This window comes from Cyclospora cayetanensis, unplaced genomic scaffold (assembly GCF_002999335.1).
Source record: "Cyclospora cayetanensis isolate NF1_C8 unplaced genomic scaffold, CcayRef3 CcayRef3_contig_81, whole genome shotgun sequence".
NCBI classification, from domain to species: domain Eukaryota; phylum Apicomplexa; class Conoidasida; order Eucoccidiorida; family Eimeriidae; genus Cyclospora; species Cyclospora cayetanensis.
This window is the reverse complement of record NW_020312754.1, coordinates 61,695-129,069: the sequence shown is the minus strand read 5'-3', so window position 1 is coordinate 129,069 and position 67,375 is coordinate 61,695. Positions and strand designations below refer to the sequence as shown.

General features: G+C 50.1%; 9 protein-coding genes across 9 annotated transcripts in view; 4 read left to right on the top strand and 5 right to left on the bottom strand.

Moving 5' to 3' along the window:
- Positions 1–1,315, bottom strand: part of LOC34618047 (diacylglycerol kinase 7) — a 4,499-nt gene extending 3,184 nt beyond the window's left edge. The window contains exons 1-3 of the mRNA XM_026335825.1: positions 812–1,315; positions 277–565; positions 81–153 (exon numbers count right to left, since the gene is read on the bottom strand). Of these exons, the coding sequence (XP_026191610.1) occupies positions 81–153; positions 277–565; positions 812–1,315 (866 nt within the window). The remainder of the gene's footprint in view (positions 1–80; positions 154–276; positions 566–811) is intronic.
- A 6,362-nt stretch (positions 1,316–7,677) lies between these two features.
- Positions 7,678–12,566, top strand: LOC34618046 (probable serine/threonine-protein kinase DDB_G0267514). Its single transcript, XM_026335824.1, has 6 exons — positions 7,678–8,106; positions 8,639–8,668; positions 10,353–10,366; positions 11,013–11,560; positions 11,961–12,053; positions 12,337–12,566. Exons 1-6 carry the CDS (start codon positions 7,678–7,680, stop codon positions 12,564–12,566), a joined length of 1,344 nt encoding a protein of 447 aa, XP_026191609.1.
- Positions 12,567–14,946: 2,380 nt separating this feature from the next.
- On the top strand, positions 14,947–15,832 carry LOC34618045. The gene is made up of 3 exons (XM_022731389.2): positions 14,947–15,033; positions 15,143–15,318; positions 15,697–15,832. The coding sequence occupies exons 1-3, from the start codon at positions 14,947–14,949 to the stop codon at positions 15,830–15,832; spliced, it is 399 nt and encodes a 132-aa protein (XP_022592770.2).
- Positions 15,833–16,364: 532 nt separating this feature from the next.
- Positions 16,365–17,306, top strand: LOC113146946. The gene is made up of 4 exons (XM_026335823.1): positions 16,365–16,436; positions 16,500–16,538; positions 16,682–16,758; positions 17,147–17,306. Exons 1-4 carry the CDS (start codon positions 16,365–16,367, stop codon positions 17,304–17,306), a joined length of 348 nt encoding a protein of 115 aa, XP_026191608.1.
- A 1,245-nt stretch (positions 17,307–18,551) lies between these two features.
- LOC34618044 lies at positions 18,552–22,160 on the bottom strand. The gene is given in 8 exon segments (XM_026335822.1): positions 18,552–18,807; positions 18,970–19,103; positions 19,260–19,594; positions 19,744–19,899; positions 20,149–20,287; positions 20,491–20,803; positions 21,776–21,849; positions 22,080–22,160. Coding segments are annotated over 8 exon segments (1,488 nt in total).
- A 3,652-nt stretch (positions 22,161–25,812) lies between these two features.
- Positions 25,813–30,157, bottom strand: LOC34618042. Its single transcript, XM_026335821.1, has 9 exons — positions 30,034–30,157; positions 29,543–29,769; positions 28,916–29,031; positions 28,453–28,499; positions 28,236–28,317; positions 27,603–27,711; positions 26,871–26,982; positions 26,494–26,651; positions 25,813–26,031 (listed from the first exon to the last, which is right to left on the bottom strand). Exons 1-9 carry the CDS (start codon positions 30,155–30,157, stop codon positions 25,813–25,815), a joined length of 1,194 nt encoding a protein of 397 aa, XP_026191606.1.
- A 2,189-nt stretch (positions 30,158–32,346) lies between these two features.
- LOC34618041 lies at positions 32,347–35,554 on the bottom strand. The gene is made up of 6 exons (XM_026335820.1): positions 34,984–35,554; positions 34,119–34,727; positions 33,739–33,967; positions 33,391–33,476; positions 33,043–33,177; positions 32,347–32,819 (listed from the first exon to the last, which is right to left on the bottom strand). The coding sequence occupies exons 1-6, from the start codon at positions 35,552–35,554 to the stop codon at positions 32,347–32,349; spliced, it is 2,103 nt and encodes a 700-aa protein (XP_026191605.1).
- Positions 35,555–38,585: 3,031 nt separating this feature from the next.
- LOC34618040 (60S ribosomal protein L6) lies at positions 38,586–39,194 on the bottom strand. Its single transcript, XM_022731384.2, has one exon. The coding sequence runs from the start codon at positions 39,192–39,194 to the stop codon at positions 38,586–38,588; it is 609 nt and encodes a 202-aa protein (XP_022592765.1).
- A 19,556-nt stretch (positions 39,195–58,750) lies between these two features.
- Positions 58,751–67,375, top strand: part of LOC34618038 (chromatin modification-related protein eaf-1) — a gene marked incomplete at its 5' end in the record, with an annotated part of 9,752 nt that continues 1,127 nt past the window's right edge. The window contains 5 exons of the mRNA XM_026335818.1: positions 58,751–59,706; positions 60,082–60,214; positions 60,715–60,809; positions 61,226–62,080; positions 67,194–67,201. Coding sequence (XP_026191603.1) covers positions 58,751–59,706; positions 60,082–60,214; positions 60,715–60,809; positions 61,226–62,080; positions 67,194–67,201 — 2,047 coding nt within the window. The remainder of the gene's footprint in view (positions 59,707–60,081; positions 60,215–60,714; positions 60,810–61,225; positions 62,081–67,193; positions 67,202–67,375) is intronic.

Sequence of the window (67,375 nt, the reverse complement as noted above, 5' to 3'; positions counted from 1 at the left end):
GCTGTGCCCCTTAGGAAATACCAGTTGCATAAAACGCGCTCAAGGGTTACAGAGGACCCGGTAGGGCAGGGCATGCTCACGTGTTGAGGGAAGCATCGAAGGGGTTAGCCGCGTTGAAAGGACGCCAGCCAAACACGTTCGCGAAGTCGTTGCCTGCACAAAGCCTAAACCCTATGTTTTCTTCATGCCGGTACACTCGAGAGCAAGCTGAACGAGACGGCCATGAGCCCTAAACTCGAAGCCTGAGCCGTGAACCACTGGTCTGGCCGGTCTTACCAGTGCCGTAGGGCACTACGCCAACTGCGCAGACTTCAGAGTCGACGCCAGTGATTTTCATTTCGTCTAGACACCACATGACGGTGCCGTCTCCCCCCGCCACCAGAATGCGAATGGTGTCTTTCTCCGCAGCCGAAGAGGGTCGAAGATCCCCGTGAACTCCCTTGCGGGCAGATATGGCCTTGAGCAACAAAAATCCAGGCTTGCCGCCACTGGGACCCTCTCTTATGTCGTAGATGAAGATCTTCGCGCTATAGGGTTCCGTGAGAGTCAGGCGGGACACACCAGTCTGACACGCAGAGGAAAAAAGATGATTCCCCGTGCTCTTAACACCGTGCGTGCGCAAGCTACTCCTACTACTGCACGGGCTGAGACTCCTTGTGCAGGATCGCAGCAGCATGCACCGCTCCCACCACCCCCAGCACAGCTAAACCCCAGAAGACGGGATTACAGAGGCCCGTGCAATCCCACCGGCCGCTAGGGCTCCCCAGAGCTCACACGACGTCCAAAGAAGCAAACAGCATGAAGCGCTCACTCTGGTAAAGGCAGAAGCTTTGTTGCCCCCGCTCGAGGGGTTCGTGAAGATAAAAACATAGTGAAAATCGGAGTCTTCGTCGAAATCTTCAAGAGCAGCCGTAGGTCCCAGCTGCACTGCAGACGCTGGTGATGTTGGGGCCTCACGTGCAGCCGCTACCGTTTCCGGCGCTGTCGCTTCCACCCCTGCTTCTGCTTCTGAGTGCTTCGCTGCTACCGAGGATGTAAAGCGCACCTGTGGGGGCTTCAGTGTGCCAGAGGGCTGTTGAGTCCAGGCCTCGTCGGGGGAGGCCCACACCTCCTGCAGAGGGGCGTCTTTCGAATTGGGACCGCCGGAATGCGTCATCTCAGAAGCCGCTGAGGGTCCAGAGCCGATCTCTGCGGCCACATTGCCACCACTACCCTCGATGTGAGGGGCTTGCTTCGCGGGATTCGCATTTGACTGCGTCGCCGAGAATTCTCGAGAGACCTGAGGGCCCTCTGGGCCCTGTGTGGCGAGCAGCATGGATCTACAGGCGGGAACTGATTATTTCTACGCGGCTCTGGCACCCACAACGGTCACAGAGATGCTATCCGCCAAAGCCGTTTCCGCGGATCAGGACCGAGAGTTAGGGGAGTCCCAGTGAACCACGCAGTCCTTGGGGAGAGGGCCCCCATACCCACGTAGCCCTTGAAATTCGGCAGCTCTTTGCCGTGTATCAGACCTGAAGAAATCCTAGCGAAACAACTGCGTGATTGACGCAAATACTGCGTTGCAAATGCGCATACCACTCGCCAAGAAGGGTCCTTCGCACGCCGGCGGGTGGGAGAGAAGGAGCAAGCCAGAGATTGCACCCCCACTCTGCTACGCTGTTCTTAGGAGTGTTCGATATGGGTCTCGAAAGAGTAGAAAGCACTGCAGACCATGCATACGCTCAATTGAGCATATTTGTCGCAGTTCAGGGGCCGGCAGGGACCATACTGCTGAGAAGGATAAAATTATTGCGAAACAGAATACAGAAATTATTGAGTGAGAAAGGTTTCGCAATAGGTCAGGCAACAAGACACAGAAGACCACTTGAAGCTTTCTCTACGGGGGCCCCTATCCACGAGCGGAATGGCTTATAGAAGGCGCGTGAACTGCTAATGGTGAGTGGCTGATGTTGCCAGCTAGGGAAGAATAAGAAAGATCCGAATTTGGAAAGCCAAACTGTGGCAAACTCCGAATCTTGATCATGACGGGGACGTCGGAATCCCCGGACCAAAGTGCTCAGAGGGCATGAAGGAATTTTGCATGCGGTGCACCTCAGTGCCTTCTGCTCTCGAGGGCTTCGAAAAGTGAGCTGAATTTTGAAGGTACTATCAGGCGACCCTTTTCTCAATGCGAGATATGTATAACATAACGAAATATGAACGCAGAGGGTTTGTACACGCTGCGGGGATAGAGAAAACCACGCACACCAAAACAGATCCTATTATCGTACACACGCAAGCGGATATTACTACTGCTGAGGAATTGACGCGAACATACCTCGTGAGAGTTTCGTTTTCAATAAAGTGGGAATGGCTTACCACAGCAAGACAGTGACATAGCAAATGCCGAAGAGGGCCAGTTAGGGCACCCCCTGAACGCGTGGCCCAATATTCTCTTTATGGGCCTTTGTTGTAAGCAAATTTGTCTCTTTAAGTTTGCTGCCAAACAATAAGCAGCCTGAAGAAATCATTCCTCAGGCGGAACGAACACGTATTTAATTGGTTTTCATAGATATTCCGGCGAGAGCGGGCGCGCAGGAGGTATTCAGCCTTGCACAGCACGTTCGCTTCGCGAGTAAGAATCGGCTGGCTTCCTTGTGATACCTCATTCATTTTTGAATTTATGAGTAGAGGCGGGGAAGGTAACTATACGCTGAGAATCGGAAGGGATTAGAATTCAAGAGAACTGTCACACTGGATCAGTGCCTTTCGTATTTCCCTCTGTGGCGCCTTCTTCCGAACATGTTAATTCAATGAATGATCATGGTTAAGCTTGATATGATACCACAGAGGAGTAAGAAAAAGGATGATTCGATTATCAGAGTACCCCTCACCACAATAGACGTTTTCATTTTCCGCAGCTTGTGATTTCCCAGGTACTATTTCTGTCAGTTAGAAGCATTGCTAGGAATAATTATGGCACTTTCAGTACCATGGTTATGCCGAGTTGGAAAGGATTTGGTGCTGCGCAACTCAGCCAAATGCAAACGAAAGTTGAGGGTACGATACTAAATACTATTCCGAATCTTGCATCAAAAACTGTAGGTTCCCATGCAAAACTGCTCACACATCGGCCATCAGATAGAAGCACCATTCTTATACACGTTCTACGCGTACGCGTCATGTCAATAGAGGCATTGTCTCCGAGCGATGATGACGCGAGACAAGTGTGCCACACACGTAACCTGGAGCGCAGCCGGCTTGCGACACTTGAAGCAACTTCCACTCCTCTACTACTGGAACCTTGTGAGGTAATGGAACTCTCTGTGCAGTTTTATATTTTGTTTAAAGCAACGTTTTTCCTTATGAGGACATAAAGTGAAGCGTTTCGCTCAGCAGTGAGGCCTAAAAGCAATCAAGGCTACAGCACTGCCAGGCTTACTATCCGGCGTCACCAATGTCCCATTCTCGTTTGTGTCTCTTCGAATTTTGCCCTCACAGTGATTATTGGGCATGGCACTTTCATATAAAAGACCCAGAAAGTGTTGCGTGTGAGTGACTACTCCAAATGGTGAATTCTTCCCAGCCATTGCCACGGCAACATTACGACTTTATACAGCGTGGACAGGGCTGGGGTGCTACAGAAACCAAGCAAAACATTAGGGTGACACTAAGATCAGCATAAGGTGCAGCAACAACTCGCACATTGCATGTCTACGTGCTGCGAGGCAGCTACATGGTCTGCAACTATCAATGGATCCACGACTATGTCATTCATAAAACGGAAAAGCAGCAAACCAATACAAGTTATTGGGGAACCGTCTATTTCACGTCCAGCAGCTTCGATCTTTGCCGACCACAAATGTAGGCTTTGGGAGTAAATTGGCGATCGATAGACACAGATTTGACAGCTTGGCCATCTGCGAATGGGGTTTGTGAGTAACTGTGCACTTACTGATTTGCTATTTCCATTTGAATGTATGTGCGTATCATTTGTGTCAAGGTGCATGCCTGCAAAATATGAGTAAATAATATCGAATTCAAGCAGTATATCTGTAACTTCGTGCCAATTTCAATGAGCTCGATTTGCGCGCTCCCTTTATTCAATTTTAAGCCACCGAGAGCAGAATAAAGGTTTCCTTTTTTCAGAAGTTACCAAGGGCCTACGGCGGTGGAGTGCTGTGCAAAAATATATCTCTCACTTTGATAGAGGCCACAGTTTCGCTGTTTTTTTAAAAGCTCACGACATTCATTACATGCGACAAAGCTAGATTTTCCACTTCAATTTATAAGTGGAAAGCGGGGAACAACAAAGGGAAAGGCAACGGGCAAGTGACATAGTGAATTTGGGATTTTGGTTCAGCGAGCCTGTCAAATGCTATGATAATTCTAAATATCTATCAATGCAAATGAACTAGCCTGTAGGAGGTGTGAGGCAACTTTACCACCCAGGGCCTTGTGGGTTGTAATTTTTGCACATTTCCTGTCTTGGCCTCTATACTTGCTGGCACCCTCGTTTTAAGACGTACTGTTGTTTAGGCCTCCGATAAAAACAGGAGGAAACGAGACAAAAGGAGCGGGTCCTGGGATGTGTGTCGCCTTGTGTAATGTGAGGACAATTGAGACAAGAGTGACGACTCTACGGATACTGCAAGTTCCGCATAGTGCAGTTCGGAAAATGGAAAGCACGCTCGCTCTGGGGCTTCCAGAACTTTAAGCAGGGTACAAAGACGCGCGGCCAGTTCAGCTGCACAGAGCGTAGCAAAATGAACTGCTGGATAGGTGCAAAACGGATGAGCTTAACCCGCAAGCACACAAACAGACTGAAAGAAGTTGAAGTGCGTGTGCTGATAGAGCAAAAACACGAAGGAAGCCCAGAAGGTAATGGAGGAACCAATCACTAAAACGTGCATTGCTGTATCCGAAGATTAGAAACAGCAATTGCAGCCTCCTTCATCACCACAGATGTGTTGAAACTGGACTAGTGGACGATATTCTAGGAGAGTCGCGGAGGTCTGCACCCCACGAAAATTTTGGAAACAATGTACAAACTGCGCCATAGTTTTTGACCATAGAAGAAAGGAGCTTTTGTGAAGGCCCTCCGATTCCGCTCCTTCAGTGCGGGGCCTCTCCTCGAAGGACTTGCACTTCCCAACCCCCTGAAGGCAAGGTGATTAAATGACCCAGCATTAGAATTCTGTGCTCCTTCCAAAACGAGAAAAGGCGTAAGCCAGCGAAGGGAAGAAAAGAAAAATGTAGGATTAGCATGCGTGACAGGATGCCAACGTCAAATATTCTGTTAGAAACAACTCCCTGCCCTCTAGTGCACGGAGAGTGGCAAAGCTGTTTCCTTTAGGAGGAGTTCGTCAATACGAATAAAGTCCTCTACCCTGGAGCCTATGAACCCAAAAGGCCAAATTCCTTGGGTATTCATATATCCCAGAGGTATTAACTATCCTCTTTTGCCTTTACGGTGTTTTCGAAAGTCAGAGGAATAATAAACAATTGATCTCTTGAAATATTATGTTATATTTGCCCCTCACACAACTTCTGTTAAATATGTGCGCTTCGATCATTTGGTTTTATTCTGCGTATGGATATCTATCTGGAGAGTTTAGCTTCATCTTCGAAGTGCCATGGAATACGAAGCCGCGCACCGAAGGAAAAGAGCACTTTCCATGCTCGATGGCCGCTGTTACTCGTTTCAACCAAACCTATCCTTATTTAAGGCAGTACAAAGGAGTCGAAGACTCATTTGACTATCCCTGCTTCCGCTGTTTCATGTGCTGCCGCTACTGACCCTGCTCCGGGCATTTTTGTTCAGGGATTACCTTCTACTGCAAATAAAGTGGTGCCGTCTGACGTCTTAGAACATTCTACGAAATCAGTTGCGTAACCAAAGAGAGAGGATATATCGAGTTGCTCGGCGAACGCGCACAGATCATACACAAGGAAAGCAAAGATCCACAGACAAACCTGCCAAACGTTAGATGGATTACGCGAGCACTAGAGTCACAAGATCAGAGTTCGTTAGCTCCACGGCGGCATACGCTACTCGAATCTCCGCAGCTCACTATCAGGATAAATCTAAATTCCTAGCTCCCCTGCATGGATCGAGCAGATGTATGTAAATGCGAAAGTAGTGATTTCTTTTTATGATACCCCAATCTGCCTTTCAGGTGCTTACAAGTCTTCAGTAGTAAGAACCTTAGTGTACTGCTACTGAATTTCAGGCAAAACGTTTTAGGAGATTGGTGACTCCCCCGGCAGGTCTCTCTGTAGAAAGAGGTACACTGGTTTATTGGGCCCTGGATCTGTAGCTGCAGCGCGCCTCCTCTTCAGCAGGGCTCTGGTTAGCATACAAATAGTAGGGGCAGCAGGGTGATGATAATCACGAAACAATAGTACAATGGAGATTGTTGCGTCCTGTCATTTCTATCCTAGGCAAAGCACCCTAATCCCTGTAGACTGCAAAGTGAGATGAAAACCTACCATTTTATATACTAGTATTCTTCCATCTGCAAATCTGGATGTAATTGCTGCGTGTTCTGTGGTTGCTCTCCATTTTTTCCCCCTGCGAAGCCTCAGGGTACGTATATATTTTAGGCGTCAGCTCCTCCAGAATTTGCCCTTCGAAAAATATGCATCCAGAGCTCTAGCTGAGCTACTGACGGCAGATAAGATTGCCTATCAGGCTTCATCGTTGGCCAGTCGATGTGCAGTGATGAGCTGCATGACTGCGTTTAGCCGTACACGTGCACTAGGTGATCTTGGCATCGAGTGTCCCAGAGGTGCCGCAAGTGGCGTCGTGACATTCAGTGGGAAGAGGAACCTTCTTAAGTAGGTGGCCTGACAGTAGCTTACCACATTTGATCCGTTGCCCTCAATGTAGCGTCAACTCCTCAATGGGCACCTTGCAACTTTTTTTCAGCGGAGTTCGCCCGGCCTACAGAAGGAACTGTGCAAACGCTAAACAGAGCAGCACTCCAGCAGCAAACACACGCCCGAGCACATAAATTCATTCCAGTTGGTTTGACTCCACTGATTTGAGTTGGAGGTGCAGGGAATTGGGTTGCACGGGCGGGGGCCCTCTTCGCGTTTCGCCGCGACAGTCTTCGGCTGTGGGCCCCGCCGGTTGCTTAGGCTGTCGTGCGCATACGGTTCCCCTTTCCACATCGAAAAAATCTTGCAGCATAAGGACACCGAGCAACTCTAGATGGCAGAAGGAGCATTCTAGTGGGCAATTCCAAAGAAACCTCGTGACTCCAGTTCCGAAAGCCTCTCACGCCGACCCCCTAGGGACCCGCACAGCTTTTCTTATTGTCCTTTCCCGACAGATCCGTGCACTATAGACCACCCAAGGGCTCCCCATCAACCCCAGGGCGCGCCGCTGGGGTTCAGAACCCTCGCCTGATCCCGCTGCTTCCGCTTACTCAGCTTCGGGACCGCACCTTGTAGCTTCCGTGCAGCCTCCAAGCAATAAGGCTGCCCGTGCGGAGGATCCGCTTCGCAGCCGCAGAGCGGTGCCCAGGTGCAGCTGGAGTGTCTTCCTTCGGGAACAAAGGGCCCGTGCAACACCTCCCTGCTGTGCACCGACACCCCGTTTTTTCTTCCGACTCTGCTTTTTCCCTCGGAGGGCCAGGGAGAATCGAGGCTGTCTGCTTGTCTGCCAGCCGCAAGCACCTTAGCCCCATCATGGGGGAGCAGCCTGCAGGGGCCTTCGAGTTGTCAGGGTCTGAGGAGCAGCAGGCAGAAGATGGCCAGACAGCAGATCCACCCCCGTTACCTGCAACAGCCCTCGCAGCCTCTTCCTCCCCACCTGATTCCGACTTCAGGAGAAGTACACACACGCTGGAAGAGGCAGCAGATGAGGGCCTACCAACCGCCGGCGCTCACGGCAACAGAGGAACCGTGGCAAGCTCCTGGGGAGGAGGGGCCCCCGAGGGTCTCCTTAACGCTGAAACGGGGCAGCCCAGAAGTGTACAGAGGAGAAGCGACTCATCGTGCATCGTGAACCGTAGCGAGCTTTCTTCTGGTTGTCACGAGGACCCACAGTTGTTGCGAGTGCAGGAGCACAACCCGCAAGAGTGGCTGGGGCAGGAAACCGCCGCAAGGGAAGACACGGCAGCGCCCCCAGTGCAGCGTCAGGGCTGCAACGGCCAGCGGCGGCATACACATAGTCAGTGCAGGCTCCAGAAGCAGGTGAGACAGCAGCAGCAGAAGCGGGTCCGACAGAAGCAGCAGACAGAGCAGGTAGCTGCAGGACCGGCAGTGCCACGAGGGCACAAAGAGGAGCAGGAAAATCGGCTACGAGCCCAAGCAAAGGCCAGAGAGGATAGACCACGGCTGCAGCAACAGCAGCAACAGCAGCATCACGTGGATGAAGGTCTGCTGCATTCGCTGGAGAACGCACAGGAGCCAGACCTGGGTAGGACAGAAGCCACCTTGGCAGCCCAGCTGTGGCGCTTCAATACCGTGGATGCTGCTGTTGGTGCTGCCCCTCAGGAGGGAGAGGGGGGGGCTAATGGGCAGGCAGGAAGAACCGAGGCAGAAGCAACGAGCAGCCTGAGAGCACGCCCCCTGCCTCCCAGCTTGCTAGGAGACGGGAGACGCGCTCAGACCGACAGTATCAGCAGCAGTAATAGCAGCAGCAGCAGCAGCAGCAGCAGCAGCAGCAGCAGCAGCAGTACTAGCCGCCTAAGTCTTGACCAGTTCCGTCCTCCCTGGAGATACCTTTTCCCAGGTGCCTCGCAACGGCCCCCTTTTCCTGCAGCGCAGCCGCAGCTGCCGCCACTGCCCTGCCAGTCGCTGCACCAGCAGCAGCCGCTGCCCAAGCTGCAAGATGAAGGGCCCTCGAGCAGCTCCGATGACACCACACGGAGGCCCCAAGCTTTCTTAGGCAGAGCCACTGGGCTTTCCCGTGTGCGTACACCAGGAGACCCAGGGGGGTCCCCCCTGGTATCAGCAGCAAGAGCAGCACCCGCGGTGTCAGGGAGCGGTCACAGCATGTCGCATTCTCTGACGGAGCCTCGGCAGAAAACCTCCCCGTCGGGCCCCCACAGGTTACGGCAGCAGGCGCTGCAGGAGCTGGAGAGGCATGGAAGGATTCCCCCCGTTACTGCTTGCAGCCAGCTGCCTTTTCCTTATTTGAACGCAGCAGCTGCAGGGGCGGCAGCAGAGCGCAGCGGCGGCGAGGCTGGGGAGAGGACATGCCGAGTTGGCGGTGCCACCAGCAGCAGTTCATCAGGAAAAATTCAGGCAAAGTCGAAAGAGATGTTTTCTTGGCTGTGGCAGATGCTGCAGCCCGGAAATGAGCGCTCTCAAGACGAGGAGAATGTCTCATCAGGTGTGCCTCTAGGCTGCGCCGTGCCAGCAGCCTCGCCGCACAGCACTCTGAGCAGCGGCAGCACCGCCTCAGGACGGGTGATCCCTCGGCCTCCTGCCGGCGATCACACATCGCAGGAAGATCCACCTGCTGACTTTCAGACTGGGCCGGCGCTATCTGCATCCCTACCTAAGCACCTGCGCTTAAACTTGGCACTGCTCTTATCCAGAGACGATCGTCTCTATTACGGGGAAACCTTCGCGTCCTGCATATCGCACGGCTGTGGCTTTGCTCTGTACGGAGGCGGTGTCTCCCGTTGCGGAAGGGGTCTGTGGGGGAAGGCGGCACTTCGGCGTTTGGGTTGTGGGTCGCTCGCAGGGGAGTGCGTCCTCTTACCAAGCCCTCCGAGAGGTCCTACCTCGCAGGGCCTTGCCTGGGGGGGGGCCCCCCTGGGATTGGGGGGGGCGCATGGCAGCGGGGAGTTGCGGGTGGCTGACGGGCTTCAGACGGGCCTGGTGCTGGCCCAGGGGCCTCGTCCGTTGGCGGGGTACTGCGGCTTCTGGCGTTTGGGGAGGCGGGAGCGGTGGGGAGTGCTGCTGCGAGGTCCTACAGCCTGCAAGTATGAAGGCCAGTGGGTGCAAGACTTCAGGCATGGGTTTGGCATGCAGACCTTGACGCAGGGGTGCCGCTACGTGGGGCAGTTCTCTACCGGGCAGAAGCACGGCAAAGGCATCATTGTGTATCCTGGCGGGATGATTTACGCTGGGGAGTGGGAACACGGGCGAATCTGCAAGCAGGAGCTGCTCATCTCGTCGAGGCATCTCCTGCCTGCAGGCAGAAGCAGACGGAAATGCCACAGTCCCCGCCCAAGGAGGTCTCCTGAGGAAATGGTTTGTCTCAGCAGCGAAGGCAACACGCAGAGCGACCAGCGGCAGCCACAACTAAGGCCAAGGCAGCAGCGGGAGGGCCATTCTCGCTCTTCAGGGAGGCTGAAAAGGCCTACGGCGTTGCGGCAAGCTGCCGCTGCAATCGGCCTGACCAGCAGCAGCAGCAGCAGCAGTAGTAGCGACGAAACGGATTTAGGAGAAGGGTCTCTTGGTATGGAGCAGAGACTTACGGAGCAAATGGAGGCGTTGCGCCAGTTCTCTGCAGCGCCTGCAGTGAGGCACTGGGGGGAAGAGCATGTGCAGTGCTTGCTGAAGAGCATGGGCTGCAGACAGGGCCTCTGTCAGTTGATGCGGGAGCAGCAAGTTGACGGTCCAGCTCTCCTGGCGCTGACCGACGCGGATCTCAAGGATATGGGGGTGAGGGCTTGGGAGGAACGACGGCTGCTGTTGCTCCTTGTTGATCTGCTGCTAAAGCTTAGGCACAGACATAGACTGCGGGGGCTCTACAAGGCCGCCAGAATGACGCGTGACAACCTGCTGCAACAGATTCTCATTCCAGCGACAGAAATCGATATTCAGGGGCCTATTGGGGAAGGAGGGTACAGCCGCGTTTTCAAGGCGACTTGGAGGTACACCCGAAGTCTAGACGCCCAACACCGCCATGGGCAGGTTGCCGGCAGCAGCCAGCAGCAGAAACGAGAGCGACGTCAGCGGCAACTGTGGGGGCCATCTGCTAGTGCGGGTCAGGGTGAGCACCACAACGACAAAACGAGATTTCCGATCACTGCTGCCTTTTGGCAGCAAAAAGAGCACTGCAGGGAACCCGAGCAGCAAGATCAGCAGACATCGGAGCCTTGTGGGGAGATGAGTGTTGCGGTTAAGACATTTAGGCAGCGGGATAGCCAAGGGGCACAGCGTAGCCTCTACGCTGAGCTCTCTGTTCTTTCCTTGTTGCGCCATCCAAACGTGCTTCTGCTCTTGGGGGTGGTGGGCCCCCCGGTGTATGGCCTTGTAACTGAGTACGTCTCCGGGGGGTCTCTGTTCGATCTGTTGCACAAGCAGCGGGTGTCTTTGCCGCTAATGCGGGTTGTGAAGCTGGCAAGGGAGGTGGCTCTCGGTATGAGCTACCTGCACGAGAAGGGGGTAATGCATTGCGACTTAAAGAGCCCAAATATCCTGCTCACCAACAATGGGGAGGTTCGACTTTGCGACTTTGGGCTCGCCACCATTGTTGAAGCTGCAGGGGGCCCAGACTGGTGGACTGCTGCTCAGGAGCAGCAGCAGCAGCATGAACAGCAGCAACAACAGGACCCGCAGGCTGCTCATCTGGGATGTGTGGGAACACATCATTGGATGGCACCGGAGAGTGAGTTTCCTAGCTTTACAGCGCGTATGAAGGTGCTTATGTGGCTCTAATGCAGGCACCCACATCGCCTCATGGGCTCGCATGTCACTCTACAGCGACGGCCGCACTAGGGCACGGGGAGAGAGTCATGCAGCTTAGCAAGTCGCTCATCTCCGAAGGCCTTCTTTTATGGGTGCCATCTCTATCAATTGGTGTTTTGGTGTCTTCTGACCTTTGTTTTTCTCATTTAGTGGCCTCCTTCGTTCGGCTCCTCCAGATGAGACTCGCTGCCTATCGCACATACCTTCGCTGCATGGTGTGCTTCTCAAGATACTGGGAGGCCACTATGCATATGCAGTGCCGTCTGAGCGGACGCGCAAGCAATTACAGTTGCTCGTGCTTGTGTGCTCATTGCGTGCAGTTCTACGAGGGGAAGCATTTACATTCGCTGCAGACGTCTATTCCTTTGGAGTCGTTCTCTGGGAAATGTTGGTGGGAGATATGCCCTTCGCTGGTGAGGCAAAATATATGATTCGGATGGGGTTCTTCTTTGTCTCTGTATTTGTTTGCTTGTGCGGTGTTGATGGCGCCGCTAGGGTCTACAATATCTCCTGTTTGCTTTTGTATCATCTGCAGTACCCTGTTTTGTTTGTCTGTACGACAGTGTTCTAGTCCGCTTGGCACATCCTTTCCCTTCTTTCCCTCATTCATGCGTATATGCTGATGGGGCCTTCGTGTTGCTGGTATATACCCTAACTTTGCGTCAATAAGTATCCGTTTGTGCTTGGTTGATGCAGGCATTGGTTCTCCTTCTCATCTAATAACGGTTGTGGGCTACGGGGGGGTAACTCCTCCTCTTGACAAGATTCCGCGGCCGTTACGAAGGTTTCTCAGGAGCTGCCTCCAGCCGGACCCCTCTCTGAGGCCCAACTTTGCTGCTTGTGCGCAGCTGTTGCAGCAGCTTTACACTGCCAATTTGCTGGACGTAGAGGTTGATCTGAATTCTCTGTTGGGTCTAGGATCCTAGTGTATCTTGCTTTCTCGGACGGGCGGACAGGTATTGAAAAAGATAGCAATGCAGTTACAGCTAACACAGAAGAAGCCGCACACAGGCCAGCTATGTAGCCACCCTGGGTGCCTTCACAGGCCTCTTGCAAGGCACACAAGGCGGCTCTGATCCGATGTACTAGGCAGCGAATGCAGTGGGAAGAGGCGCTTGCGGTGGCATGCGCTAGGCCCTGTTAGCGGCCCCAACGAAAGCAGCGTGCCGCTGCATGTTTCATTGGCGTCTTATCAGAACACACGACTTATGCTCTTCATTCTCACGTCCCGTATTGATGGGCACAGGGAAGCAGAGGAAGACGTCCTGCCGTGCCAGGTTCTTTAGCGATGATGGGGAAACCAATGATGGCACCGCATCACTGGCTTTTGACTGACTACCTCAAGGCCGGCTCACAAGAGACTAAAAGATGACAGGGAGTAGTGGCCTTTAGTCTCGTTTACTTCGCAGTAGCAGCAGGAAGAAGCCAATGGGGTCAGAAGCCCCATCGCCAGAGCTTTTGTAGGCTAGATGCCCTAAGGCGCTTTCTACTGTACTAGATATCTTCTTAAAAGAGTACAAAAGAATCGGCTAATTAGTTTCTATGTTCGCTACTGCAGAGTACGATTCCCTCGATACAAAAAACACAATCTTGTGTGCGGGTGAGGTAGATGCTCCGCAGAAGTAGCTATTCATGCTATCAATTCTAGAAGGGTGCGGTCACGCGCACCCAAACTGGCCCTTGACTTCCGTGTAGGGAACTGAGAAGCGCGAGCAAAGCAAAATGAGCTCTTATCAGAAAGCACTGAACGACATTTAAGACTGAAATCGAGTCTGCGGTAGACTCCCTGCGGAGACCTTATATTAGGTGTTACAGCTTTACTTCTGTATTGTATTGTCTCCCGCTGCGTTCCTCTTTCCACGGCGACTAACAAATACCTCTAACATCGTGCGTGTTTGAGGCCGCAAAGATAAAGTGCCGTGCTAGAAATCCAAGTGTATCCACAGGCTCCCGATTTCACAGGTGTGACCATGGCTATCTTTTGTATCCAGGGAATAAAGACAGTGTCAGGGAGCTAAAGGCAATATTGAGAGTTCAAAAACAGCATTTGACGGGACAGGGACACCGTGCTCTATACTGGTATAATTTATACTTGGTGGTCATCATCCACCTGGATAGGGAAGGACGTCCAGAGCCGCATACTTTTAGCAAGTTTCTACTGCTACTTAGCACTTTTGGTCCCAACATAAAAGCTTCGAGCATTCTTGTTTTTTCGTTCAGCGATAGCTATGTTTGTGCTAATGCTAGTGTCGTTCGTGTCCGTCCTGGACCTGCAATCCAGAGTGTACCTCAGTATTTACCGTTTAGGATTGCTTTTTCGCACACCGACGTCGATAAATTAGCTGACGCTCAATAGTTAATTTAAATATAGCCCACTGCAGGCCTCAGGTAGCTCCATGCAGCTACCATGTGGTCATCCGACAGTAAACTGCTAGTTAAGACGCTCCAGGTAAACAGCGCAGTTGGCCTGCACTTTTGCTAGTCCGTCCGCGTAATTAAGGCCCTCAATGACAATAAGTGAGTGATAGACATTCAACCCTCATAATCGCGGGTTTGTGTCAGAGAAAGTATTCGGATCCATTTTGTTTTCCGCCCAGCTCTGCCTTTGCCAGTAGTAGAGAGCTGGCAAACAATACTGCTAGCCCTGTCTCTGCTTCGATAAGGATGTAAATGAGGCAAGTTGAGAACATCAGGGCTACAGTTTTTCCTTGTTATTTCAATGACGAGAACTATGCGAGCTGCAGACCGGGTTTTTCTGTCTCACCAGACGCATAACTGGAACAAGTGTGCTGCCTTTTTTGCCTAGGCCGCCTCAACCGTCGACTTCCCAAGGCAATAAATAGGTAATATGAACAAGCTGTCGCGCTAGGACAGTGGCTACTTAGGGGTGCCTTCCTGCTGATCGGGGCCCCGGACTAGGCTGCAGCCGAAGGGGCCCCCACGAAGTTTCCATTTCCTTCACTGCGTCAAACTTACATGTCTTTGATATTCCCTTTAAGTTCAATTGCCAAAATGGACTTCGCAGCATGTGGTGCAAGCTCTCCTAACGCTGCCTGCCACAGTGCGTAACTACCCTTCCAACTCTGCTCACTGCTCACATTACTACTGCATTCTTTCCCTCGATCGGTTGTGTCCTTTGAACACTTGCTACAAACCAATGTTTGCTGTGGCTTGAGGTACGAGCGGGAAATGGCTGTGTCCTGGGCCACGAGCCTGAAGGGCGTGTCGCGGGTCGCAGTTGAAGCCTTCGTGTTAACAGTTATAATTGCACAGGCGATCTGCTGGCTATCGGGATGGCCCCTCCTCATGCATACAGGATCTGAATCAGGCTCATCGGCAGACGTAGCGGGTTTACCTGGTGACCGAGTACTTGCTCTCAGTCCAGCAATACAGGTACGGCAATCCTCCCCATCAGGGTAGGACTGTGACTCTGTGGCGGTAGCGAAGGTTTATGGATTACGCTTCTGTATTTTCTGTGGTGTTTCCGTTCCTATTGCGACAGGATATGATGCAGCAGGTAGGCGTAATGCATTCCGCCTGCTATGAAGAAGGCAGAGCCAATGAACACGCGTTCGTGATTTGCATCGGAAGGGCTGATTGCGCCAACGCTAAGGCACAGGGGAAAACCCGGCTTATTTCTGCTCCCCATGTCCTGGACTCTCCAGAGGGGAAACGAAAGTAAGAAGGGTTTGCAAAAGAGTGTGTTTCTAACGAAGTTTAAGGGGAGCATAGAGGGGCGAAATGTCTGACCCATGGCCCCACCATGGCCAACGTCCATCTGGAAGGGTAGCACCAGAGGCACTCTTTTCTCATAGGCTTGTTGCTACGAGTATAAATATGAGCTGACCCAGAGTTAGAGGAGATGCGTGCCCATGGTTCATGACTGTCAATATAGGAAACACTTTTGCATAACACCGGCGAATATATTTACAGTACTTATAAGCCAACCGACACATCTCGGCACTAGTATTCATAGTATAAATTCAAGTAGTTTATTTAGATTTATCGCCACGCACAAAATATCTATGCATAATGTTTGCTGTTGTTCCTACTCAGGGTGTTGGAGGTAACACATGCAGTTCTATCCCATGTGGCTAGGCTGGAGCAGACCAGCAACCTGAAGGTTTTAGTGGAGAAGATTAGCGCCTTGGGTTTGGCCTGTGACGACTTCCTGATTGCGGCACCCCACTGAGGGGCGCTGGTTAGGTAGAAATCCATGTTGAATCTTTCAAGGTTCCGGCTATGGGAAACAACTGAATTGCTTTTGCAAAGCTAGGCGCCATTCAGGGAAGACTGCACGAAGCAGACAAAATCAAAGCGTGATCCACTGAGCTTTAAAGACAAACTGCTTTGCTGCGAAAGATATCAAGGCAGCATGACGGCCTGGCAATGGATGGAGTAGTATGGTGCATTGCCATGAATCTATTCTTTTTAGACTACTTCATTCTGATATTTACTAGGTTATTTTGAGTAAGCAATCGTATCAAGCGAACGACTTTCGAGTGTATAGCCAGCTGCAGTACTGTATGTTGACAAAGTTTCAGGTTTGCCTACGGGCGTTTCATGAATACTTTTGGTTCTTTTTGGGCATTTGGTGACAGACGAATATTGGAATGTTGCTTTTTTTCATTTTAAATAGCTTACTGCTAATCAAAAGGGATATTTACGCAAATGCCGTGGGATATAATAGAGCGGCACCCGCTGCATTGGATGGGATGCTGCACATGCACGAGGAATTCGAAGAAGCCATAAATGAAGTATTTGACAGCCCATCCGATGTCATCGTGGTTACCAAGGCAAGTTGCTTACGGACGTCCAACCATGTGCATTTCCTCAGGCCGTAAATGCTCGTTTTATAGCCAGGCGGCACAGTAGCTGTTCCTGGAACAAGTAATCCGGTACGATGCAGGTATCCTGGCTGCCATAGTTTTACTTTTGATGCAGTTGCTGCGAGCAGAATGGAAGCGTTGTTGTTGTTCTGGTATGAGTATGCCGTTCTAAAGAAAACACGAAAACGTCGGTGGATCCCGTTAATTCAAAGGCCAGTGGAACTACGCTACAAAATGTGGGTGCCAGCCCCAAAACCAAGCTCTGGGCATTTGCACCAGTACGCCCGAAGTAGACAGTTGCCTTCAAACAACTCAAACATGCCGAACTGTCAGATATGCTTCGAGAGGACATACACACCGGATTCTGGAAAGATCTTTATCAAGGGACCATTCAAGGAGGAAATAATTGAGCTAAACAAGCCCAAACAGCCGAAACCACTCCCTAGCACGGTGGATCAGGTTCTGCCTACAGTGAAATGCAGTAGGACACCAAAAAAAATTGTTGCTTATAAATTGAAGTGTAGCAGCACACTGCGCAGATACGATCTATTATCGCATTCCAATCAAGGAGAGAATCGCTATTTGCGCCAAAAACCAGCTACTACCCAGTAGCCAGGCTCGAGAATGGGTGGTGTTGCAAGAGTTTGAAAGCGCTCCAACCCCAGATCGGAAGCAAGGTACCCGTCCAAACCGACAGTTAGCAATTCGAGTGTCAACGTCCTATTCATCCCGCCCTTGGGAACAGGAGAATCTTGCCCACTCGAAAAAGAAGGAAAGAGATCATCCCAGTCGGTGATGACAAGCAATTTAGCAAAAGCGTACGCGGAATCACAATAAGCCACTGTTTACGAATGCATTTTCGGTACAGTTTCGAAGAAGAGGCACATGCTTTATTAAAGTATGCTGGGCGTTTGCATCCGATTCAAATCAATGGTGCTCAAATGTCCCGCAGCACGCTTGTTGAATTGGGGGCCGATGTGTACCACCAAGGTGTGAAGCAGCAAGATGGTGAGGGTTTGACGAATTTTCGTGAACAAAGAACGTAGCAGACGCGCTACTGCAGGTATCGGGAGGAGGTAATATAGAAAGGATGCAAATTGTCTTGTTCGCGTGATGGATGGCAAAATTGGATCCACAATGTGGCCGTCTATTTTTGGCGGGTTTCTGAATACAGCAAGGCAAAAAAAGGACAAGTCATATTCATTCACACAGCACCAAAGGAGTCGGATGCAGAGGGGAATGCCAACATCGGCATCTACAATGCATGCACAAACCGTGAGACTATATATGCTACGTAAATCGTGCCGCAAAGCGTGCATCAGCTCGTTTATGTGCAGCGACTCTATGCGTAATTGTCAACAAGGCAAAAGGTAGGCAAACGCAATTCACGTTTGGGCCACAGGGGAATTACGGCAATAAAAATGTTCCGACAGGAGAATCCATCACAACCTCCGACCCCTTGGTGCCCATTCCCCTGTATCTCGCGCCGTCGCACGTCGGACGGAAAATTATGATTGTGAGCACCCCTTGTTTGCCTGTGAATGAGCATACCTTGCTAAGGCACCTTTCTTCAGCTTGAATTTGGGGAAGACATGGCTAAGGTGCTTCCCATCTCTCTCGAGCACGCACGTCCGTCTTGAAATGCCATTGGAATTTGTGTACCATGGTCTGCGCATCCGTGCCCACGATACTCGGGCCCAGTCGCTGCATTTTGCACGCCTGACAGTGGCACCTGTCCACTTCGAATGTAGCCCTCACATAATGCAATATGCCCCTCAATGCTGATATTCATGAAGGTGCTGTGGTCATTGAGCTAGCGCCGTCAGTAATATCCGCTGCCCGTGTAAGGCCATCCGGTACCATGTTCTGCAAGAAATTCGATGGAACTTTTCCCCTGAAAGCACACATCAGATCCATAAACTGCTAAGCTGTTTCACACCAGCGTTCACAGAGAGCAACACCAGCAAACGCAATCGGCCGAGGATTACAACGAAATAGACGACCACCATACAAGCGTAGGGGCTTCGAACTTTAGCGTGTGTTAATGGGAATTTGGGGCACCAGATAAAAGATTGGTCATTATTACCTGTGGGAATAACCAGCAAACAAGCGCTTGTCCCTTAGGTTCAGTTTGAATTTTTCAGCTGCTCTGTGCACGCCGTATTTCTTAATTGTCTTGAGGCCCTTCATGGACAGTCTTAGCCTGACATAATGACCACCCTCCGGCCACCAAAGGCGTTTCCATGCTAAATTAACTCGCTGGATGCGGTGTGTCCGAATACCGGAATGGCTGACACGCCTGGCTTTTCTGTTATCCATCTTCCCGAGTAACATACACCTGACAGACCCAACACACAACGAAATTGTGGCCGAAAGCAGCGGCAAATAAGACATAGCACGCACTAAACAAACAACTGCCAAGCCTCCAACTATGAAAAACTAGCTTTTAGTCGAGATCCTAATGAATAGAAGCAGCCCAACAAACAGCACCACTTCTCACCTTCTCATTGGCAACACAATGGGGTTGGCAGGAAGGCCTGTTGCTTTGCGCACGCGTGGGAGGCCACCTCCTCTGCCCTGGATTCTGTAGTGTTTCACAACAGAGGAGCGGCCAAGACTGGTGAATTTCTTCCCCTACACAATCCACATTCCGCACCACCCTCGAACCTTGTGTACCTAAACTCCCGATGGGGGTGCTCGCCGCCTGTCACTGATATTGACATCCGCAGGCTTTGAAATGGTATGCAATGCAACTCTCGGAAATTGCGTGCAGCACATGCAATATCTCACCATTAGCTGCTCCTTGTACCTCTTTTCGCTCATATGGAGCCGCGCCGGCCCTAGAGAATGGCTTCCGCCCCCCACCCGCCAGGAGGAATCGATGCCAGTCCAGCGGAAAATAAATGTCACAACTGGCTCCGAAGATCCTAGAAAGAAAGGTCCCCTTCTATCACTGTTCTCCAGCGGTGCTCTGTCTCGTGTGCAGCTAGCACTACTCAAAAATCTCCTTGGCATGAGCATGGATACAGCTGCCACATGGAGAGGTACAGCGGAGGCTGACTGAGACGCTAGGGGCACAGCTAGCCTCGCAAGCGCCCTATGGTTTGGTGTACCACAGAGGAAAGCTAGCACAAGGAAGATAATGAAATGCGAACTCCACATTGCAGCAGTAGCAGCTACCTACTGCCACAGTTGTCGGTTTGTTCGCGAGAATGCGTCGTCTGAGGCATGAGATAAAAATTTCCTTTTGGGATTGAAAAAAGTAGGCTTTAACCCAACAAGAAGCCAGGGTTAATTCGAGTAGCCCTGCTGCCGACAGAGACACCAAAGAATAAACTTGTTGCAGCAGCCCATGCTTTTTTAGCAACACCCTTTTCCGGGCTCACAATGTATTGAGATAGCCATTGAGATAGGAAAGCATACTGATACTCTCTTTCCTAAACATGTGACAAGGCGCATTCGTGGCCGTGGGGACGTGCTTCTGGAACCCATCCGTGGTCTAAGAGAAGCAAGAAATCTGATTGCGCTTCTGAGCTACCTGAATCGTATACATTAACGGCAAACAATAAAGGAATAATGATTTGCGTTGTTAAACGAAGCAGCAGCTGTTTTGCTGCCCGCCATCAGCCTCCATCCCCAGCTTTTTCTGCACACACTCCCCTTCACGGTGTCTGCACACCTTTGAAAATCTCCCCTGTACTCATGTGCGCCTCATTCGGTCTTTTGATAGCAGTTGCTCGCATCCTGCTATCCTTCGTATGAGTATGATCGGCATACCTGCAGCATTCTTGCTTGGCCTCACTGACAGTTGGTTGGGGCTGTTGCAGCAGTTCACGGTTCGCGCCTTATGACGGAAGAGCCTTGTGCCTGCCAAAATAACGATTTTGCGCCGCAGAAACTTAGTCTGGCTACTCGTACTGCTGAGAGATAGACAAACATTGCAGACACTTCAGCTACTTGCTGTTTTACGTGAGCTCGTACTCCTTTGCAAGAACTTCAATCCTCAGGCGGAGAAAGCGACAGCTTTCTGGCCATATTGTGTGATCCTTCTACCCTGTGTGCCCCCAGTGTGTTTACCCTTTCCGAAGATGCCGTGTTGCCTAAGCAAGCTGCCCTTCCTTGCTGCAGGTGCCGGCGTGGCATCCTTGCTACTTTCCATTCCTGCTTCTCTCTCCGGCTCGCAGTCGCTCCTGCAGCAGACAGACAATCATCCCCTCGCCTTCTTAGGCATGACCGCCCTGCTTAACTGCAGCTTTGGTGCCCTTTTTGGCTCCAGCTTCTGGGTACTCTTTGTCGGCACGCCTCTCTTGCGGAAGCATCTCAACCGAAGACAGCTGGGTCCGTGCCTGCCTACCGCAAGCTCACCTCTCCGTTGTGTCTAGTTGCGCCAGAATGGTGCATTTCCTCAAAGCCCCCTGTGCCTAATATTGATGGACCCTGCAGGCTTCTACGAATTCGGCGCCATGTAGGAATGCCACTAGGGCATATTGCATCGGGCATTAGTTATTTTGCTAGCATAGACTTACATGCTTTTTGAGACAGTAGCAGTAGGCAGGTGCGATACCTGTGTAGCAAACTCCACTGTGCGCGTTCAAAGAGAGGTTTTGTGAAGGTGGTGCAATTCGTAGTTGTTTGTGCAATATTGCGTATTTCTACGTGTGCTCTGTATATTTAGTGCTGTTTCAGTCTGAGCACTTCCCCCTGTTCTCTTGCGTCTCGACTGTTTTCTCCTCGTTCCTCTTGCTTACCACGTGCGAGCTGGCCCTTGACCACAGAAGATTGCAAGCAGTCGTTTGCGCTAATCTCCTCTTGAATCTTGCAAACTCATGCTACATCTTTCCAAAAGAGGTGGGCTTTGTGCATTCTTGTTTCACCCTTTTCCTCTGGCGACCACTCTTCATTTCTTCCATCCATGCTTTATCCTTTCTCTGCCTTTGGCACTAGATGAAGATTCCTGATTAGGCCCAGCCCGCGACCTTTAAACCCCTGCATCTATCCTCAATCCGCAAAATGATAGCTTGGCACCAGGTAGAACGAGTAAGAGAGGGATGCGTTCTATAGTGCTCACCATTCTCCGTTTCTCCCTTAGCATTAAGTGTTTTGCAACATGCTTCATTTTTTATTTTCTCAGGTGTGCATTCTTAAAAGGAGGGAGGAACTGGCAGACAATCTCGGGGTAAAGCCTGATGAGCCAGTTGCTGTTGTTGTAGCAGCAGCAGAGAAAGCAGCAGCTACAGAGGGTCCTCTGGCTGCTTCTGGTCAGGAGTTGTTAGTGCTTCAGAAGTCTTTCAGGAGGCTGCACGCGCTCGGCATGGTTTCCTCTGCCCTCACTTTTGGCTGTCTGATCCCCTTCATCTTCTCGTAACGCATACTCGCTGCTCTGAAATGGGAGTATAATGTATTCCCATCTATCTACTGTGTTTATAGTCGAAGCTGCAGGCCTCCGCTACTACGCGGTAGCCTTCCCTATAGACCCATTTTCGAGGGGCAGCAGTGACCTCTTCTTACGGTACAAAACATAGCACATGTATTAAATATAATGCATGTGTTGTATACGAAGGCGAATTTGATTCGCCATCTTGACCCCTCGCTGGATCGTCTGATCCGAACCCTTTTCTGTAGTTCCCCCATTTCATGTGCTTTTCCATGTATTTGTGCGTGTTCCGAAAGAGCTGTCGGGCATTCTTCCATTTGAGTATCAAGCGAACTGCAGCATCCCTTAGGTAGAACTCCTTGCACCCTCCACTGTTACCTTTTGCTGGTTGCTTTGTTGGGTGCTTAGGGTAGTTAGCAGAAAGGCATGGTATGTTTACTCTTGTGTAATGCATTCAATGCTTCATTTCTGGCGACTTAAGGAGACCACTAGCTGAGGATCATGCACACAGATCTTGTGCATGACTTTGATTGTGACCAGTTTCCTCTGTCCGACGTAAAGTTGCCTCAGGAGGTACACAACGGGCGATCCTGTCCTGAAGGCAACTTAAAATACACTTGTTGAGCACCCATTCTGCCCAAACGGTTTAAATTACCTTAATGCAGAGATCCAGATTCGAATAGATTCCTTATGAACTCGTGAAGCCTCCAACAACAAAGGCCCGGAGTAGTAGAAGCAGCCAATCCTTTAGTTCCTTTTTTTTCCACAGCTGCACCTTGTAGAGTCTAGAGAGATTTCAGTCAGTTTGTGCTTCATTATTTCACCGCAGCGATTGTTTTGCTGCATTTACTGTATACTTTTAACAACAGGTTGATCCGTTGGTCTGTTGACGAGAACACTTCCAGTCGGGGATCAACACAACTGAATATGCATTTGAAACCCACGTAGCTCCATAAGTGATTATGCGTGTGGATTGTGCATGTGTGTATATATCATCCAATTATGGAGGGTCAGACCCTTATTGTCAAACATTTTTACAAGTCGAGTAAGTTGCTCACAGCACAGTGTGCACTCTCTTTTGGGGAAAAGATATATGCACCTTCCCACCTGCCTATGGGTGGATGGCAGATTTCCATTTAGTGTGGCCTAGACGGAATTGTGCAAGGGGTGGAATCATGCATTAGCTCGCTAGGCTCCAAGAGAGATTTGATTGAAAATAGAATGAAACAATGGTTGAACCTTGATGGAGAAGGTCGTAAACTGCCTAGGGCTATATTTGTGTGGCACTGGGAACTTTTTCATGCGTCAGCCGCGCTTCGTTCCACCACAGCTTCCGCATTCTACGCTCCAGAACTCGCTTTGACTGTTGCGTTTCGTGCTCATTGAGAATCGTACGTAGTTGAGGATCTCGCTTGCGTAACAACTTCTTTGCCGGAGAGCCGAGGGCTGAGTGTTTTCCTGCAGCCACTTGCCTAGATAGTAGTTATTTGCAACTCCTTAGCCTCCAAATGTGGCACTATCCGCATACAAACGATCTATCGCGCCGGCGAAACGGCTTTTTTCGTTTGCGAGTATTGGTGCTGTTCAAACACCTGATGCCGGTGATCACGCTATCAGGTATTGCCCCGTCGCGTACGATGCAGTGGTTTGTGCAAGGAGCAGAGCATCAGTCTGGTGAGGCTTCACAGAGTCTCTGTTCTAACTGCCACTCCTGAGAGTCACTGCTTCACTTCCATTACCTCGTTTGTTCCTATCGGCTGCAATCAAGGACGGATTTGGAAGACTACTCTGGCAAAGAGAGGCTGTACGAGCGGAGAAGCATCTACGTGACACAGCTAGAGCTGCAACGACGTGCATTAAGTACAAAGCCGCATGAGATACAAGCTTCAAACTTCTTAAATGGGGTTCGTGGCTTGGAATAGAATTAAGCCATGCCTACAACAAAGCTCGTTCATATGAGAAGCTATCCCATTGGCCTTTTTTTCACTATACAAGCCGCGAAACTATTCCGCGACCGAGATTCGTCGTGGCTTATTGAGGTACGATCTCTATTCCCCCATTTCAGTACCTCTGCCTCAATTTGCGTTCCTGTCGGCGCCTCTTAAGCTATTTGCACTTGCCCGTTTGCATTTTTCGCACTTATACTCTCCAAAGAAGCGTATGCAATCACATGTAGTTCCTCTCCTCAGCAGCACCTGCTTGCCTGTATTCTGCCAGTAACTGCTGTGCGTACATGTCTCTTTCCGGCACTAACTGCTCTCCAGTTCCCTCTATTGAAGAAAAAACGACCCAAGGAGTCTCTGCCCAAAGCCTTGAGTATCTGTTCTTCAAGAAGGAAAAGTCGCCAATCTCCAAGTCTCGTGCCCACCGGTCGAAAGACTGCCGCCAAACGCAAAGCAAGCAAAAGCAGCAACAGGACGCAGGCATTAAAGCCATACATGGCAGGAGGCATTAAATGGTGTACAGAAGAACAAGGCATGAAACATAGGCAAGGAATCATGCACACAAGCAACAGGAAGAATGGCTAGCAGGGAAAATGTGCGAGGCCGACAGGGGTAAGGGAAAAGAATTGAGATAGTGAAGTGGCAATAAGCCAGAAGACAAACCCCCTTCTTTCCTTGTAGCCGATAGAAACAGAGGAGGTGATAGACGTGAAGCAGCGATTCTTCGGACGGCATGAATACCTCGGCCATCACAAGTTCGAACAGATTCTTACGTCGGCTGAGCAACCAGCACAAGGGACGGAGGCACAGACGAACACCACGAAAAGCCGCATACGCGTGTTGTCACTTCTTACAAGGGAAAAAGAATGAATAAAGGGGAAAGAGAGAGCCACTCATCGGATGGATCCAAGACCATACGCAGAAGAACTCTTCATTGCCCCTTTCTTAGACCATTACGAGGCAAATTTTTGCAAGGGTGAAGAAAGAAGTAGGGCTAGAGTCTACTTTGAGAGGTAAAAGTACGGGGGCCTTCGTTATGTATATGGTTTGATATCAGGATACGTGCAGTTGGCTATACAGGCCCAAGCCTTTAACATGTAGTAGAACAGTTCCTGCTGTAAGGAAATTTCATCTCCTCGAGGTTAAAGGCAGTTGTTGAGGTGTACCTGTAGCTGGGGAAGTGTATCCTGAGTCTAAGGTTTTCTTCTCTTTCATCTAGTTCCTCTTCTGGGACTAGGGTGACGTAAAAGGCGTTATACGCCATTTGAAGCATTAGGGGTGCTTCAAAGGAAGGCAAGGAAGCGAAGAGGCAAAGAGCCTGAGGAACAATACACGCATTTTTCCCTGCTGTTCAGAAATACTAACACAATGTCTTTGTCCAGCTATGCCCAAAAAAGTGGGCTTATTTAATTCGCTACGACAGAGAGAACAAAATGTGAGGGAAACCGGCCAATGAAGGTAGGGACTGGTAACGGTTTTGGGGAAACGCCTCTCTGTTCCTTCTAATCTTTTCGCTTCCTCCTTCTAAGGCTGGACGCATTGCTTTTTGGTTCGTGTGGTTTGGTCGGCTGTCTGTTAGGTCATAGAGTAGCTTGAAATGTTACCTCTCGAGTCACATTCATAGTCAAATCAAAAAACGGCTGGGAGGCGTTTACGGCAGCAGGGGAAAGGCCAAAAAGGCGCTGTAGGTCCTGGCCTTTGGTCGTTACATTGAAAGAAACTTCAAGCTGTACATCGGGGAAATTGGCGAATAGAGAATGCCCGATATTGACTACGTAAAGCAATATGCACTAAGTATAGAAGCACACAAGAATAATCGAAAATAAAGTGTGAAGCCAAAATAATTCTCTACTGTTCTTAGACGTAAGGAGAGGCATGAAATACGGGGGGTCACGGCTTCCTAGAGCACTACAAGACCAAGCCGGAGGAGTATGCAGGTAAGAGGCAAGGAAAAAGCTACAAGCGACTGAAATAAAGTGAGGAATCCTGGTGTACAAGAGCAGAAGCCGCAAGATAGCCAAGATGACTAGAGAAATCCAATTGCGCTTTCCTGAAGAGCAGCACAGAATGTTTTAACTGGCATCACTACCGTCTGGAGTCTTACCTTCCCTAACATAACAAGCATAGCCCTGGCTGTCTGATCATCAACCGTTACGGGCCCTTTGATTGCCAGGGAATAGACAAAAGGACTTCTATCGGTCACCTCCAAGCGGCGAGAGGCCCGCACCTGAATGTATCTCCCCACCTGAAGAGAATAAGAAAGCGCCCCAACAGTACAGAATGCACGAACGGTTCCCAACACGAAAGCATAAGCCGCTAGAAAAAGCTGAAAAGAAAGTTGTGACCTTCCCTATGCGAAAGAATGCAGGGATCGTCAAGGTATGATCCGTACAAGAAGGGCGTTAAGCAACCATAAAACATGCCGAACAATTATGATGCAACAATGAAAAAAACAAACGATCGAGAGCTAAGGACCTTGGTCACCTCAAAAACGAAAACCAGTGATCACTAATAAGCACAAGACTGAAAGTACATAAGAGAAACAACAGCTTCCAAACTGCGGTGCAAACTACTAGAACGATGCCAGCAATCAAAAGATGGTAAAGGCCAGAACTGAAATAGAAGCATAGGGACAGTAGCAATAAACAGGAGTCCCGCCATAAACAACGGGGACACAAAACGGCAGCACAGCAGTGAGTGAACTGACATGTCGATGCTCCAGCCTAAATGCCTGTCCAACGGATTCGGATACCGTGGGAAATGTAGGGTCCTTCCCTTGCTTTGTGGCAACAAACCACTCAACAACTCGTGCGGCCATCCTTCCATTGGCTCGTGCCGCCAAGTCCTTAAGGCGTACATCTCTGCCTAAGAAGAGAAGCAAAGGATACGAAGGGAAGATGGGACGAACATCACCAAACGAACAGCAACCGTTTTGCGTGTGCGGAGAGCCCCTAAAAGGGGCAGCACACTTACAAGTGCTGCTTCAAGTACTGATCCTGGATTCGGTTGCAATAACATGCATATGGTTTGCTGCTGCCCTTTAGAAACCCACAACCCGCACTGGGAGCCCACTAAGATTCTTACCAACTTCACAGGCTCCATCGATGGCCACAGGGAATCTGGCGGCGTGACGAGCGTTCATCTCTTTTTCTTCCTCCAACCCTGCCTCTGAGTCGCTGTCGTATTTCGAGTTCTTCTGCAGGACAAGGACAGAATGAAGTGCTCAGGGCCGGCATTAGAAGAAAGAGAAACAAAAGGTATCGAGGAATAGATAGAAACGTCGGGAGAGAGAAAAGCTGCACCAAAAAACGAGGTACAAATACATAGAGAAAAACAGATACCGCTCGACAGAAAAACTAAAGAGGTAACGCGAAACAGCAGAGCGCGGAATCAGCTCAAGAATGTTGTACTGCTTAGGGAGTGGGTGCAAGGTTTGTTGGACAGCGGGAAGAGAGAAAATGGAAAGACATGGAAGCAGTTGAGGAAAGCAATGATCAACAAGTATGACAACGTCTGGTCAGCGTGCTCCTTGGCTTTCTTGTATCTCTGATCCTTCCAATTTTAGCTGCACTGATACTTGTACTTGATAATCAGTGACAGTTGTGTGGCTTGTCAAAGGCAAGCAAGTTAGCACGGCATCTCTTGCTGTTTTACTGTAAAAGCGTCACCATCAGCTCTGAGTCCATCTACCGCGAGAATGCAACTGTGAAATGCATCATTTGGAGACATCCAGCTGATAAGGCTTTGAAACTTATAAATCAGGGCTCATAACTTAGGGTAGGGGCTGTCTGGCATAGTGCTTAAGGTCCTCCGTACCAAGAAGTCTAGTGCAGGTCTCTCCACTGCACAGAGGCAAGCTTGATTACCGTGGAGCGGGCAGCCAGTCCTCGCCTGAAGAGCCTGGGCCCTCTGATTGGCCCTTGCCCTGACGATCAAATTAGCAGCACAAGAAGATACAGTACTCCATGTTGAGGAAGAACAAAAGTAAAATTCTCCATTCTCTGAAGGAGAGTAAACCCACGAAGCAGGGTAACACAGGGGAAGGCACAGAAAGAGGCACGAATAAAACAGGTGACAAAGAAATAAGGAGAACTTAAAGAAGGTGCCTTTCTTCTAAAAGCCATGGTAGAAACCATCTGGAAGAAGAAATAGACTGAAGCTTGTAATGCTCTATGCGGCAAGAGGAATTGATATAAAGATCAGTGGCCGAAATCGCGTCAGCATCGACTATTTCAGGCTTGCCCTCCTCGCGGGTCAGACAGTGCAGCTTCTCCTGCTGTGAATATGGGTTCCTCGTGTAATACAAATTGCAGAAGCGAGTTCAGAAGATGTAGAGAGCAGAGCTGAAGGAGGATGACCTTTAAAAAGGCAGAAGGAAGAAGCAGACTTAGGTAAGAAGCCGACACAAGAATATGAAGGTACGTCGGATTCCATAAAGTAAATGCGTACGCCAAGTGTCGACTCTGTTCATTTTCCGATTCGCTTCCTGCGTCCGATATGTCACTTGAATCTGACCGCTCCCTAAAGGCCACTGAAAGAACAGTCAGAGTCCTTCGAAGAATAACGAGACCATGAGTGAAAAAAACAAAAAAAAGCTTTAAAGTCAGGTTTGTGCGATCTGTTGTGTTTGTTCTCCCTGCCTTTCTCTTCAGCAGCGATGCCTCACAAGGTTTGGCATTAAGGATCTTCTTGGCTCCAAAGAAATGAACCTGAGAAACAATCAGTAGAAAGCATCCGCATGAGGAATGAAAAACCTAAGAAAGTACTTATTAAAGCAATCAACCTGCCACCACCACAAGGACATGGGGAAAAATACCCTGATTGCATTCACTGCGTATTTGCACACGTCTTCATAGTATGGAACCTCGTTGGTGCGTGTGCTGCCTGATTTGTTGCTCTGCACCTTCGTTTTGATTTAAACAGTAAGAAAGAATAGAATCGCTCAACGGAAACTCGTCCCTCAAAAGCTCAGGAAATATGGTGAGGAAACGCATCAAAATTTTGAAGTGGACGGAGGAATAACTAGCAACAAGAGAAAGTAAAGCAGAAGGTGTCTACCCCAACCAACGTGTTCATATCTTCCTCTCCCAGTGCATTGGCCATATCATATGTTTGTGGTACTTTCCTGGATTCCAAACAATGCCTTCACAAATTCTTCAAATAGTTCGCATTCTCTAATGTTCTCGAACTCGAATGCCAAAGATGCCACATCCCCCGTCTCAGTTCGAACATAGACTTCAGCAGTCTGCAAGAGCACACACTACTGCGGCAAGAAACATGTAGGTTCCTAGTTTAGGACATGTAACTCCTTCTGGGAACCTGTTCTCCTCTTTCCCCTTCATTCGTAGGATATCCAGATTTGGCGGCCATACAACTGCTCTGCAGATGCAATTAAGGAGAAGACCTCCACAGCGCTACAGCTGAGGCGGTGTGGACCGACGAAAAACCGCTCCTGTCTACCTTTAATAACCTAACAAGATTACTTGTTTTATCCGCGAACTCCGATCCAAACAGAGTCAATAGGAAATGAGCACTCCCCATGCATAGGCGTTCTGGGCACTGAGGACCTCTTGTCCGTCGCAGCTCACCAGGCAACGACGCACGGAGTCAGCACTTCGCTACTACTAGGCCAGTGAGACGTGGCATTCTGTCAACTAGCCAGGTAGCTATATACATAACAGGCTCTGCAGCACCTTAGTAACAGGGGGGCAGCCACGATTGGATTCCCACTGGCAAATATTGCGCTTTTGGCTCACCACGTCTTGTCGTTGCATGTATTTGATTCGGGAAGTGAGAATTTCCTTAAGTTCTCTGCCTGCTCTATCACATAAAAGAATTCGGCACGTTGGGTCATTGACCAGCTTCAAAAGAAATTCCTGACGCCGTCTTTCTATGTTGAAAAACACTCTAAAGTTTCTGTTGCGAAGTTTGGCGCGAGAAGGCGTGAAGCGCTTCACCGTGGGTCCAGAGTGGGTGGCTAGAGCTGCATCAAATGGCGAAATAGGAACGGAAATTAAGTATCAACAAGTTTGAGCTTTCGTGTATTTCCTCGGACGTGTCCGCACAATTCGACTGCTCATTCTGCCTCTGAAGCACAGGTGGTTTCTGTATCAGCAGAAGAAAAAGCACACTAGCGAATTTTCGGCGGCAACGCACCCCGGAACCTGAAGCTAAACATGGTTGAGTATTAGGAGAAAAAAAGGAAAATGGACAATGATGGACCGGCGATGCGCATTTATGCACGTACCTCCTCTTGCAGCAGCCTGCTGCTGCGGATCAAAGAAGAGAACATTCTCCAGCATCCATTCTTCCTCGGGTCGAGTCGATGGCCTTCCATCTGTCCTCGTAGCAGAAGAAGCAGAGGCCCCCATAGGGACCAAAGGGCACCAACTGCAGCATACAATTGCAGCTACAGGGCGCCTCACTCCTACTTCTGGACAAAAGAAAGAAGCAGCCACCAGTGGCTGTGTTGACCAAAACTTGTATGGGAGAGAGGCTACCAGCAGAGCCACCAGCTGCTGCTGCTAATAGAGCGAGTGTTGCAGCCTAGTCTAATCCTGCTGCCGATCCTGCTGCTGAATATCTGGATCCAAATGATGAGTCACGACAAACACGTTCTAAGATGGAGTAGAATGATGCACGCTGGCCATTGGTTAAAGACTCAAGGGATTCTTATGGGACAGGTGCAGATCCACCGGAAAACGCAGGAGCCACAGGATGCGCTAGTTTGGTGGGAACTCACGCATCTTTTGGGCATACAATATTGTTAACATTTTCTAAAAACAGAAAATGAAGTTACTACAAAGGAAGAATGTGGTTGGAATTCCTCCACGTTATCACGGCGAATGGCTTATGGCGTGTGTATGGGGGCCATTGGTCCACAAGCACTGTGACGCGATTTCCTCGCAAAGAGCTTTACTTATTGATTTTACTTATTTAGCCTTTGCAATGAGTCTTAAGACCTACAATGCACTGAATTAACAGCACAAAGGCATCAAAAAATACGGTATATTCCGTGAATTTATCAATTTCTCTAAATATTTCTATATCGAAGCGGAAGGAAGCCAAGCACGAAGTGCGTAGCACGCATTTGCCAGTTTCTTCTACTCACACATGCTTACCTTGCAACCATGGGGAAGGTATTTTTGAGCAGGAGTGAAAGCCTGTCCCTGTTTCCTCATGATTAGCGCTCTAGTACATCACCGTATTTCATCCCCAACTGATTGAACACGCCCGCTTCGATACTTCCAGAGACGTACTAGACCACGTGGTACTAGCTAAAAGGCAGTCCTTTAATGCGGTTGATTCGCACTTCAATCTAGGACACTAGACCGCAAAGGAAGCATCTGCTCGCGTGGTAACTGTGTATCTGCGCACAAATAAAATCCACGCATTTGCGTATGTACACTATTGCTATCAGTTTTCCTTCTCATGTTTCCCGCTAATTCCTGTAGGTCTTGCAGGTAGGGACCTGCATGATTCAATTGAAGTCGCTTACAGGCTACAGTTGTAGCAAGCCAAGCTGCGTTTCGGCATTTTCTAGTAGACTAGTGAAGACTAACTAAGAATTAGTTTTCATTATTTGGTTTGGCTGCTTAGTAGTGCTTTTGTTTTTATGGGAGCGTTAGTGCTACACAACAAGAATCAACGCTGTGTGCATGTGCATTCCTTGCAATGCGCAACTAGGTGTGGGTATTTGGAGTGCTTACAGGGTGCAACATGCACCCTAGCTATCCCTTTCTTCTCATGTCATAACCCCAAATGGTGGGGGCATGGAGAGAAGCAGCTGTATTAAAAGGATACTCAATAGATTTCCAAATTTTGGTACGAGTCTCGGGAGGAAAGTTTTAATGTGTGGATGGCGTATATGGAGCAGTACAACAGCTACCCTCATATCAAAAACCAAGCCGCCAGTAGCAGTCAACTGCGTTACACCTGTGCTGCAAAAATGCTGCAGAGCAACAGTAACCAAAACAGTCATGTGATTCCTAAAGCCAATCAATGTAGGAGCGAGCATGCACGCCTTGTGGAACGGAACCCTAGATTGCCGCATACAGCTCTGGCATCTAAACAAGCCATGTAGCCAATCCGACTCTCTGCATGTCCGACCATAGGCACGTGCATTGCTTTCTCAACAGCTTTACATGCCATGCATGGACGGGAACAACTGCTGCGAAGGACTGTAGACGTTGCAAAAACAGTTTCCCCAGCTGTTTGCCTCAAAACATGCCCAAACTAGTAAAACCTGAATTTACTGGATATCTTCAAGCACGAAACGCCAAGGGAAATGCTGTAAGCGCAACAATGCAGACTTCCACCTCTCACTAGTCATGCTACAGTTTCCCTGCAACGTTCGACAGCATTTGGATCGAGCTACTAGCAATCCTTCAGAGAAGCACGGGTAATTTAGTTGCTCAATTATGCATGTCGTACCAAAGCACATGCACACCCCTTTATTGTATAGCCGTGCTTGATTAAAGTGCATCTTCAACAAATTGGATACATTAATAAGATACGTGAAGGAATTCCAGCCGGTAAAAATACACTCCTAGATTTTATGTCACACTTCTTCCTGTGGTCGTTCTTCATTTGTGGCCGCTCTAACTGTGTCGGCCTCCGCCAATCTCATAAGCAACACAGTAAGCTGTTTTTCCAGAGCCAAGGTTCTCTCCTTTGCCTGTGACTCCCTGGCGGCCACCTCTGCCAGAAGTTCACTTACCTTGATCCCAAGGATCTGAGCTCCTCCCATCGTTTTAATGACCTCCCTGTAAGCTGCGTCGACGCGTTGCACCATGCTATTCCAAATAGCAGCAAGGCCTTCCGTTCTGCCGGATTGGGAGGTTGTAGTCGTCATTAGGTTTTGCAAGTCACTCCTGATAGTGTTAACTTCTAAACAAAGCTCTTCTTGGCGTCGTTTAGTGTCCGAAGAGACAATTCTTATATCCATCAGACCCTGAGCGAGAAGTGAGAAATCTAGTGTGCTGCAAACACCCGACACGCGGTACACCAAGCCATCACTGTTGCTACTCGCCCCTGCGGAAGCGCATTAGCATACATGAGCAGCGAAAATCCTCTTGGCAAACATTATTTGAATTAACCATTAAATAAGCAGCCTACCAACGGTTAATCAGCTGCCCAGTTTCGTCGCTGCCAGTCTCCCAATGCCGAACACTAAAGTAAAGTAGCCAGCTAGCTCGCTGGCGCGTATTTAAAATATTAAACAACTTCGGTGCCCAAACGATCTAGCTGGCTCTACCTGAAGCAAAAATATGGAACATCATGTTGGGGTCTCCTGTAGCAACGGCGTAGCCATGTGGGGGCATGGCTGCTAGGGGGGAGAGGAGGAGAATTTCAAACCACGCAGACACCTCTACATCAAAGGCGTTCATATCTGTAAAAGATGAAAATAGTACAACACGAGCCACCTATGAAGCAACACTAATCACCATAGAGAGCCAGTGGGGTCATCTTTCAGGGCCTCAATCAGGGTAGCAGCCGCAGCATGTAATCACGAAAAGCACAGAGATGAGGAAAAGTTAAGACAGCGATATTGAAGACCTTAGTATCACCGGATAAATAACATGCAGAAGCTTCAGGGTCCTACCAAAGTATGAAATCTCCCATCCCATCCAATGCCTGCCCATTCCGCCGAATATGAAGCATCGGGAGCCAAACGTCATCATAGAATGCCTGAAGGAGGACGCAGAGTTCGTATGGAGAAGCGCTAAGGAGGGAACAACAAACAGTGACGCCTTCTTTGCAGAAACCGCTATAGAAAAGGCGTGTTCCGAAGAACGTAGCAAAGAACAAGTACGGGGAACACCCACAACGAAGCGAAATCATGCCAGTGGCATTATTAAAAGAAAGAAAACTAGTAGAAGCAGGGAAAAGCTCTACACTAGAGCGGGCGACACCAAAATAAGGATAGATGAAGGCCGAAACAGAGGCTCACCCATGTCTCCTTGCTGGCGGTCTTCCATCCGTATCGGTAATGCGTTTCCAGGTATTTGTCTTGAGCTCTGATTCAATATCTATAGACCATAAATCGTCAGAATCACTGCCGTCCACTAGGCCCCCAAACAGTAAGAGCTGTTCGCTCCCATTGGAGCTGCAGATAGCGCTCACAGCATGGTGCGAACGGGCAGCAGGCCTCTCCTTCGCACGCAGTTCCTTCCATTCGCCTGAGAATCAAGGAAGCCGAAGCATGGGACTACAAAGATTGCACTAGAGACAACTAACTGGGCGAAAATCAAACGGCTAGACGAAGGACAGTTTTGAGAGGCAGATAAACTCTCAAAAGGCTGGGTATGGTCAGTCACCCAGGCAGCACACCAGGTACAAAAGAGCTGTTAACTTCCATTACGGCCCTCACAGGCATACCCAGAACAGGCGTGTTACAAATATTTAGAGCTAAATCCCATAGCCTATTGACTCTCCCACAAGGTCCCAAAGGGGAACAATAGCCAATACTCTCACAAGCATCAGCTACAGATTTGAAGCGCGACCGCATGCTCAGAAAAAAGGTATACGTGACATACGCAAGAGTATCGAAGCTAACAAGAACTAACGAAGACAACAGCAGAGTTACAACTGCAAGCATACCCTTAACTAGCTGGAAGGCACTTTCTAGTACCTTGCCATTTTCGCCTTCTCCCCCCGAGACGAAAAACACGTTCGTGCGGCTGGAAAAGGCAGCTGCATGGTTGCATCTCCTATCAGGGGTCTTTCCGCTGCAGCGAAGTTTCTTCCATTTCCTAGGGCCCTTACTGTAAAACCACAGGTCACTGAGCAGCTCATCCTTTTCATCTTTGCCTCCAAACAGAAATGCCCCGATATCTCCATGCGGCAACTCAGCAGAGGTCAACGAGACCCCAACAACCGCCTCAGGCTGGGCATCTAGGTCCACCTGCTCTTCTAGCCTGAGTGGGCAAAACAATCGGACTAGGATGAATCAGGACAAAAGGACAAATGTGAAAAAAAGCAAGCAACGTAATGATGCTATCCAACTGCAAAGTGCAGCCATCGGGAGAGACATGTGTATCAGTTTGCACGGGATAAGAACCTTCAAACCACTAGCTGTCTTCTGAGAAGTGGGCATAGTACAGAAAGAAACAGGAGAGGGAAGGAAGGAGAGAGAGGTAGTGACAGCGGGTACACGAGGCACAATGGCAGTGCACTAGTTGAAAGTAGACAAAACCTTCGTACGTTTGTCTTCTAGGATCATACAAGGCCCATGAAGCTGGTTCCGCATGGTCTCTGACGATCCACAGCGCTACCAACCCCTTCAAGTCTGCGGCAGTAAAGCTGGCGACTCCTTGGCATCCCGACCATTGAGCGGCTAGGCTGAGAATGAAATCAGGGGGAGAGCTGCCTCTGTCAGGAGGATGAAGCTTTGCCTTGGCAGCTTGAGCCTCTTCAGCTTCCCGTTTAGGGGCCCAGTGAACAAGGTTTTTTAAGGAATGTTGTAAACGATGAGCCTGGGCAACTGTCGCATCACGCAGTTTCAGCTTCTGAGTTCGATCCTTATCCTCCACCAGGTCAACCTTGTGTACAACAATAGTCATGTTGCTCTCCGAAAGATGGCTACCAGAAGATTCCTCAGGGAGGGTCTTCCGAGGTTTTTCAACTGTCAGTAAGTCATCTGAGGAGTCTTTGTCTGGTGGTGTTTCTTTAGAGCTGCTTCTGAGTAGATTTTCTTTTTGCCTGCTCATTTTTGTGGCTGTATCCTCACGTGAATCTCCTTGGATCCCCTTTGAATCAGTCGGCATTTTGAAGATAAGGCAAGACCTTCGGTGCCCGCGGGTCACTCAGGCCTTGCACGTGTTGTGGGAGAAGAACGAGACAACGGGGTGCAGCCGCAGGCATCACCAATACCAGAAGCTGCAGCCTGAGCAACACCAGTAACAACAGCACGAGTTGCGGGTGGCTCCTGTTTCTACGGGAAGGCATGACGAAATTGGCCCCAGTCACTGTGAAGGCTCGGGAACAGAATGCCCATTTCTGTATGGTTTCTAAGTATACACACTCGGTTCTAGCAACACCGTCCTCGGTCTGATGTGAGCTCTACCACTGCGGAGTGGAGAGGAGGGGACAGAAACATAGCAAGCAGGAGAGCAGACAGAAGGCTAAATCGAAAGAGGGAATATGCGGCTCGTGCTCCCTAGAAGAACTCCCTCAGCAGTTGCTTCCATATAAGAGAACAGAAAAAAGGAATAAAGGGGTTTAAGGCTAGTACAGGGATAGTGGCAAGGGCTTTGGGATGATTGGCTTACTGCTGTAGCCTTGAGCGCGACCGTTCGTTGTGTGGCCGTTTGTGTTGCAATAATCCATTCCGATACGCGCGAATGAAACAACGAGTAGATGCGTCTCACATTTGTTCATGTATTTTTACCGACAAAAATATCAAGGTAGGAGACAAGACTGGTGAAGAAACGGGGTGTGAGCCAGCCCGGTCACCTCGATTCGTGTCCCCATGACAGTCACCATGTAGTGGGTCTTCTCTGCGTAATCATTGACTGCAGTAATCTTCCAGGGCGTTTTCCTGCTTTAAGCGTGACTACTGTGGATTTATGGAGTGCTAGAAAAAGTTGAGGAAAAAGTCTGCTAAATGCCAGCGTTTGGGCACGCTAGCTGCTAGAGTCGTCTGGGGCAGGTACTTTGGAGGCAGTATCCGTCATGAGTGATGTATCTTAGAAACAGAAATCATCAAAAGCTGAGCAACGCTAGTACCTTATTGAAGACATATATGCTGAAGAAGTAATCCTTCTTACAGCTGCACTGCAGAGATTAATCCGGTGTACACTACTCGCCCCTCCCCCTCTCCTGTAGAGTTGTATGTGCTCTACTGCGGCATTTCAGTTACTTAGTATGCTTAACTGAACGTGCTTTAAGAAAAGTCATTCCTTTCGAGAGGCATGCGGATGGGGCTCTAAGGATCTTGCAAACGGTCTAGCACTATTGCAGTGACTAGCGACACTTCAACGGCATTCAGCGCCTGTCTGAGATATGAAGGTCTAAACTTTAAGAGACACTTGGAGAAAAGGTTTAAGTAAACGCGTCGTTCTTTATATTGCGTAGGACAGCGTAGCCGGATCACTGTTTGATTTGCCGCCCGCATGCAAAGCCGATCCTATGTCAAGACTAAATGAAGCAAAACATACATCTAGCAGAAGAATATTTTCGCGAGACTCCTACAGCCTGGTCGACTTGTTGCGGGATCGTTCTCCCTTTTTTATAAGTCTTCTTTCCTCCGCAAAAACAGGTTCACTTTCTACTTGTCGAAGCGCCCTACAGCACTGTAAATCTTGTGCCCTATTTCCCCTTCAAACGCCGGATTTATCGAGCTCTTCTGAAGCCGTCAGTTAGCCTGTAGTCACACACCTGTTCAGAATCGCTGTTCACTGCCGCTTGAATACTTGCTGACTACTTTGTGCGAAGAGGAGCACGACCCCCCTCCGACATCGAGCTAAAAAATGTGATTGCGGTTCCAAAAAAGATTGACTAACCTTTTTAAAAGGGGTATGAAGGGCTCTTCCACCTAGAGTGTTTCTGGGATATGCAGTTCGCAACTAGCTCGTAGCAAACATCAAGGAAGAAGGCGCCTTCTAATTTTCTCCACTGGGGTCTTCCGACTACTACGACTCCTGCTACTGAAGCCTTAAAGTGCGATTGTGCTGATGCGCCACCGTGTCTCTTCCGACGGATTGTAGCGCTCTGCCTAGTGCCGCCTTAGGGATGCCCTTTACCCCAAACCAAATGCAGAACGTATAGGAGCTACCGAATCCCTGCCACCAAAACGCTCGTGCTCTCCATGACCTAAGATTTAAGGGCTCCGGAATGAAGAAAAGGAACAGGTAGTGTGCGGACAGCTGCATCCTTCACGCACTCGGATCACAAACTTACAGCTTATCATTCTTACTACCCAGCGCGCGGACACATACAAGACTCCGTCTAACAGCGAGTAAACAATGCTTTGCAGTAAGAGATACAAACAAAGTCAACCTTCTAACTCTTGATTAAAAGGAACTACTGCAGTGGAAGGTGTTTAAGTGTTGCTTTGCCCACTGTAGTTAGACAGCCAGTACTTCGATCTCCATCGCGCCTTCTACACGACTCTGTAGTACACACTAAGCGTTCTCTGTCTGTGCAGCATCCGTAGTCCCCCCGAATCACGCGTCTACGCAAAAACTGGCGCAAACCTCCCCTTATCTGTCTTCTATTGTCGTTATCGCCTGAAACGTGAATACGCTGACAATAATTCGGTGAGTATAGTCTGATTTTAACACGTAACGAAGAAACATATTCTATTTAACCTCGGTGCAGCCATGCCTGCATGCACGCAAGAGTGCTCAAAGGCACTCCTGCAAGAAGGGGCCGCTGCACTACTCCGAAGTGGCCGCATAATATCATTCGAATATTTCCTTTAACTACAAACAGACGCGTATTCCGTGCCCCCGAGAGGCAGAACCGCCCACTCAAGCACCTAATCCTAAACCCTTGAACCAACTGCTCCGGGTAGCGTCCTCTCTACCATCCAGCTTACGAGCAAAATGAAGAGTTCGCTCTGCAGCGCCATCACTGTGGTTGTCAGCTCCTCTGGCAGGCAGCACCAAAAGAAAGAAATATAAGCCGCAACAGGCGATGTAAGGCCACCCCTGTGCTCTGCCCCAGTTGCTGTGTATCTTTACCTGCCTAGGGCCTCCAACCGCGGCCCAACAAACAACCGCAGCAATATTCCATTCCTCCCGGCCCCTCCCCCACCTTACAACAGGCGCACAAGCAGCTGGTAGCTGTGTTGAGTTAAAACTTCATGGCATGGGGAGCCATGTTAGCACGGAGAGTGAAGCGATTCTTCAGGTATTGCTTTAGAAGCGGGTCCTTGTCAACGACTGAGAGTAGTGCCTTGTCGACCTTATCCTGCAGCTGTTTTCTCTCTTCCGGGAGGGTTTTCTGACGGGTGTCGTCCTGTTTAATAAACATGGATGTGTCATCCTTGGTCTTCATCTTTCTGTCCGCCCGCCTTTCCTTGCTGGTCCTGGTGAACATACTGTCGGTCACCTCTTTAAGATCCACTCTAGACACATCCACCTTCGTGCTAGTTGCAATCACATAGCGGGGGTTTACGCGGCGCAAGGGAACGCCATTAACAGTGAATGGCCCAGTAACGAGCAGCAGCCCTGATGGCTCCATCTGCTTGAGGCAGATCACACGCTTGCCCCTGTAGCCGCTGCTGAGCAGAATAAGAACGCTTCCAGGAGTGATGCTCTTTCTCAGCTTGCTGTTGGTCTTGCCTGCAGCCTGGCGCTTCAAGGCGATGACTCTCCTGTCCTTTCTTCTCAGACGGAAACGACCAGCACCCGCGCACCGGCCCCCCGTTGGGGCTGCTGCTGCCTTCTTTGCCTGAGTCATCGTGCTACGAAAGCAGCAGATATTTCCTTTTAAAAGGCGAATTACCCACACAACAAACCCACCGGTGCCAGTCTGCTAAATGCAGGGCATGCACAAGCAGCACGGCAGCGGCCGTCTGAGGGGCGTGGGGTGGGGAGAGCTGCAGTCGCCGCTGCTGCTCGACAGCCCCAACCAGCACGCAGGCCCGGCGGTGAAGTCGAGCAGTGATTTCTTCACTTATATTCACGCGATTTGAACTCTAAGGTTTGAGAATTCACTATATTGGATCCAGCATGCACAAAAGCCCTAAATGAGGATGAGGGGGGAAAGAAGGATGCCAAAACCCTACGAGCGCGTTTTCCGTCCGGCAGGCATGTCAGGCGTTGTGTGCTGCTACGCGCATAGGAGAATTGATTACAGATTTATCAACTGGTAAAACTTGCTATAAGCAAACCAGAATTTCGTGGCATTGCATTATCCACAGGATGTGATGCCCTTAAAGTGCATCATTGCGGCAACTTGTAGACACTGTAAGTAGTCAACTCTCGAAGGCCACGAATGTCACACACGGGAACTCAAAAACGGCATAAAGGCACAACCTCCCCACATTGTACTCCGGTAAATGGTAAGGACAGCAGAATAATGCCAGCTGGAGTTGTTTTTCAGGCTACATTGTGCTCCATCGCTTACGCGGCGTCTAAGGTCCCCGTAGGACACTTTGCTCCATACTCAATAAATGTCCTCCAAGAGAACACCTGCCTTCCCCTGATCAGACCCTTCAATGTTCCCAAACAAGGGGAGAGAGACAGCGAGAGTGCGTCTAGCTGCACTCGATGAGGACTTCGAGCGTTCACAACTAGTTGCACATGGCATATAGCTCACACGCACACAAAATTGCTTCTTTTGCATAGAGCGAACAGTGGTCTGCAGTAAGAAATACGAACAGGCGATTTCATTAGTCACTTCTTTGCTAGACATTTATGCAAAGTAACTCGTGTAGTAGAAAACAATTAGGGGCATTTTAGCCCGCTACAAAGTCATCGCGCCGTCGCGGTCGTGTTGGCCTGGTTTCTCGTTCATTTTTGGCTAGCATAACTGTCTTTATTCCATTCAATTATACGTTTGCGCTCGATGCGCACCAAGTTCTTCTTCTCTGCCTGCATGAGGCGTGGCTGGAATACGGAAACTGTTCTGTCGTCCTGCATGGAGTTGGCGGCAAGGTACAGGTAAGCAGAACGAAAAGCACTTGTTCGGATCTGGAATAAATATATACCGATAAACTCTGTACTTGAGTGGTGGTGCAAATGTAAGCGAAGTGCGCACAAACCGCGAAAATGAAATCGACGGAAGTAGAGATCGACACACTAGCCAAAAACGAACGAGCGACCAGACCAGGACAACGGCGGCGGGACGATGGCTCTCCTTCTTCGGGGCGCTGGAATATGTGAGCCTCCTACTACAAGGAGACAGAAGACAATTTTCAACATGCACACTACTTCAGCAGTGCCTCCGCGCCTCATAACAATATCTGCAAGCAAGTACAATCCGCTCATACAGAAAAATCTTTTTCAGAACTTCAGAAAAGGCATTGGGAAGAGTATAGAGGCAACATACCTGGGAGCACCCGCGCATAATTTTGCGTCCAGTGAACACCTTTACCAGTAATAACAGAACGTTCAAGGCAATACACATAAGTGACGGTAGCTATTTACAGCAGAGCACGGGCTGCGAAAGAGCAACTACCCCAGAACGCAAGGAGTAACTACCATGACAACCGACGTTATGAACCCAACACAGTCGCAAATTTCCCGCCGGAAACGAGGCCTGCAGCTACTCCTTCGTCAAACACTAGGGCCGGTGCTTCCCACCCCTTTTCATCAGACGATCCCGTCCAGTTTGTGCTCAGCACTCAATAATTCTACGGCTCAGCACTACTAAGGCTTTATGGGGTGCTTCCATCTCGGTTTCAAGCACTTTCATGCGCGGCAAAGTCTGCCAATGCCTCCAATAGCTTGAAGCTTCTGTAAGAAGCCAAATTTAGCAGCTCTTTGACACCACCAGCTATAAGCAAATCGACTGAAGCAAGAAAGATCACTGATTTGTAAATAATTCGCAAATGGTCCTAGCCGCATAAAAGCAAGTTTCCTTAGATGGTCACAGCGTGGTGCACCTCGCACAGCCTGCCAGTCCAACGGGCCCAACTTTTCAGTCTCGAAATACACAACCGACCGCCGCATGTCATAACTCCTTACTTGTGTCTCATTATCTTTGCGCACAGTTTATCGCTCGCGAGCCATCTGTGCACTAGAACCCTTCACCGCTAAAGGCGGCTGCTGACGTGGGGACACCCGGTCCGGGCCAGGATCCGACAGGTGCTCTTCAATGTGCACCAGCGATACGAAAGAGCAAGGAGCAGGCAAGGGCACTAATTTAATAAAACTACTCTGCACAAGGAAGAAATTAAGCCAATCAATTGGATATATGGAAGCTTGTTTTGCATATGCTGCAGAAATGTGTGATTGTTGCGCTTTTTTGGCCTGTTCATCTGCCTTAAGGTGTTTCACAATTGCCATATTTTATGGTCAACGTGTATGCAGATTATGAAGGCACCACAGAACGCACTTACGAGCTTCGGGTCCTTATCCGTAATGATACTTCTGAATAAATCAGGAAATCTTTCAGACATGAGTCGAGAACAATTGACCGGCTTCTGCTGTTACAGGGCTCGACTAGGGGAGAAAATGGGCGTATTTGCTGATTCTGTCAACGACAGATATCCTGACCCAGAACCTCTGGCAGGTTAACAACAGATTTCGTAGTCAGAATAGTCCAGTTCAAGGCAAGAAGAGGCTAATAAAAGGCAGCGTACAGGAGAGCTACTTTGGCTTCTGCTGCTGACAATCTGGGCATAACAGTGCTTACTTCTATGCGCCGCGACGTATCTCAGACCACTAGAAAGGCCATAAAGGCCTCCTCACTACAGCATATCCAAACTTGATGAGGAGATGTAAGATATTGAGTTCTGTAAACTCTCGGTAAGGCACCTCAAGAAACCGAGGGTCGGTCTGAACAATTATACAACGCCCAAATCAACAGTGTTGGCATTCCTCACCCTCTTTCACACGGCATTTCTTTTCTTTTCTTCAACTAGTTATCTCTATTTTGTGTCCTTATGGCGATGAGAGTAAAAAGGAATACTATAATTTCATGGAGAGCCTCTAGTGGGCTAACATACGCTGAACTACTTGCTGCTGCATTAGTCAACTTCGAATCGGTGAAGAATTAAATGGTGATTTTTCTGTAGTAGGGCTTGCCTAGTGCAGAGCACTGCTAACTCGATGCAAGGAGAGGCAATGTTGTGTGCTAGTGCGTTATACGCTACGCGCATCCAGCTATGACTGCTCGGACTGCTTGAAGGGCGCAGATACATGCACCACAGCTGTCCCTCTTTCCCCTAAATTGGGATCTTTGGCAAGCTTGGGCAGAGAAAAACGAGAGTGCTCTGTGCAAACACATCCAATCTCTTTCTACTAGGTATGCATTGAGTGTGGAGCTAAGTGACTCCCTGGGTAGACCTCAAATGGAGCATTACACGTAGCCTGCTGGGACAGAAAAGCATCCACCTCTGTGTCACTAGCATCCTTGTTTGAAAGAAATGAAGCTCGAACTTCGGCAGCGTGAATACCAGAGCAGCTGCGAAAAAGGCGATATGTGTCACACGTTTCCTCGTTGTGATAAGAGCCTCCTGTCCAGGTAACGGGCAGCTTTGTTTTAAGTAGATTAATAAGAGGAACAATGATCTAAATAAACCCAAGAATAAGCTGCAGTTATAAAATGCAGGCCCATAGAACTCTGCAGGATTTTCGCGGGTGCGCAAAAGTAAAGGCCACGCTTTTATGATGCAGCGTTTTCGGTCCTGGCTCAATTTTCCTTATTCAAAGCACTGAACATAAGGAATACAACTGCTATCACAAAAAACAAAGCGGAACAGTGCGTGCCTTTACGTGCTTGTCCTGCACCAGTTGAGGCGCACGTCCTAGCTGCCTTAGCTACTCTTGAACGCGTCCGCTTAACGATCATAAGGTCTCGTCCACACACGCATCCATTCACGCTACTTGATAGGCTCACTAAAACCACGCTGCAGCTTAATCAGCACATTATCAGGCAAGCAGTCCACTAATTGTGGAAGTCCCTCGAGTCTGTTGCTTACGCGCTGAGTCGTTACCCAGCCTGCAACCACCTGACGTGACACTTTGAGTACACCCGTGATACACCACTAGAAAAGCAGCTGCCCGTCCGCACTTTGGCTTTTGCAGGGAGAGCTGACTATTCTGAACAAAACGATTTATTGAGTGATTTCGTGCTTTAGCATTGTCAGTTCCTCCAAGCCTTGCAGTTGAGGTGAGCTCGGCATAAAGCGATGACTGAGGGCTTCCATGAAGGATTGAACTACAGCAGTCCCTACAGGTGATGACTTTCTCTACATGAACAGAGCAACCATTGAGGCGCCTCTCCCTTCACCAACCTTTTCGCAAGAAGCCCTCCTTTCTTTTCTTCTCGCGGTGTACCAAATGAGGTACATGTTCAACTGGCGAACGATATCTCCGAGTGCTTGCCCAGCCTTCCTTCTTGTCGGCCCATCCCTATAGGCACACCCATAGACATTTAATTGGACAGCTAATCATGCCTGTCTAAAAGCTGAGGAGACATTGCGTCCATATCGGCTTGCAAGCTGCCCTCCGTCTCTCCAAGAGGCGGAGCATTATTGTCAGCTCCAAGCTCCGAATTTTTGTTATCTGATTGTGTCAGAAGAAAACCGGCTGATCGAATTACCAAATGACTTGTTTAAAGCAGGCAACTGTGGAAGGGAAAACTGGCATTCCATTGCATTCACAGCCAGTGGATGAGCAGAAAGCACTTGCATAAAAATTTGCGGTGCTACTAAGTAAAGTTTTATTTGAAGTGTCCGTAAGGAGAAGCGTAAATTTATTTTCAGCGCTAACTTACTACACAGCTACTGAGTATCATTTAAAAAGAGCTCCCTCTGTTCCCCGCCCTCCCTCCTAACGGCTCTCAAATCAGGAAATAGAAGCAGTTAGGATAAGCGCAGCTGCGCTTACTAGGCATTTCTAGCATTCGCCGTTAGTTTCAAGGAGAACTCACTCGCGTATGCACACAACATTACATCGTATTGCATTTAGCTAATAGTACTGTGCAGTAGAAAACCTTTCGAACAGACAAGTCAACGACCTATGTGTTCAATAATTCTTGCTTGAGTATATTTTAGTTTATAAGAAAGTGCCCAAGTAAAGCTTGACCGATTAAACTCCTGGCAATTAATGGCGAGTTCTAGACACCAACACCTTAGGAACCAGGGCCCCTGCGCGCTTAGTCCAGCAGGGCCGACGAAACCTAGAGAAAAATCCAAGCAGGTACAGGTGTATCCACACCAGCAGCCAATATATAGCTTGCTTGACTAGACTACTTGTGAAAGAAATTCTTTCAGACTTTGATGCAGTTGCATACGGTTCCCGACGGTTAAGCTGAAAAAGAAAATTAGTCAAAAACACGGTCGTCGTTGAAGAATTAAGATGCAGTAAAATTATAAAATTCACCAAGACAGTTAGGGCTCCCAGCTCACTGGCGTTTACTGAGACTACGTGGACGCGCTAACCGCGCTGAAATTTTGGTTTTGCCTTATGGTGATTCTTCAACGCTGCCAAGCTTAATTTCTTTGTCAAAGAACTTCGCCATCTGAATCTGTATGCAACTGCAGCAAAATAGAGTCAATGTCCACAATTATTCCAGCTACGCAAGGTATTTATTAGCTACTGGTGTCGATAGCCCTTTAATTAGGCTGCACCTAGGGAATTTCTGCTACTGTATAAAATGTAAGTGGATATTCGCTTTGCATCAAGAGTCCACCATTGATGGTCAAAACAGTATTCAAGTTTTAATTTTGCGTAGACATGGGTGTTGCCTTGAAGCGTTAGGTTGCTTGTAGTAAGGAAGTCCGTGCATACCGTAGAGGCACTGGGGTCAGACTTGCAGGCGCGCCATAACCTGTTGTGTGAGAAGAGGGGTGTGGGTACGACGAAAGTAGTCCCTATGACGTCGGGACAAATTGTGACCACTTCCACAAGCAGGAAAACTTTAATTATTTCATGAGGCCGTGTTATGTAAGGCTTCTAGGAGGCATGTGGAGAGCAGGCATTGGCTTTTTCGGATCCCCAAGCGCGCACTGGCCCCTCACTAGAGATTATTGTTGCATCATCGTGTTAAGCACGCTTGGAGCAGCACCAAAATTGACCTACAGCTGCCACACCTGTTCGGAATGCAATCGAGCTCACGGTCTTCTGCATGATCCCCGAGGCCTAAAAGTCCTCCTAATAGTGGGTACTAGAGGAAATTTCCACACCGGATATCGTACAAAGAAACCCAGAGAATAAACGTTGAAACAAATCTGCAGCAAAATGGAAGCTGTGTAGACCGCTTTGAGACAAACACAACTTCGAACCTATGAGGTCGAACTATGTATGCAGGTAGGTGGTAGTATACATCTGTGCACTCGTCGGCAAATGGCATTTGTTTTCTCCTGCGTGAATTCAGGCCCTAATTTCTTAATAAGATGCTCAGCGCCATTTGCTTTTGCCCTTCAACAACCCAAAGGTTTTGGGCTCCTGCAGACTATGACTCAAGGGCGGAGGACTGGGGGGAGAAAATCATTCGGCTCTCTCTTCGTGCCCTACTCAGTTTAGAGCACAGATGCCAGCAATTGGACATGGCTACAGAAGTCTGAAAGGCGGGAACCATTGTGGCAGAATTCGTGGAAGTACGAGCGAATACTATTGGGATGGGTACAGCGGTGTGGGAGGGGCCACGTGTGCCAATGCTCCAAGATCCTGACTGCGTTGCGAAACAATTTTGGAGTCAGGCGCATGCAAGAAATGGCACATTTTGTAGCTAAGTGGTAGTAAGAGAAAACAGGGAAACTACCGACAAGGGAATCGAGTCCATACGGTAAGCTGGGGCGGGGAAGGGGAGCAAGATGTGGTGGAGTGCTCGGGGACACCCCAACGCGCTGGGATGACAAAATGAAAGATCAGAATACTTATGAGTGAACCAGAAACCCTAGCTGAATCTTCGAAATACTATGGTGACATACTAAGAATGCGAAACAGCCATGGGCTGAGGAAGGAAAAAGCAGTCGTACGGGAGTGGCAATGCTCTGCATGTGCTTCAAGCATATTGTTGGCATAAAACAATATTGGCGCTGTTCTGAGTAAGACAGACCCTTACGGCAGCTACATGATTTAGTGGAGTCTACTTGTTTTATAGTGCACATTTTACTCCCGGTGAGGCCTCGTTTTAAGGCCCTGGGTAAACTAGAAAAGCGCCCCCAAGGCTTAGTAGTGATCTCTCGATTGCAGACATCCTAAAGATTGCACTGTCCTAGCAGTGTCGCATTTTCCCTCCGGAGGGACTTTGCTTGTACGCTGCAAGCAATAACCATAAATGGAATCAGGCGACATACATGTCCCCTCCCCCTCATTTCCCTTGTTGCTACATTCACCATCAGTGAATGCCTCTGTCTACCCCGCCTCGATGATTCGTAATTGCAGAATGACTACGTCTCACAACTTGTAACTATGTGGCTCCGCCATAAAAATGCAGGTGTAGGCGTCTTGCTCTGTAGTGGAAGTGTTTGAAGCTTCTAAAACCCACGCAAGTCTCTCGATGTCTTGCTGGAGGGCAATGTAGTGTTTTTCAAGTTGGTCTATCTGTGCCAGCTCCTGATCGTCCAAACAAAAATGTCAAACATACATACAGCTTGTATCCAACACTGTTTTCAGAAGTGGTACCGCCTCGAGGCCCCCAGCAAGACTTTCCAGAGAAGTGCAGGCTGACAACTCTACAAAAGAACAGACATTGTGAGTTGTAGCTACATATGAGCGGGATACCGGTCGTGCTAACCAGCTGAAGTAAATAAAAGGATAAAGGGACCCACGTTTTTAACTGTCGAAAGAAGTTCGCACTGCTTTTGTTCCACCAAATCAGACAAACAAGCTACACCAGCGCTACAGCCTAACCTGCAGACACAATGACAGAGAGATTTACGGATTCTGCTGAGAGGGTAGTAAATAAAGAGACTCAGAGAACACCGGGTGCCGAGGAAATTCATGGCTTTAGAACCATAGGCACAGAAAATGTGAGATGGGGGCATAAAGGAGTTGTAAGAGAAACTGAACGATATGACCAGCTTGACGGTAAGATCGAAGGTGGATAAAAGGAAGGGGCGGAGGGCATACGAAAAGACCGAGTCATAAAGGCAAAAGAAGAGGCTGACGCATTTAGGGCAACAGGCTTACATAGGTCGTGCGCAGAGACAAATGATTAAAATCAAATAGGCAATTATTGACGTTGTGACGAACAGGGAGACTAAGACACACATATGCATTACAATTGTCTATCCCGAGGTAGAGAGTGGAGAGCTAGCGACGACAAGAGAGTCATACCGAGACTTCTACAGACCGAAATTCTGCTAGATGTTTAGACAACTTGGCTCCTAAAGAGAGTGAAAAGCAAGCTACTAAAAGTGACGTTACACTACTACTTCTCGCAAGGTGGACGCACGAAAGGTAAAGAAAAGCTAGAAGCACATGCGGAAATAGTCAAGCCATCATGTGTTGCAGGGTCATCACAGCAACCGCATGCCAGAAAAGTGTCTAGTTCTGTGGTTGCGCTGCGCCCTGACTCCTTCCGGCCTACCTAGGCCTGCATTTATAAGCCTGCGTGTGCAGTCGCTCTTGCGAACAAGCGGGGGATTCAGACTGACTTACTGGGTCTGTTGTTTGTCACAACGCATTTCGCCATGGAACGGAGAGCCCACTGCGGAACTGTCAGGAGTCCTGTCTCCGTCCATCTTGCGGAGAGGGCACACAGTGAATGGAGGCGGAGAGGAAACTGCTTCCAAAGTTGCGTCGTGCATAGTCGCCAACTGTCCATGGCGATGAGGCATATCGTTCACGATGCAACGTTTCCCTTGTTCGTGCTGCTGCTTTTGCGAACGCCCGACATTCGTCTGAGCCGCGCCATTCTGCTGATGCTGCTTCTGCACAAGGGAGTTAAACTGCTTCATTCGCTCTCGTGACCTGAAGAGCTGGTTGTGCAACTGCACATCGGTTTTGCTTTGCTGCTGCATATCCTGGACTAGGAGACTTTGCTGCCCCGATTTTTGCTCTGTGGGGGATTGCTGCGGCAACGTCTGCAGCTCGCGCAAGACCATTTGCAGGAGCTTTCGCTGCAGTACCACTGTGTCTTGGTCTCCTGAGATATTTCCATCATCCATGTCAAGCTCCCTCAACGCTCTTATGTTTTCCTGAGAGTGAATCTTATGGACAAATACACGCGTCAATAAGTGCTCACAGATGCCTCCAAATTTGTCTCCACTCACCTAAAATACAAGGTATCAACTTAGCGCTCTTAGGTGCATGGCTCCGTGAATCCTCTCGCCGTCTCCTAGACTAATATCACCCTACCGTGCTGGCAGCTACTGTTGCTGCAACCCCGGACAGCGAAAGCATATGGATCTCGTTTTTGTGCCTGCATGCAATTAGGGAATTAAGAGCCAACGTACAGTGTGTTTTTGGCGTCCTTCTCGCTGCTGTAGAGAGAAGGGATGATTCCGCTGACTCGCGTGGACCCCGTGATGGTCCAGGTGCGGAAGGGTCTGCTGCTGCAGCAAACCTTCTCCCTTGTCAGTCTGATCCACTGCTCGTTCTATTGAGTGAGGATAAAATACTGCTTGCATGGGCTTGGATGTTTGGTGCAGTGATGCCCCGGGGGGGGAACGCAGATCTCCGAACAATTTTTCTGTCCACTGTCGTTGCCCTTCCAACATGTCCTCCAATTCTCCTGCACCGGAGGAAGATTCCGTGTTGTGAACTCTCTCCTTTGTTGCATGCACCACGGGTAAAGCCGTTGGAAGCCGCTTCAATTGTGATGCTTGGCGTGGACTTGGCTCACCACAGTGCCTCTGTGAGCGGCTACAAACTCTCGGAGGCATTGTGCAATACCCACAAAGGTCTTCCAAGTCTACAGCTTTGGAAAGACTTCTGTTGTGCGCAGAAGCAAGTACAACGCCGCCGGAGGTGCGATGTTGCGTTCTACCCTCTTCATTCTGTGCTGAGCCTCTGTTAAGGGCGACCCCATGCAAAGCCTGCCGGGGTACCAGGCGGGTATCTCTCTCCCCCAAAGCATTAGTAGCCAAATCGGTACTAGAGCTGGGTGCTGATGCAACTTGTTCTGTGGGCGCCGCTGGGGTGCAGCTCGAAGGTGCTGCAGGAACAGCTGAAGCAACGGAGTTGGGAAGCACAGAAAAGCGCTGTAGGCCTCTTCGCACAATCTGAGGATCTTCCCTTGGACGTCTAGCCGGATGGCCCTCTTGCAAGACCTAGGAGCCTTTTTTGCTTTTGTGCTATGTCGTCTAGGGTTCAAGGGAGTTGTAAGGTGAGTAAAGAATTCAAGCGCACCGTTCGAAGCCACAACGCTGCCTCCTTTCAATAGGCGTACTTGCAGCCCAAAATTCTTCTGCGGCAGATTGTGCAAGCACAGTAAAGTACATCGCTGGGCAGGTGCAGCTAGACGAAAAAGGCGACTGAGCTGGTCTGGCAATATGGGAACTCCACGCTCCTCAAGAATGTAAGAAACAAAGGGCGGACTCAGCATTCATGAGGTTGCGTTGTAGGCCCACCCAAGTGTTCCTCTGCAGATTATGCAACAGGATTTCGTTGAGATCCACTGTGGTAGTTCTAGAGACCCCCGCTGGCTGGGTCGTAGCCAAAGAACATTCTTTTCTCTGAGAGGGGAGACGTGTTGCCTCCATCTGTCCACGTCTTCGGGTGCTTCTAGTAAGTCCCTGCCTCACCCTTCGATTGGCGACCTCACTCTGTCGTCTGCACATACTAGAATCCACAGAACTACACGGTTCTGGAAAGCTAATCGGGGGCTACATCGGGAATAGGGCAGAGGGGGGATCACTGGCCAGGGTTGGTGTACACGTACAGCTCGTCGCCTAGCAAGTACCACGTCTCACGCAGATGTGACTCATCCTCCCTCAGCGCTGCGAGATAACACAGGAACTAGGAGCGAAGTGATGATCCCTAAAAACTGAACAGCCCCCGGATTTTGGAGTATGTAAGAGAGAATGGGAAGACAGAGAGTCCACGTTCATTGCGTACACTGAAGCTCTTGCTCCAAGCGATCGACTGTTGCATATTCGTCCTTGTGGAGCCTCATGAGCGCGTTCTCCTCTATGCAGACGCACATAATTCCCGCAGCTCAAACACGGTTTAAGGGAAAGGTGAGATGGTCCATTACGGAGGCCACGATAAGTCAGGGCCTTCATGTGTAGTGAAGTCTGTAACGCTAGAGTGGCAATCAGCGTGAAAAAACATAGGAGAGGTGAAAAGTCGACTGAAGGGCGTAGCCGGGCAGGGAATCGGAGAAGTGGAGGTTACAGTGAGGATCCCGTAGGAAATGCGATAGCTGAGTACGACAATTAGACTGTAGCTTTTATAAAATCAAGGGGCGAACGAGGTGAAGAGCTTGAGCGGTGCATGAAGGCAATTGTTCTGCTTTCCTTCTCTTAGTCTGATCGTCGAAGATCGGGTGTCTCGAGCGTCGATGCTGCCGAGACGCGGCGGATCTTCGCAGAGAGACACAAAAAAGCAGCGTGTATAGTGGGCCTTGTTGGCCTGTCTCGTGTCACCTCCTCAGGCGAAGAGGCTTCATGCGACGTTCTGTGTTTTGCCTTCCGCACGAGTACGAGGGGCAGGAAGAGCGGCCCGCTGGTCAGTGATATGTGCAGACATGTGGAACAATGAAGCCTTTGGGATATACTCTTGCTTTCCAAGCATTCTAAAAATTCTCAAATGCCTATAAAAGAGGTGTTCGAAGACGTGGTATACATACATCTGAAGCGCGTGGGGTAGGCGGCTCGATGGTAAGCTGACTGGGCCTTGGGCGCAGCAGCTGTAGTCTTGCATCCTTGCCTTTTCCTTCCAGTTCCTCGCATCGATTTGGATAAATTTATCACCAGTCTCCTTAAAGTTACCTGGCGCGCACTGAGGGACACCTTTAGGAGGACCAGCATGCGGAGATATGACAAACCACTACAGCTTGATGTTACCGCTGCCTTCGCCTCCCATTGAGCGGCTGAGCCGGCCGTTGTTTGTAGGCATATTCGAGGCCTCTCCTCTACTAGTACAACAGCCACATAGCGCTTATGCCAACGTTTTGCGCTGTACTGCTGGATAGAGTAACGAAAGATTTCTCCGAACTCTGGGGCAACAGGAGACTTCAAGTGTTCTAATAGACTAGATGTCTCTGTGCACAAAGAAACTGGCAAGTGTATGTAAGAAGCGGTGAAGCTCTTGGCAACACAAAAGCTTGCCCTAGTCGACTCGTAAAGTCTGTTTTTCATCTCTGGTGTCATTTGCTGATGGACAATTCTTGTGGCCCCGCGAATATATGCCCAACTGCAACCCGCTCAAAAGCCGATCTTCACATCTGCCAAAAAGCGTTATTACCCGACAATAAACAACAAACAACAAAAAGCTAGCGGTTCTCCCTCAGTCGATGTCGGGGGTAATAACTGGAAGTAACACTAAAGGAAAAGAACACTGAGAGCAGGCTAGCAACTCAAGTTCAAGACACGATTTGCACTGTACCTCGACCTGGACTGCACCCATTCATACCTTGTTCAAACAGCTTGCAGGGCGATCCACAAATTTCCTCCTGCAATCGAGAGTAGCTTGTAGGGATTTACCTACTAGACGCTTCTAGAGATATACTAGGGCGCCGAAGCACGTTGAGGATTGTGTTGTTGAATCAGTACGTATCCGGATGCTGCTGCTATTGCGGTTGCTTCCAGCGCTACGCACGTAACCTCCACCGCTTCTAGCAAAAGGCTAAGAATCCGAGCTTTATGGAGGATATTGGTCTTTAGTGAGAAATAATCTACACCACTAGAGCTTAACTGGGACAACTCATGCAGAGCTACCAGCCCATGGCAACTGACTGTGCATGGGCTTTAAATGGAGTAGAGAATAATGGCTCGACTTCCAAGGCCCTAAAAACACCCTCGGAGTCTCTCCCTTCAAGTGACTCGTTCAAGCTGTACAGCTTCAAAAACCCCAGACATTCACCTAAAGCTACTAAATATGTACCTGAAAGGCTTTAGTTTGAACGGACCTACCGTACCTCAGCTCTCCGCACCAAACCTCGGGCAGTAAAGGCACGCAAATGTAGCGGGCTAATCCACACTCCGGCACTATCTACTACAATTGTTTCACGGAGTAAAGATTTAGTTTTGTCCTCAATACACATGTTTTGTTCGGGCTGATGTACACTTCGGCACTATTTACCTCGCCTTCAATTCTTCATTAGGAATTAGTGAAGGATTAACTCACTGCACTGTGTGTTCGCATACCTTACTTTTCGCAAAGTGGTGCTTTTAGTATCATACGAATTGATATAGGGGTCGTGTGCCAGATTGCATGTGTGTGCAACTAGCTGTGAAAGTTCTTAAAGCTTTAAGAGTGCAGCTGCGCTCACCCTAGCTGTCCTTTACCCCCAACAGTGGAAACCTTAGGGGTGTGGGCAGGAAATATAAAGCGCTCCAGACCTATCAATCTTATGCTGAGTTTGCGTTGAAAATAAGGCTAAGCTTCTCCTTACGGACACTTCAAATAAAACTTTATTTAGTACCACCGCAAATTTTTATGCAAGTGCTTTCTGCTCATCCACTGGCTGTGAATGCAATGGAATGCCAGTTTTCCCTTCCACAGTTGCCTGCTTTGAACAAGTCATTTGGTGATTCGATTATCCGGTTTTCTTCCGACACAATCAGATAACAAAACTTCGGAGCTTGAAGTTGACAATAATGCTCCGCCTCTTGGAGAGACGGAGGGCAGCTTGCAAGCCGATGTGGACGCAATGTCTCCTCAGCTTTTAGACAGGCATGATTTGCTGTCCAATTAAATGTCTATGGGTGTGCCTATAGGGATGGGCCGACAAGAAGGAAGGCTGGGCAAGCACTCGGAGATATCGCTCGCCAGTTGAACATATACCTCATTTGGTACACCGCGAGAAGAAAAGAAAGGAGGGCTTCTTGCGAAAAGGTTGGTGAAGGGAGAGGCGCCTCAATGGTTGCTCTGTTCATGTAGAGAAATTCATTACCTGTAGGGACTGCTGTAGTTCAATCCTTCATAGAAGCCCTGAGTCATCGCTTTATGCCGAGCTCACCTCAACTGCAAGGCTTGGAGGAACTGACAATGCTAAAGCGCGAAATCACTCAATAAATCGTTTTGTTCAGAATAGTCAGCTCTCCCTGCAAAAGCCAAAGTGCGGACGGGCAGCTGCTTTTCTAGTGGTGTATCACGGGTGTACTCAAAGTGTCACGTCAGGTGGTTGCAGGCTGGGTAACGACTCAGCGCGTAAGCAACAGACTCGAGGGACTTCCACAATTAGTGGACTGCTTGCCTGATGATGTGCTAATTAAGCTGCAGCGTGGTTTTAGTGAGCCTATCAAGTAGCGTGAATGGATGCGTGTGTGGACGAGACCTTGTGATTGTTAAGCGGACGCGTTCAAGAGTAGCTAAGGCAGCTAGGACGTGCGCCTCAACTGGTGCAGGACAAGCACGTAGATGCATGCACTTTTCCGCTTTGTTTTTTGTAATAGCAGTTGTATTCTTTATATTCAGTGCTTTGAATAAGGAAAATTGAGCCAGGACCGAAAACGCTGCATCATAAAAGCGTGGCCTTTACTTTTGTGCACCCGCGAAAACCCTGCAGAGTTCTGTGGGCCAGCTTATTACTGAAGTTCATTCTGGGATATGGTAAGATCGCTGTTTTTCTAACTGGTTTACCTAAAAAACCGGTGCTCCGTAATCGGATTTAAGAATTGGCTGTTACAATAAGGACGCTTTGTGGCCACCCCACAGCTCGGTCAGGGGGGATTGTGGGCGTCACTTCTTCCCAAGCAACTGATGCTAGACACATAGCAGTGCGGTGGATTATATTTTCTCCCAGCGCTTTGAGGGTTTCCCAAGGCATTGAATTACTATTTATGATTGGTGCTTCACTGAAACTGGGCAACGGTATGCAATTCGGGAAAACAAGCTCCTTCCGGTGTTGGGGGATGTGAAAAAGTGCTGACACTCTCTGTATGTGCATCGTTTTACTCCTCAGACCGATAATTGGTGTTTAAGGCATCTTTAGAAGACCTTCGAATATGTTGATAATACTAGACTTTCGGCTGGATTGTACGCATGCTGCAGAACGGCTTTGCAGTGAGCTAAGTCAAATGCAGCACCAACGCTGTCGCCGACGCGCTCGCCTGACGCCCAGCGCCTCACTATTGTGGTAAGTCACTGTTGCTATTGTATACTATGAGTCTCTTGCTTTCAAACCATGCAGCCGCTGCTACTGGCAAAGTCCAGGATGACAAGAGGGTGATACACTACGGCGTTGAGGGTAATCAGCTGTGAACTAGCAAAGTTCCTTGCTGACCCGGCAGTGCCATTTTAGGCAAGCCCCATGAACATGCCTCTTGAACAAGGATGGGATACACACTATAGCATAAAGGCTTCAACGACCTCTCCGATGGTCTGTGATGCGTCTCGTAGCATACAGGTGTGCAGTATCATGCCCAGATTGCCCGCAGTTGAAGAAGGACCATTCTTATAAGCCCGGCCTTCTGCAAAACCTTTTCGCCTCGTAATGGACTTAAAGTGATCTAACAATGGAATATATTGTAGAACTGCCAGGCCTCAGGGGTCAGGATGACATTCATGTCGCTGTTGATAGACTCAGCAAGCAAGATACCCCGGTTTATCCCTTGTTCCAGCTCTGCAACAGCATAGGAACTCACCCGAATATTCTTAATTCATATCGGGAAGCGTCTTGGATTGTCTAGGAGCATCAGTACGAATGAGGGTCAAAAATACGTGATTGGAGTCTTGCGTGCCTTTATGATCTGGCTAACCATGGGCCATAAGTCCACCCTGTTGCACATGAACAGCCAAGCACAACAACATTACTCTTCTGTAGCACTGCAACTCTAGTCTAACAGAAACCCAATTGTTTGGCTTGGTATTCTCCATGTATAGAGTAAGGTTATAATATAACAGCACGTTTCTAGACCGTTGGAGCCCACCGTCCCTAGTCTGCACAGAGGAGCCTCTATGCTGTACGGGCCCGGATACGGTGTCCCAGGGTTAGCAGGTACCAATAGCAATGGATGTACTGAGAGCAGCTGGACTGTATACAGTAATGTGCGCTCAAAGATCAAGAAGCAAAAGCAGGCGACTATGATAAACGATGGTCGACTGTAGGTTTGACGCCTGAAGCTTTAGTCCTGATGGTTCCGCAGGCTTTACGGGGAAAACCATGGGATCACCACACGGGGTTTAAGGCCAGATGAATAAGGCTATTCGCTATTTTCACAAAATGCTGCCGATTCCGCCCCTATTGATTGCCATAACTTTGGTGGTATCATGGAACTACTAATAGTGACTTCCTAATTAAGCTGCTAAAATGGCCGAATTACTTGTGGAGCTTGCTGGGCTGGGACGTAACCCGCATGCAGGCCTCGTTGCCCACAGGATTGTTTGCATCCTTGCGTGACTCACAGCACTAGTCACCATCGCCAGTCCCACTCAAGTTGTCTGAAAATGCTCATGCTCGTTCCTTTTGAAATAAACCTTCATCTTTTGATCGGGTTTTTGAACACAACAAAAACTGGAAACGGTCTTTTACACTCAGATTTATGCGCAAGCATTCTGATGTATAGTGTCCATACATGTTCCCCTTTCCTATTTTGGTAATTGATTTCTGACTATACTGCATGCGTCGGCTGTATTTGCATGCAGAGACTGTCGTGGAAGGCGCGGAGGTTCTGCTAAAATTACGACCAACTAAATTTTCTTTCTCAGATTTCGCTCGTTTTCTGTTGCATCACAACAGAAATCTTACATTTAAGTGCTGCAGTGAGACGAGAACAAGCCATCGTGCCTCCGCGGTCGTGTAGACATCTTCTCGCTTGCCTCCTGCCACATGAACCCTCGTGTTCTTTGTGTCTACGTCAAGGCAAAGCACGTGCAAGATAGCGGGACAGCTCCCATCCCCCCCGTCACCGGCTTGTTTCTCCTTTCTGACGTGCGTAGTAGTGACGCTGTTGCCCTTTCAACGGAGCTTTTGTGGGCGGCCGAGCCTCCAGGAGAAACTAACAGGGCAGGGGTGTGGCTAATGTGTGTACCTTTAGTCCCCTGTATTTCACCACTGGCGGATTTCAGCTTTGGCTTTTTCACTCGCAATCTATTTTTTCGCTTTCGCTCGTCTGGAGATTGGCAGTAGAATGGGAGCTATCTTGATGTCTTGCACGACCTTTGCCTCGAATTAGAAATAAGAAAAACGAGGGTGCGTGCGGCAGGAGGCGAAGGGGAACACGTAAATTGTCAAGCACACCTGGACGCTTTCTACGACGCGCGTTCTACTCAGTTGAATATTAATGAAGAATTAGCTTGTTGGTTTGTTTGTTCATACGCTTTTTAATTATAGAGTAGCAATTGCTCGGTAGAATCAGAATCAGTTTCTGTGCATGCCTGTGCGGCAGATGCTACGTGCAGCAAGCCATGACTGCTCGAGATACACAGAGCGTGCATTAGGCGAAGCCTAGCTAGCCCTCGTTCCAGATGCAAAACCGCTGAGGGGTGAGGGCAGGGCAGGAAAACATATTTTCGACAAATACTCAACAACTGACTATTGACCTTAGAGCCTGGAGTAATGCATGTTTCCACCGAGGCCATTGCGCGAAACCTACATTAGACCTCTCTTCACGGCATTGTTTGCTTTAGAGATGATTGGCCTCTGCGTATGAGAGCGTCTTACATTTTGCCTGCAATTTTTTTTGAAAGGCCTTCACTTGACATGCGGCCGTGCCCTGGTAAACCATGGTCGTAGGCGTAGCGAACTAGCCAAAACTTGGGCAGCTGATGGTGCACTTGCTGTTGTGAGCGTACCCAAGGCCTTTGTCTTTATGACATGGAGATTCAGATATTGTATGTGTTGCATATTAGGGCTCACTTTATTCCGCATTGAAGTATGCTCCGTGCTGTGTGTAGTGCCGGTCTGTTACTATGCGACAGCTTAGAGTTCACAGGGAGTGCAGCAGTTTGTAGCGTGAGCCCTGTGGTGTGGGTGAATACGAGGTAAGCGTGCCAGCCCTTCGGAAGGATTTGCAACACCTTTCCATGAAATCCCTATGGGGGTCTGAGGACTGAGATTTCTTGTGCACAGAAAACCTATGCAAGACAAATTATATTAGTTCCTCTTTACGGCCCACCTGCAGTCCATTACGAATCATTGGGAGAGAGAGATAAAAGCTTCGCAGTGCCTTTGCGCCGTAGGATGCCTCGTTTGGATATTCCAAAGGGGAAGTTAGGGTGAAAGATGTGCCCTCGATGGACACGATACCTTGTGGGGAGCAGGAAAAATATGGAGGGCTTCCCCTCGAAAAGACACTTCCTCCCACTCTGCACAATCTATAGAAAATGGACAAAGGTTATATTATGAATTGCGTAAGTTGGGAGCCGCGCTTAAGAGCGTTAACCCTATCTAAAGCCACTGTTCTGCTCATCGCACGCATCTTCGCTCAGTGCCGCGCGGAGGGGCGTACGGACAGGAATCGCTGAGATGACGGGCGGTTTTGTGCAAGGAATACGCGTACTGTGGTAATTGTATAAAGATGAAGCGGGAAAAGGACAAAGAAGCCATGTGGGATTCCTCGACAGACATGCCATGCGCAGCAGCACTGTACCCGCCCCGTCCGTCGTCTAGGGCTGCGGAGACAGCAGAGACCATGTGAGAACATATTTCGATACTCTTTCTCAGTTGTTTCGTGCGATTTGCTCTTAACGTCTAAAACTACTTGCGAATGCCCCTTGTAGAGGCCCTGAATGACCTCCCTCTGCCTGCGCGTCCATTTTAGTTCGCCTGCTCCCTGCTGCTCCCTCTCGACCTGCTTCCCCCTCGGCTTGCCCTTCTTTCGGGCCTGTCTTCTCTCGCGATTCCCAGTCGCTTATTTTGCTGCAAATTAGAAGAAGAAGAAGGGCCTGCATTCCTTCTGTCCTCCTGCTCGCTGTGGCAGATCCCCTCCCTCAGCGATCAAACGCTCAGGCGCCACTACCGCCACCCGGCATAGACTCGTGATGGCCTGGTAGCTGCAGCAGTGCTGCAGCTGCGATTCACGAAAAGGACTCTTTCTTGCGGCTAAACAAAGGCTGGCTTCAACACCTCCAGCATCCCCCAAACGCAGCGACACCTTCAAGGGTCGATCAGGCGCTCGCAGCAGCGCCAGTGCAGCAGCAGGAGGGTTCTCAAGAATGATACCGTCCCTACACTATCCAGGCTGCACAATTGTGGGAGGGGATGCTGCCATGCCGCCAAGGGCAAACACCCTCCGGGAGAGCAGCTGCAGCTGCACAGGCAGGACCGCATGCAGAGGCCAAGGCTGCGACGGCAGCAACAACAGCAGCCACAGCACTGGCAGTGGAGCCAGCCTGGATCGAGATTCCGAGTCTAGTCCTGTCGATACACCGCACAGCTCCTGGCTGCGCGTATTCAATACAGACTTGCCAGCCTCAGCAGCAGGCGCAGGAAGTCTCCCCACCAGCAGACCGTGGGTGGCAGCCGCTGCGCTGCAGCAGTCGGCGGTTGCTGCTGCCGCTGCTGAAGCTTTCATGCGTCGGAGCCCTTCCGCTCCAAGCCTCGTGAGTGGCGTACTAAGAGACTGTCCGCAGAGCAAGCAGCAGATGCAGGTGCTCCAGGAGCAGCTCTTCATCCAGCAGATGCAGCACCTCAAGCTGCGTCACGCAGATCAGCAGCAAGAATTTAGGCAAGAAAAGCCAAAGGGCCTGCAGCCGCAGCAACAGGTTCCCAGCCTCATCGTTTCAGCCATCGAATCCTCCGAGAAAACGGCACCGCGAAAACAACAACAACACCAGCAGCAACAACATCAACAGCAGGAGCAGCAGCAGCAGCAGCAGCAGGGAGGACCACCCCTCTCAGAGCAGCTCGATGGTGATGGCTGCTCGCGGCGAATTTCCCATCGTCATCGGAGGCAGCAGCACAAGGGAGGGGCAGCAGCAACTGCAAGCGGCTCAGGAGGGAGTGGTGCTGCTGCAGGAAAAATGGGCAGGATAGCTGAAGGCATTGTAGCCGCCGCTGCAGCCCACACCACAACTTCCGCGTCTGCTGCTGCTGCAGCTTGCTGCAGTCCTTCAAGAAAACGGCGAGGAACGCGTCCTCCAAGAAACCGTGCAGGCAGTAGCAGCAACAGCAGCAACAGCAACTGCAGCAACAGCAACTGCAGCAACAGCAACTGCAGTAGACCACGGACCAGAGCTCAGAGTGATGCTACACACTCCATGTTTAAGAGGAAGGCACAACATGTGGAGGATCAATTCTTCCGGTAAACATGCCATTCAGCAATTGGTGATCAGTCGACGTGCCCCTCCGTCTCATTTCCCACTATCCCTTTTCTTCTTTCTTCTCTTTTTTTCTCTCTCTCTTTCTCTCACGTTTTCTCCTCTCTCTCTTTCTCTCACTTTTTCCCCTGCCAGCGCGAGTGCGCGCGTATTTCTGACAGGGAGAGGCTTTAAAGGCGAGACAAATTCACCGCCATGCATATATTTATATACATATATATATATATATATATATTTATATATATATATTTATGCAGGCCTGCCTTGGCTTGTGTCCTGTAGGTGCATGCAGAGGAGGGGGCGGTTCTGAGAGGAGTTTATTTTTGCGTATTTGTCTGTCTCTGGGTGTCTGCTTACAGCATCAAGATGTGCCAGAATTTCCTGAACGGGAGTTGCACAAAGAGTCGCGCCTGCAGCTATGCGCACAGCGTAGAAGAGCTGCGAGAGCCACCGGCGCTGACGAAGACGAAGATGTGTGTACATTGGCAGGCGGTGAGACAGGCTGCTCTGGGGAATCTGGGGAATGAGGGGGTCCAGCTAGGCGTGTCTGGCGTGTAGTTTGAGGGTTGTGGTGTACTTTCAGCTTCCGTTTGCGCGTTCGAGGGATCCGTCACTTTTTCCAGTGTGTTTGCATGGTCTTGCATGACTGAAGGAAGTGCACGACTCGAGATTTAGGGGGCGCTCCTGGAACGGCGTGTGTGCGCTGCAGGGAACCTGCCCTGTCAATGATGCCTCCTGCCTCTTTGCGCATGGGGAGGCAGAACTGCGAAGCACAAGCGATTACTACAAGGTGGGTAGTGCACCCCGTAGTTGTGGGGAAGGCTGTATGGACAGCGCCTTTCCGGCGTCTTAGTGGTGGTGTTCAAATTGGGAAGGAGGAGAAGGAGGAGGGGAAGGGGAGGGCGGGTGTTGCTGGTGCTCTCTGCATATTGCAGAGGCTTGCTGCTGCACCTTCGCTGCCCTTGTTGCTGCCGTTGCATCTGCTACTGCAGACGAAACTGTGCAAGTTCTGGGTAAGGGGAGGTGTCTGTCCAGCTGGCGATAGCTGCCGTCACGCGCACGGAGAGAAGGAACTACGGAAACGCAAGTGAGCCTCGATTTTTTATTCATCAAAGAGACCTGGTTTCGCTGTTGTTGCTGTTGTAGTAGTTGTAGTTGGTGTTGTAGTTGCTTTTGTTGCTGTTGGTGTTGGTGTTGCTGTAGTTGTAGTAGTTGGTGTTGTTGTAGTTGGTGTTGCTGTTGTAGTTGCTGTTTGGTAGTTGTTCTTTTAGTGTTGCTCTAGCTGTTGTTGCACTTGCTGCTGTAGGCGTATTGACCAGTCCGCTCACGCATCTACCGTGCATGTGCCACAGACTGCGCTTAGGGCTGTGGCGTTGAGGGGGGGGAGGGCGAAGGAAGAAGGAGTTAGGAGTTGGCTGTGGTGGAGGTATTCTATGGGTGGGGTTGAAGGGTCATGTTGCTGGGCGTAGCTGTTGTTGTGTCTGTGTGTGCGTTTTGTTGCAGCTACCGTCGGACGGAGCTCGAGAAGTTCGCTTCTGTACATGGCCTTAACATTGTTGCGTTGCTGGAGGAGTTGCGAGGAGCAGCCAACCTAAATGTAGCAGCAACAGCGGAAGCAGCAGTCTTGAGGAACAGAGCCAAGAAGAGTTGCGCGGGGGATGGGCACCCTACTGCGGGCACTGGCGCTGGTGCTGCTTCTGCTTCTGGCGCAGCTGTGTCTCCAGCTGCTGCTTCCGCAGCTTCTGCAGCAGCTTCTGCAGCAGCAGCGTCTGCAGCAGCAGCACCTGCTGCAGCAGTGCCAAACGAGCAATCGCAGCAGCATGCGATGATGCACCCGCCATCGAGAGCAGAAAAGCCCCGCGGTGCCTCTTCGCCCCTGCAGACCAACAGAGTGACCTCTGTGGATGGCTGCATGCACGTGCAGCAGCTGCAAGTGCAGCAGCTGCACAGACGGGGTGCTGACAGTACACCTGGATCGCGCAAGTCGCAAGGGAGCCAGCAAGCGCAGTATCCGCAGCCGCAGTTTGCCGCTGCCGATGCTGATCCGACTCGCTACTGGCAGCAGCACGAGCAGCGTCAGCAGCAGCCGCAGCCGCAGCCTTTGCTCCTGATGCAGGGCACTGCAGTGGAGCGAGGTGCTCCAGTGTACGCGCAAGTGCCTTTTGTTCCTGCAGAAGTTTACTCCCCCCTCCCGGGGTTAGTTCCTTACCCAGGTCCATATGTGCAGGTTCCCTACGCTGCCGCAGCAGCAGCTGCGGCGGCTGCTGCTGCTCCGCAGTATGCGCATACCAGTTTCCCACTAGGTCTGTACCCCCCGTATCCACTGATGCAGATGCCTCCCGTGCAACAGCAGCAGCTGCTCACGCAAGCGGGAGCGCCTCCCCCTGCAGTCTTGCCAGCGACAGCTCCTGCTGCAGGGCATCCTCCTGTGCTGCAGCAGCAGCAGCAGCAGCAGCAGCAGCAGCAAGCAGCACAGCCACCTCAGCCCATACAGCAGCAAGGTGCGGGAGAGGCGTGAGGGAGTCACGCCGACGTTCGTCTCCTGCGGGTGCTGCTGCACTGGCAGCTGTGACAACAAAGAGAGCGGCAGCAGGTAAATGTTCTTCGTGGCGTGCTGCTGCAGTCAGATCGTCAGTAATCCATCCTTGTTCTTTGATGCAGCAGAATATCCACAGCAGCAGGGCTGAGGCTCGCGAGTGTCATGAAGCGTGGCGTGTTAGAATTTGCTGCAAAATAGCTAGAACACTTGGCATTGGGAGTCAGGGGTCGTCTTTTGTTTCTCACAGCGTTGGTAGCAGCGAGAAATCTAGCTGTCCTTCACTGCAGGTGGTGGTGGTGGTGGTGGTGGTGGTGTTGCTGCTGCTGCTGCTGACTGTCAGCGCTTGAGGAGCAGCAGCAGCTCGGTGACAGGCAGGGAGACAGCTCCGACCCTTTACGTAACATCTTCCTAGATTTTCTTTGTAATGTTTCAGCGGCAGCTGCAGCTGCTGCTGTGGTCCTGCTGCGAGCAAAGTGTAGCAGCAGCAGCAGCACGGATCGCTGCTGGGGTGTAGGGCAGCAGCTGCGCTTCGAGGCGCAGCTGCTGCGGTGTGCGTCGTTGTTGTATATCAGAGCTCCCCCTAGCAGCATCCCTTGTTTGTCTTGTTTCCACCCGTAGCTGCGATATCTTATTTGCGGCTATGCCAGCTAGTGTTGCTGCTGCTAGTTAGCAAGCACCTAGGGCAACTGAGCAGAGCCGTCCCCCGCTGGCTAGATCGCGCGTGCAGTCGCAGACAACTTTGAGCTGCAGCAAGCCGTGCTCTATCGCCGTGGGGGTCCTTCATGCTCTTTTAAGCGGCAGCAGCAGGTACTGCTGCTGCTGCTGTGCCTTGTGGCAGCATTTTGAACCGAATGCCTAGGGCTGTTTACTGTGCGTTCTGCGACTTAATTCAAAACTGGCTTCATTTCATACTTTTGTGAAAAACGTGTGTCACGCAGACAGCCGCTTGCCAGCAGGCGACACGGATACCCATTAGCATTAGGTGGTGTCTAGATACTTTGCCTTGTATCTATATGCCGCAGCAACAGTTGCTCTTGGGCTGCAGCAAGAGGTTGTCTGTAGCTCCTTTACGCTGCAGCATTCAAGGCAGGTTACCCTTGAATGACTGACTGCAGCAGTTCGCCAAGCACACGAGCTACTGTCTCCTTGGATGCAGCGGCAGCAGAGCTTGGTTGCTGTTGCAGCTGTTGTTGCGGCTGTTGTTGCTGCTGTTGTTGCGGCTGTTGTTGCTGCTGTTGTTGCAGCTGTTGTGACGTTGCGGAAGGTGCTTGAACTTGTTCCTGAGCTGCGACAGCTGCTTCAGCGGCAGCGAGTTGCGCGTTCGCAGCGGCAACAGCGGAGGGAGTAACAAGCGTGTTGCTGCTCAGGATGATCGCTTGCTGCTGCACTATCAGGCGTTGTTGTTGCTGCAGCATCTCGGCGTGTTGCTTCTGTTGGTCGAGGAGTCGCACCACTTCTCTCTCCACCTTGAGCACAACAGAGGCGACCCAACACCAAAAAAAAGCTAAAACATATGCTCTGTACACCGGAAAAAGCTTGTCTCGCTCAGTACTAAACGCTGAGCTGAGGTGGAGTCTTCCTCCCTCTCGCAAGATGGTATGCAAACGCTTCACCTGCATGCACGTTGCGGTGCTTCGCGGAACGCCTAAGAGGTCGCAGACGGATTTGAATAAAGTGTCTAGAGGCCTATGGTGACGAACTGCTGTCTGAACGCTGGCGATGCATTCTTCTACTGTACTGTAACCGAGCCGCGTCTTTAGATCCTCGAGAAACTGCTGCCTCTTTAGCTGGTCAGTCGATGTCTGCTGCTGCTGCTGCTGCTGCGTGAGCTGGGAACGCAGTACTGACACCGCGCGAGCATCCGCCGCTGCTGCCGCTGCCAGCAAGTCCTGCTGCTGCCTCGCGTGCTGCTGCTGCATGGAGACAAGGCGAGCGAGGAAGTCTGCATGCGGCTGTTGGTGGGGTTGCACCAGGTCCAGATCGTGCTGACGCTGCTTGCACCACCCTTCCTCCAGGAGAGCGACAAGCTGCTGCTGCTGCTGCTGCTGCTGCTGCTGCAGCTGCTCCTCCGCAGAAACCGTGGGCTGCGCCTTCAAAGGCTCCACCAACCCCACCACCAGCCGCTGCAGCGTTGTGTAGTTGCTCAGCTGCAAACACACCCCGCATGCCCAACTAACGTGCCTGCCTGCAAGGGTGCACAGAGCAGCAGCTGTCGCAGCAACTGCTGCTGCGACAGCTGCGACAGCAGGCTGACGCCGACCACTCACAAACGCCGCAGCTACAAGCGCCACGGGAGTGACTCCTTGGGTGTCTTACCACCTTTGCGTGGCTTTTGAGTCTCACTAAGCCCCTCACGATGAAAATCAACTTCTGCTGCTGCAAGCTGCTGCAACAGCCGGCTGCTCCTATTCCTCGTACACCCTGTTGCTTGAGTCGCTTCTTCAGGATCTTCACAAGCTCCGCATCCGAAGGCGGTGCACTTTCGAGCAGCAGAGCTAGCATCACCTAAATACAAGGCAGCATGCAGAAAGAAAGGCGTATTTAGACGCTTTGCACGCTGCTGCTCTGCCCTTATGGAAAGGCAAGTGTGCTGCCGCTGCTATTTCCCGCTACAAAGGACTGCTTGCGTCCAGCCGTTCTTCCTTCCTTCCCTCCTCTGCTCATCCTCCTCTCAAGCTGACATGCTTTCCTTGCAGCAAAAGGCATGGAGAACACTGCAGTAGGATATCTCCTCTCGCACGCGCGCGAGAGGAGATTGATGTATATATATATCTATATATGTATATATCTATAGGCATTTGGCGGTCTTTGTTTCTTTCTCTGCGCTACCGGCTTCTTTCGCCCTTGCAAAGGCATGCATTTCCTTCTTGATGCCCTTTCTGAAGAACTTGCTGCTAACCTGTGAGAGCTGTTGCTGCATGCTTTCCCCCTGCTGGTGCAACGCAGCAACCTCTGAAAGACTCGCGGGAAGACACCGGAAAGCCACGCAGCAGCTCTGCAGTTTTCACACAGCAACCATCAGGCAGACGAGAGAGCAAATACACTGACACCCATTAAACACTGCAGCGCCGTAGGGTGCACAGCCACTAGAAAGCAACCTGCAAGCAAAACAGCAGCAACGCCACGAATTTGCGCTGCTGCAACAGGGAGCTACCTTGATGAGCTGATGCAGCGTCTGCCTCTGCATGCCTTGAAGCGCCTTATCGCAACGCATCAGCAGCCGGGGATCATCACACCGCTCTCCAAGCTTCAGAGGATGCAGCTGTTCCTGCAGCCGCAGTGTAACGACACCCGAAGAGGCGCTGAGGCTAATGGCACCAGCACTCGCCTGAGCAGCTTGGGAGCAGCGACAGCAAAGCAGGAGAAAAAAGCGTATAGCTGCGTCCACCCCTCATCCCTCCCTCCGTCTCCGTCACTGCCACATGACAGCAAACCTGAAGCTCCTGTAATTGCTCATGCAGCATCGCAACGTCTTCTGCCGATGGTCGCAAGCGCAGCGTTGATACCTCTGCCTCCAGCTGCACAACAACAAGGCAGCATGTAGACAGAGGCAGCAGCAGACAGCCTCTCAGAAAGCGGCAGGCAGCAGCCACAGGGGAAGCTTCAACACACGGAGCACCTGCCGCAGCAGCAGCAGCAGCAGCAGCAAGCACGCCACGCCTCCACACTAACCTCCTCCTTAGTGGCTCTCAGCTCTGCGGCTGCCTTTTCGCAGCACTTTAGCTGCAGCGCAGAGGCAGCTTCAGCCTGCGCAGCAGCAACAGAGACATCATGAAAGATCGATCAGACAGCTCGAGAGGGGGTGTCTGCGACTTAGAAGCAAGCACGGCTCAACTAGCAAGTCGTGCAGCAGCTGCAGGATACTGAGCATGATAAGGCTCAAGAGGCGAGCATCATACTCAAAGACAGGCAATCCAACAGACAAGAGAGAGCTGTAAGACGCAGTAACAAATGCGGAAGAGGGCCTTTTGCACACACATTGGATCGCTCTCTTTTTTCTTTGGCAAGAGTGTCGTTGAGCATCGCAACCTCGGAGCGAAGAACTGCGACTTGATTATCCTGCTGCTGTTGCAGCTGTTGCTGCTGCTTCTCCTGTTGCTGCTGCTTCTCCTGTTGCTCCCGCAGCTGCTCTTGCAGCCGTTGTACCTCCTGCTGCAGCAACTGTTCTCTGTGCCGCAGATCTGCACCTGCTTTTTTCTCTGCTTTCGCAGTTGCTTTCGCTTCGTTCAAGGCTGTCGCTGCTGCTGCTGCAGCGGCTGCTGCGGATGCATCGGCTGCACAGCTGCCGCCTTGCTGCTGCAGCTGCTGCTGAGCAACTTCAAGAGCGGCAGACAGTCCTTCTATCTCCCTCTGCTGAGCCTCAACCTGCAGCGGGAAAGAGTGACGGCAGCAGCAGCAGCAGTGAAATAGAGTGAACGCCTAGGGAGTTCGTGAGCGTTAGGCGTCAGCAGGGCACACAGCCATCCATTGCCAATATTTCTGCTGCAGGATTACTGCTTCTGCTGCTCTTGCCAGCAACAGCAAAAGCAGCAACAGCAAAAGCAGCAACAGCAAAAGCAGCAACAGCAAAAGCAGTGTTCTTGCATCAGCACAGCTCTACAGCGACAGCAGGCAAAGAAGCAGCATCGCGAGAGCACTCGAAAAGTGACGTGCCTTGGCTTCATACTGTCTCGCTAAATCGAGAGCTTCCCTCCTCAGTATTTGCTGTTGAGATCCTCCAACAGATGATCTTCTGAAGAGGCTTCCTGACTGCAGCGTTCGGGGTGTCTTTTGTTGTTGCTGCTGCTGCTGCCTCGTTGAAACAGCTTCACGCTGCCGCATCTGAGAGGGGATTTCAGCGCACACACAAACACGCAGCGACCCCTGCCAGAACGTGCGGCGTTGCTGCTGCTGTCGAGACAGCAGCGCAGCAGAAGAGAGAACTCTCCGGAGACACCCCAGTAGGAAAAAGGCCCTTCTACTGGCAGAACCTACTGCCTTCCTGCTCAGAAAACTCACCACTTTGATTTGGTTTTCCTTGTCGTCAAGCATCGCACGCTGCAGTTGGATTTTCTTCCGAGCTTCCTGCAGCTGCCTCTGCAGCTCCTCATGCTTGTGCTGCGTCGCCAGCAGCT

What these genes read in the sequence shown, in the direction of transcription:
- LOC34618046 (XM_026335824.1), top strand. Translation starts at nt 7,678, where the DNA reads ATGGGGGAGCAGCCTGCAGGGGCCTTCGAGTTGTCAGGGTCTGAGGAG. An exon ending in CCGCCGCAAGGGAAGACACG is followed by an intron (nt 8,107 to 8,638) that starts GCAGCGCCCCCA and finishes GCAGCAGCAGCA; the next exon opens with GCAGCAGCAGCAGCAGCAGC. An exon ending in GGGAGATATGCCCTTCGCTG is followed by an intron (nt 12,054 to 12,336) that starts GTGAGGCAAAAT and finishes TGGTTGATGCAG; the next exon opens with GCATTGGTTCTCCTTCTCAT.
- LOC34618045 (XM_022731389.2), top strand. Translation starts at nt 14,947, where the DNA reads ATGCATACAGGATCTGAATCAGGCTCATCGGCAGACGTAGCGGGTTTA. An exon ending in CTCTCAGTCCAGCAATACAG is followed by an intron (nt 15,034 to 15,142) that starts GTACGGCAATCC and finishes CTATTGCGACAG; the next exon opens with GATATGATGCAGCAGGTAGG. An exon ending in TCTCCAGAGGGGAAACGAAA is followed by an intron (nt 15,319 to 15,696) that starts GTAAGAAGGGTT and finishes GTTCCTACTCAG; the next exon opens with GGTGTTGGAGGTAACACATG.
- LOC113146946 (XM_026335823.1), top strand. Translation starts at nt 16,365, where the DNA reads ATGCACGAGGAATTCGAAGAAGCCATAAATGAAGTATTTGACAGCCCA. An exon ending in TTCCTGGAACAAGTAATCCG is followed by an intron (nt 16,539 to 16,681) that starts GTACGATGCAGG and finishes GTTAATTCAAAG; the next exon opens with GCCAGTGGAACTACGCTACA. An exon ending in TTTGCACCAGTACGCCCGAA is followed by an intron (nt 16,759 to 17,146) that starts GTAGACAGTTGC and finishes ATCGGAAGCAAG; the next exon opens with GTACCCGTCCAAACCGACAG.
- LOC34618042 (XM_026335821.1), bottom strand. Translation starts at nt 30,157, where the DNA reads ATGGGGGCCTCTGCTTCTTCTGCTACGAGGACAGATGGAAGGCCATCG. An exon ending in ACATGCAACGACAAGACGTG is followed by an intron (nt 29,032 to 29,542) that starts GTGAGCCAAAAG and finishes GTGCTCTTGCAG; the next exon opens with ACTGCTGAAGTCTATGTTCG. An exon ending in CGATGGAGCCTGTGAAGTTG is followed by an intron (nt 26,652 to 26,870) that starts GTAAGAATCTTA and finishes TTCTCTTCTTAG; the next exon opens with GCAGAGATGTACGCCTTAAG.
- LOC34618041 (XM_026335820.1), bottom strand. Translation starts at nt 35,554, where the DNA reads ATGCCGACTGATTCAAAGGGGATCCAAGGAGATTCACGTGAGGATACA. An exon ending in TAACAGCTCTTTTGTACCTG is followed by an intron (nt 33,968 to 34,118) that starts GTGTGCTGCCTG and finishes CTTGATTCTCAG; the next exon opens with GCGAATGGAAGGAACTGCGT. An exon ending in GTTCCATATTTTTGCTTCAG is followed by an intron (nt 32,820 to 33,042) that starts GTAGAGCCAGCT and finishes GCGCTTCCGCAG; the next exon opens with GGGCGAGTAGCAACAGTGAT.
- LOC34618040 (XM_022731384.2), bottom strand. Translation starts at nt 39,194, where the DNA reads ATGACTCAGGCAAAGAAGGCAGCAGCAGCCCCAACGGGGGGCCGGTGC.